This window comes from Mustela putorius, unplaced genomic scaffold (assembly GCF_011764305.1).
Source record: "Mustela putorius furo isolate JIRA1106 unplaced genomic scaffold, ASM1176430v1.1 tig00000127_pilon_pilon_pilon, whole genome shotgun sequence".
Taxonomy (NCBI): Eukaryota; Metazoa; Chordata; class Mammalia; order Carnivora; family Mustelidae; genus Mustela; species Mustela putorius.
In genome coordinates this window covers 5,280,207-5,344,387 of record NW_025421288.1, presented here as the reverse complement: position 1 = coordinate 5,344,387, position 64,181 = coordinate 5,280,207, and the positions used below count along the sequence as shown (strand labels likewise).

At 42.5% G+C, this 64,181-nt stretch overlaps 2 protein-coding genes and 1 long non-coding RNA gene across 4 annotated transcripts; 1 reads left to right on the top strand and 2 right to left on the bottom strand.

Annotated features, from left to right (window-relative positions):
* Positions 1–5,238: 5,238 nt before the first annotated feature.
* On the bottom strand, positions 5,239–13,547 carry FAM111A (FAM111 trypsin like peptidase A). Its single transcript, XM_004777631.3, has 4 exons — positions 13,446–13,547; positions 10,769–10,798; positions 8,621–8,735; positions 5,239–7,337 (listed from the first exon to the last, which is right to left on the bottom strand). Exons 3-4 carry the CDS (start codon positions 8,696–8,698, stop codon positions 5,583–5,585), a joined length of 1,833 nt encoding a protein of 610 aa, XP_004777688.2. The 5' UTR covers positions 8,699–8,735; positions 10,769–10,798; positions 13,446–13,547; the 3' UTR covers positions 5,239–5,582.
* Positions 13,548–20,030: 6,483 nt separating this feature from the next.
* Positions 20,031–21,099, top strand: LOC123388662. The gene is made up of 3 exons (XR_006603141.1): positions 20,031–20,315; positions 20,510–20,693; positions 20,888–21,099. It is a non-coding gene; the product is annotated as an uncharacterized LOC123388662 (long non-coding RNA).
* Positions 21,100–26,665: 5,566 nt separating this feature from the next.
* FAM111B (FAM111 trypsin like peptidase B) lies at positions 26,666–36,895 on the bottom strand. 2 transcript variants are annotated; one of them, XM_004777630.3, is made up of 3 exons: positions 36,485–36,895; positions 35,502–35,598; positions 26,666–29,121 (listed from the first exon to the last, which is right to left on the bottom strand). In XM_004777630.3, the coding sequence occupies exons 2-3, from the start codon at positions 35,580–35,582 to the stop codon at positions 27,007–27,009; spliced, it is 2,196 nt and encodes a 731-aa protein (XP_004777687.2). In that variant the 5' UTR covers positions 35,583–35,598; positions 36,485–36,895; the 3' UTR covers positions 26,666–27,006. The 2 variants fall into 2 exon arrangements, with proteins under 2 accessions (XP_004777687.2, XP_004777685.2); XM_004777628.3 differs by having other exon boundaries at positions 35,502–35,668; positions 36,485–36,893.
* Positions 36,896–64,181: the final 27,286 nt, after the last annotated feature.

Below are 64,181 nucleotides of genomic sequence, written 5' to 3'. Positions count from 1 at the left end.
GTGGGGGCAGGGAAATGGTTCGCGGACAAGCCTCATGTCCAACATGAAGCGGTTCCTTAACAGGAGAATCCCCGGTGGCACTTAGGAGGCAGGGAGTTCTGGGCTAGACCACAGCAGGGATCATCGAATCCCCCAAAGCCACCAGCCACAGGATCACTTCGGTTTTCCTCCCCCACCTCAATCTTGCCTAAACCCCACTACTTGAGTCAGATTGCTTTCTTCCCATTCAAGGGCAGTACAAGTCAGGGGACTTTCCAGGTGGTGGGGTCAGGTTATGGAGGGCGGGCAGGGTGGGCTGGGGAGGAGAGAACGCAGTTGTCAGTCTCTTTCCCTCCTTTGTCCTCTCGCTCCAGGGTCCGCACCGAAGCCCCAGAGCTAGTTCCCCTCCGTGTACCACTGGGTATCTGGTGAGCACCAAGGCCCAGGGACCCCTTTCTGCCCCCTGCACAAGCTGCATCCGCTCCATCCCTCAGTCCATTCCAACACTCCTGTTCTCCAGAAGCTTTTCCTCTTCTGGGACAAGGTAGTTTGGTGATTTGGCCATGAATTTGGGTCCTCCCTCCTGTACTGACACAAGTGTATATGGCCTTTGGTCCCCCTTGGGGACAGGGTGATCTTAGCTTCATCTCTAGTTGTCTTTCTCCAAAAGCAGCTGAGGTTTTGGTAGCGGGGAAGGAGGGCAGCAGGGGTGAGGAGGGAGAGGAACGTCACTACCGGCTTTTATTTTCGGTTTTGAGCAGCTGCTGGTGGTTTGGGGTCGACCGAATGAACATTTAATGTTGTAGTTGTCCCAAAGCTAGTTGCAGGGAGTACCGTGGGCAGAGTCCACCGGTGGAATGGAGGCCAGGAAGGAACTGGAGCGAACTGGGGGCTCGGCAAACGGGTGACAAAGTGGGTCCTGGTAAGTGAGACATGAGGGACAGGTGAATCCAAAAGATTCTGCGCAGGGCTGGGGCCCGGAAGGAAACTGATCTGCTCAGTGGTCTTCCTTCTCCTCCTTCCCTTTGGCCATCACCCCCGCTGTCCCATCCCTGGCTTCTCACATCTGCACATCCTCCTTTTCTTCTCGCCCCTCCCCCCACCAAGGCCTTCTTTCTAGGATGTGTTAAAACTCTCCTTTCCCTGCTAAGAACCCCAGTCATTGGATTTAGGCCCCACTCTAAATCCAGGATGGTCCTCCCTAGAGATCAACTTAACTATATCCACACAATCTAGTTCCCCAAAACTCACAGGTGCTAGTGGTTAGGACTTGGACAAACGTTTCTGGGAAACACAGTTCAAGCCCCTGTAACCTCTAACTTTTTCTGTTAGGTCACCTAAACATCAATATATTTTTCTTCCTACAAAAGGGTCCTGGTTAATATTTCCCTAGGTTTCTGGTCTCCTCTCTCACTTTCAGAAGGTCAGAGCCCAAAAGTGCTATAAAGATAATTCAGTGGCTTTATTCTCCTGACAGACTCCAGACTCATACTGTACGTCTGTACACATCCAAGACAGCCCAAATTTCATGAATCAATCCCATAATCCCCTTAAGAATACCAGGTATTTCCATACTATGAGTAGGCCTCAAATCCAAAAAAGAACCTGACACCACAAAATGCCAGTGAGGACAGGAAGCAGTAGGAACTCTCGCTCACCACTGCTGCTGGGAAGGCAAAACCGCATGGCCACACCCGTCGGAAGATGGTTTGGCAGATCTTCCCAGAGTTAAGCACAATCTCACCAGACAGTCCAGGAATCACACTGAAGTATTTATTTACCCAGTGGAGTTGAGAACTTGGGTTCACACAAACATTTGTATGCAAACGCTGAGAGCAGCTTTATTCATAATCGCCAAGCACAGAAGCAACTAAGATATCTTTCAACAGGTGAACGAGTACACAAAGGGTTGTATACCTGCACAAGAGAACAGTAGTCAGTGGCAGGAATGAAATAAATGAGCTCTCAAGCCACAAAAAGATGCAGCGCACGCGACCTTTGTTGAATATTGCTCAGCGAGAGAAGTCGAGCTGAAGAGGCTGCCTACTGTAGGGTTCTACTCCGGGGACCTTCTGGAAAAAGGCAAAACTATAAAGACAGTAAACTCATCCGTGATCCCTTAGGGGTGCAGGGGAGAGGGAGGAAGAAGTGGGTGAAGCCCGGGGGACTTCTAGGCTGTGAAAGAATTCTGTACAACATTGTAACAGTGCACACATGACATTATACACTTGTTAAGACCGCAGAACTCACAGCATGGACAGTGAACCTTGATCTACGCAAATTTAAAAAGATTTATTCGTTTATTCATTTTGAGAGAGAGACAGCATGAGCAGACGGAGGGGCAGAGAGAGAAGGAGAGAGTCCCCCAGCAGACTCGGCTCTGAGCGCAAAGCCGCCCTTGGGACCCGAACCTGAAACCCCTCAGAGACCAGGACCTGCGCCAAAACCAGATTTTAAACGTCACTTAGGCTGAGAAGTGAGAGGAAAGAGTGGAGACAGTGACAAGACTCCAACTACACTGCAAATGTGCAAAACACCTCGCTGCGTGGTGTGGAAGGACAGACAGGTGCTGACCCCAGTCACTTTGGGAGTGAGTCTTTAAGAACTAGAGGCAAGGAGATGGCACATTCACACTGCTCTGTAACTGACCACGCAACCCCTCCTCCCACCAGTACAGGTGAACAATTCTGATGCCGCTTTGCATGAAAACCAAATTGAACAATTAAGTGGGTCGGGGATGGTCGAAGCCAGGTTTCTCCCTGTTCGACTGGGAGTTCCCAGATAAGCAATGGAGGAGGCGAAAATGATCCAGTCCAGTGGGACTGGACTGCAGTGGGAGACATCAGTAAGAATGTCCAGTTTATGATACATCCAGTCACACGTAGGAATGTTTGCAGATACATGGTACCTGCGGCGGCCCTCCTCATCTGCGGAGGACACTTTCCAAGACCCCTAGGGGATACCTGAAACCTGCATATATTCTGTTTTTTCCTCTACACACACACACCTATGATGAAGTTTAATGTATGAATGAGGCACGGTGAGAGATTAGCAATCCCTAATAAGAAGATAGACCAATTTTAACAATACACTGGAATAAAAGTGATGTGAATGCTGTCTCTCTCCCGCTCTCAAAATACCTTATTGCACTGCACTCCTCCTCCTTGTTATGATGACGTGAGGTGGTAAAATGCCTGCCTGATGGGAGGAAATGAGCTGGCCGACCTAGGTGCTGTCACCCAGCGTTCGGCTACCATTGACCTTCGGGCGATAAGTCAGAAGGAAGATCATCTGACCACAGGAAACCAGAGCCCCAGAAAGCAAGATCAAGAATAAGCTGGGAAGGGTGACTGTACAGAAGCTAATAAACACACACATATGTCTTTTTTCTGTCTGCTGAGCGAGCATAAAAGAAAGAACATCCAATAGCAACAAGCATATTTAGTATCCAGATCTTGGTTTCTAACACTGTTCTCCAGGGCTCCTTGGAGAAATGGTTGATTCTAGGGCTGGGGCAGGAAATTTTCAAGCAGAGCATGGACCACAGCATAGGAAAGTACTCAAAACAAACAAACAAACAAACAGGAAACAAACAACACACTGATGAGAATATGTCAAAGGGATATGCAAACCCTTGATGTCATATGGTGAAAAGGCACTTTGCTCCTCTGGTCTTACTCTCCAAACCCCACAACACCAGTCTAATCATCAAATTCCAACAGAAAGGCATCCCACAGAACACCTGAGCAGTACACTCTTTCTAACTGTCAAGATCACTAGTCAAAGTCTGAGAAATTGAGGAGCCTAACATTAACATTAACATCTAAATGTAATGCACTATGTGATCTTGAACAGAAAAGGTAAAAACCAAGGACTTAAGATCACAGTGATAGAATCTTTACGATAGTTTCTTTGCCCAAATAGACTAATCAATACAAGAATAATGTTTTACCCTTTGAATTTCAGAACACATGCATCCTGAGTTTTAGTAATATGAAGATTTGGGAAATCCTAAAGATTCTGTGAGAGATTATTTCTAAGCAAGCATTTAGTTCCTCACTTAAGATGAACAGCAGCCCTAAAATTGTGCTATAGATTGACCCACACATTTTCTAAGCATTTACTTTCCATCTTCCAGACACTAGGAATGAAGAGATGAACACGTGTTAGATACTGCCTTCAAGCAACTGAATTTAGGGGAAGGCACAGAAGACACGGAAAACACACACACGCATGCACATGCGGTTTGTGTCACAATCCCATTATTCTTCCCGTTGGTTGACTTTTCTTTTCTTTTTTTCTTTTATTTATTTTCAGCATAACAGTATTCATTATTTTTGCACCACACCCAGTGCTCCATGCAATCCGTGCCCTCTCTAATACTCACAACCTGGTTCCCCCAACCTCCCACCCCCCGCCCCTTCAAAACCCCCAGATTGTTTTTCAGAGTCTGTAGTCTCTCATGGTTCATCTCCCCTTCCAATTTCCCCCAACTCCCTTCTCCTCTCTAACTCCCCATGTCCTCCATGCTATTTGTTATGCTCCACAAATAAGTGAAACCATATGATAATTGACTCTCTCTGCTTGACTTATTTCACTCAGCATAATCTCTTCCAGTCCCGTCCATGTTGCTACAAAAGTTGGGTATTCATCCTTTCTGATGGAGGCATAATACTCCATAGTGTATATGGACCACATCTTCCTTATCCATTCGTCCGTTGAAGGGCATCTTGGTTCTTTCCACAGTTTGGCGACCCTGGCCATTGCTGCTATAAACATTGGGGTAGAGGGCCTTTCTTTTCATTACATCTGTATCTTTGGGGTAAATACCCAGGAGTGCAATGGCAGGGTCATAGGGAAGCTCTATTTTTAATTTCTTGAGGAATCTCCACACTGTTCTCCAAAGAGGCTGCACCAACTTGCATTCCCACCAACAGTGTAAGAGGGTTCCCCTTTCTCCACATCCCCTCCAACACATGTTGTTTCCTGTCTTGCTAATTTTGGCCATTCTAACTGGTGTAAGGTGATATCCCAATGTGGTTTTAATTTGAATCTCCCTGATGGCTAGTGATGATGAACATTTTTTCATGTGTCTGATAGCTATTTGTATGTCTTCATTGGAGAAGTATCTGTCCATATCTTCTGCCCATTTTTTGATATTATTGTCTGTTTTGTGTGTGTTGAGTCTGAGGAGTTCTTTATAGATCCTGGATATCAACCTTTTATCTGTACTGTCATTTGCAAATATCTTCTCCCATTCCATGAGTTGCCTCTTTGTTTTCTTGACTCTTTCCTTTGCTGTGTAGAAGCTTTTGATTTTGATAAAGTCCCAAAAGTTTATTTTCGCTTTTGTTTCCTTTGCCTTTGGAGACATATCTTGAAAGACCGTTGGTTGACTTTAAAAGGGGATTAACAGCCCACGTGTTAGGATTATAGTCTTCATGTCTTTAGAGAAGTGGTGTGTACAAAATGCTCTATAATGGCAATTTTTTAAACAAAAGTAACCATTTTGGAATTTAGGACATGATCACCTTTGCCTGTGGAATACCAACTCCCTGGGTAATCCCCTGGAAGCCAGTAAATAGGCTGAATTCTCACCATCTTCAATCCTCCTCACTCACCATTTCCACATCTTGCGGATCAACACATTGTTCTGTATTTGGCTGATTTATACATTCTTCTGTAAACCACTGCCCATGGTTTCGCATCATATCAAGGAGAATGGATTCCATAGTACAGCCGAACTCAATGATATGAGATAACCCAGTTTGGCGATTATAAGTGATGCCAGCAGTATGCATGGCTACTAATGAACCTTTTGCATCAAACACTGGGGAGCCAGAAGCCCCAAAGTAAAAAGAAGTGTCATAGGTAATCACATCAGGATCGTAAGCTATTTTCTGGAAGCTTCTTTGAGTGTACATATGGATATACTGCATGTCATGACTGCTATTCTCTCCCCCTCTAGGCTGAGGATGTTCCTGAAATTTCTCCCCTCGCTGCTCCAGAGGGATCACGGTGCAACCATCACTAGACTTGGCCTCTCCATACGGATGGCCGATGATATAGATGAGCCCACTAGATGGCGCAGGAGCAACTCTAGAATAGAGTCCCAAAGGTACCCGCTGTCCATTGGCCTTCAGTTGCAGAACCGCGTAATCGAGAGTGGCATCAGATACCTTAAACCAAGGCTCAATGAAAAAGCAGTTCTCTTCTTTCTCAGGGGGCCCTTCGTAACTAAAAGTCACTCTTACGCACTGACCAATTATGTCTGCCCACCTACTTGGGTCTATTCCCTTTCCCACAATGTCACTTACCACGTGCCGACAAGTTAAAATAAACAATTCATTCAAAACAAAGCAGGTGGCAGAACCCCTATTTCCATTGTTGTCCCACGACAGGTACCCAACTGAGTCACTGAGATGAGAAAGAAGTTTGTGCATTTTAACTGGGGTAGAGTTTCTTGTCAGTTTCCCAAAGTTTACTTTATGTAGTTTAAATAATGAAGCTCTGTTCTTTTTCTTTTCCAATTTTTTCTTGAAGTTATCTCTGATTTTTTCACTTTCTCTCTGCAAACTGGGGTACTGAGCCACAAATTCTTCTCTCAACACAGAGGTGTTTCGTTCCTCTGACTCCGAATTTTGAGAAGCTCCTGCTCCAAAGCCCATTCTTTTTTCAACTTCAATCTCAAAGAGCTCGCCTTCTAGGTTGTCAACAGTCTGCGTGCTTTCTAGAATGGAGTCATGGTTTTTGATGAGTCTCCAGTCCTCTTTCTCCAGAAAGGAGAGAAACCTGCCATCCTTGCACAATGCGTCCTTGATGGTTTCTCCTTTGAAAGCGTAGACACAGAGTTTGCACCCTTCTTTGTGGAGATGCCTGCTCTTGACTATCCTCTTCTTTCTCTTCCCAATCACGTGAATATAAAATTTGACACAGTCAGGGGATACCTTGTCATGCCGGCCAAATACCGGGCTCCTTTCTTTCTGTTTACTTCTACTCTGGGCAAATTTGATTAGGACGTGGCAGCTTTCAGGAAAGCAACTGAGGGGCATCCCAAGATTGATGTATCCTTCGATGCCTTCCGTGCCAAGCACCAGCATCTCTTTGCCCTGCTGAGTTTTTATTTCCTTCTCGACAGCCTTTAACGTGTTGAGTGCTGCATATAAGCTATCCCCTTCACTGTGTGTGAGCATGTGTTTTCTGGAGTTCACAGCCAAGGTGATGTAAATTGTCTTCTTTGGGAGCCCAGTCTGGTCTTTGGGTCCTTGAGCCTGGGTGTTAGTTATATCTTTTGGACCTTTCCTAGCACCCATCTTCATTTGAGGAATATCAGAATTATTCTCCTGGTTTTTATTGACCTAAAAATAAATGTTACAGCCTTTAAAACTCTGAATACAACCTTACACAAGGAGGATTCATCATATACTAGAAATTCCCTGAAAAATTAAGAGCATTTGATTTCTATGCCTGAATGAGACATTGTCGCCCAAGTCGTATTCATTATGGCATTGGTGTGGACAGAACTTGCTGGTCATGGAAATAACAGGGCAGGATGGTTGTAAAGATTCAGTGTAACGTCATAGGTGACAATACCCAGCACGATGACTGGCACATTAAGAGATTAACTTTTATTTCCCTTCTTTGTAATGGTGCTAATATTCTGGATCCAAAAAAAAAAGGAGCATAAGGTCATATACGTTCACTCTGGGCACAACAAAACAAACTCTCAGAGAGCATCTCTTCAGCCCAGCATTGTCAGAAACACCCTTGTTGGGACACTGTAATGGATTTCCAGCTCTTCAGAAGATTCTAAGGCAGATACGGACCTTTTCAAGTAAGGGAACTGGGTAGTACATGGCTATTGGCTGGCTCTGTCATGAAGTAGGACAAAGAGAAGCATAACTAGGCTTGTCTCAGCTTTCCTAGATACTTGGATATTTCAGTTACAACCAGACGAAAGAAAACAAAGGAAAGCTTTTACATTGCATACTCCAATTCTCAAAATTCTCCTAGCCTGCTTCTTGATAAACGCAAGGAGGATTTCAGACTCAGGAAAGAAACTGAGGGTTTGATATGATAACAGAGCCCCATTATTAGAAAGAGCCCTGAGGTCAGTAAAAGTAAATGTAGATCTTCCCTTCACTTATGTCTCAAGCAAAAAGGCATTTCTCCCTCTGCATAAATAAACTGAGGATAATAAAAATCTTCCCTCCCTGCCTAACAAGGTTATGATAAGGATGATTATTCTAAAATTTGTTTCATACACTAGAAAGCACAGTACAAATGTAGGTTATTACTGTGATCAAAGAGATTAGCTATATTTGAGATAGTATATATTTTCATTCTTTGAAATAGTATTGATTTTTTTATTCCACAGTTGACTGTAATACATTATAGTAGATTCATTGTTTGTTGTTCAGGAAGTGTTACAATAGCTTTTTACTGAAGGCTGTTTTGATGTGGCCAAGACCTGTATTAACACTAAAAGAATAAAATGGATGAGAAAGATTTTACTTTAATAGCGTCAACCTACAAGGAGGCAATTTTTTGGCAGAAAGAATTATGAATCTAGTGTCAAGAAGAGCTATGTCTCATATTGGCATATTCCATAAACAGTAAATAGACATATTTACAAACATACCTGAGAGAAATAGTGCTCAATTTTCCTATTTCTCTTCTCATCGAATGCGATCTGTGACCTGCGCTTCTTAGGGCTCATGATGGTTTGAAGGTGAATAGACAGTTCACTCTAAACACTAATTTCAAAAAAGTTCGAGTTAGAGTGGTATTTTCATAGCTATGTTAATTGTAGAGGATAACACTGATGGGACCACACATCCCACCCCTCCCCTTGGCCTCTAGCATCCCTCTCTTGCTAAGAGATGTTAACTTAGCAAGTAAATAGTTGACCCAACAACTACGATCACTCGATGATAAAAGCTCCCTTTTATAGACCACTGCTTGATAGGTACTACACTAAATACTTGAAAGAAATTGTCTCCGATTGCCAGCTCCCCCAGAAACCATGCAAAGCTGGTGCATTTGCTTTTTGCAGATGAAGAAACTGTAACTCAGAGGAGGTAGGTGACCCTTAAGGCCAGAGCCATGTGATAGAGATGGAATTCAAATGCAGAAGGGTTTGTAGTATGAGAATTAAAAAGTGTGTTCTAGTTACACGGAGATTAAAATCTGGCCCCCATTTAATGGCACAGGGATGGTGTGATTACAGAGGAATGGATGGGAAAAGAGCCATAAAGACAAAATCATCTTGGGACGAGAGTTTGCCTGGGAAGTCAAGAAGTCAAGAAGTTTAGTTGCTGCTTGGTTTTTTGGTTTGTTTAAAGGGATACTTTTCCCTTCTATCTTTCCTCTGATGTCTCCCCAGAAGAGAATGAACAATGTAAATAAAACTGTGAAATCTTCATTAGCAATAAATAGAACAAAAGCCAGGGAGGGCAGCAGCTCTGTTTTCAGATCCCAACATGTACCACGAAGCCTGGCATGTGGTGATCTCTCAATAAAGACACATTTGTGGGGTGCCTGGGTGGCTTGGTCGGTTAAGCGTCTGCCTTCGGCTCAGGTCATGATCTTAGGGTCCTGGGGTCAAGTCCCGCATCGGGCTCCCTGCTCAGCAGGGAATCTGCTTTCTCCCTCTCCTGTTCCCCTTGCCTGTGCTCTCTCTCTCTGACAAATAAATAAATAAAATCTTAAAAAAAAAAAAAAAAGGACACATTTGTAAAGATCCAATGAATGAACGGAGCAAGCACAGGAGGTGCTATGACCTATCCTAAGTTCCTTTTAATAAATTACCTCATTTAATTTTTCCAATTCTGTGTAATTGGTATTATTAGTTCCATTCTACGAATAAAAAACTTGAACATCTAGAGAGATTAAGCTATTTACTCAAGGTCACAAAGCTCCAGAAAGTATACTTTTGGTTACGAACATTTTCAAATGGGAACTACAACAACAAAATAGAGAATAGGATAATGACTCTGCATACGCCTATCACACAGAGTTAATGATGATTCATTTTTTGGATAAATTTGCAGCATCCTTTTATTTTTCTAGATTATTTTACACTTAGATACATCATAACATTTTATCCCTAATTATCTCTTTCCAGCTCTACAAATTAAGAACTTTTTCTTGCCTAATCACAATCCTAATTTATTTGACCATCCAATCGAGGTGCATTAGTCATCTTTAATTATTATGTCTCTTTAGTCTCCTTCATTCTAGAAAAAGCCCTGATTTATTAAAAAGAACAGAGAAGCTGTCTGCAGAGCGTTAAACTCCCCGGCTGCTGCTTCATGTTGTTACGCTGTAGCCCACCTGTTTTTTGGTCAAGGGCAAGTTCTCTAAAGACAATGACTGTTCTCCTAACCGTTTCACTGTGGAGCAGGAGCTGTGGCTTCATTCTTTACTGCTAATGAGCTGCCCAGGAAACTCCAGCGTCTCTGAGCCTAACTCTCCTGTTTGTAAAATGAGCAAGGACTCTAAGAGAGCTACAGAATCTGAAGGTGCTGCATCAAGGGTAGTTTTTATAAGACCACCTGGGTTCAAATATCAGCTTATCATTTACTAGCTGCCTGACCGTGGGCATGTTAAATTAACCCCTGTCCATCTCACTGTCCACAGCTCTAACACGGGAGGAGTAGTGGAATCTGACTCCCTTGTGAAGATTAAAAAATACAATGCATGAAAAGACTTTCGGAACAGTGCCTGGCACATAACAGGTTGCCCAGTACATATTACTACTATTATTATTTTGTATCAATATACTTACCACAGGGATACTTTTTCAACAGCAGAGAACCTGGGAAAACAAAATAGATACCTATCACTGGGCTGTGTTGTAAGATCCTTGAAGGCAAGGACTTACTCCAACAATTAAGAAATCTGCAATTTCAGTGTGTCAGTTGATGATGACCCAATCTTAGGGACTGAGTGAGAACCCAGGAGATTTAAGAGTGGTAATTACATATGGACCAAAAAAGGAATATAAAGTAGACAGAAAGAAATGCGAATTTTGCATTACATTGGGATTAACTCCAGCATTCACAGTGGACAGGGGCAAGAGATTAAGAAAACACCCTAACATTCCCCCCCCCCCAACATCATTTCCGGTGTCCAGCGTGAGTCCCGTAATAGCAAAGGTGAAATGTCCTTAGCTGGGCCTCCTACTGCAGCCCGCTCTCAGAGTTGGAGAAGGCTCTGCTGACCTGAAGGGCTGCCCTATGTCCTCGAGTAAGGAGATAAAGATATGCGGCCTGTTCTTGGTCCATTCCCTGCCCACCCAGAGGCTCTCCCTTGGAATTCCTCCCGAACCCATCTCTCTTCCCCTCTTCCTCTTACCTCCTCACCCTCCCCCGGCTTCTCCACCTTCTAGGCACCCCCCCCGCCCCCCCTCGCCCCTCGCCCCTTCCTCTCCCACTCCTCCCCTAGGTTCTCTCCCTCTCTTCTTCCTCCTCTTTCCTTCTCCGCCCTCTCTTCTCTGGAACCAGTGCACAGAACTGAGCCAGACTGGAGAGGGGCCGAGTCTCGGCTGACCTAGGCCCCCCTGCAAGGCCGCCACCGCCGCCCCCACCCCGCCTCCGCGGCGGGACAAGCTGCAGCCACGGAAATCAAACCAGGCCCAAATCTGGGCCCCGCGGGTGGGCGGCGCTGTCCCGCCCAGGCCAGCGACCCCAGCCCCTCCGCCCCAGCCCCGGGGGCTCACGCGCGCTCACCCACTCCTCGCCGGCCGCCAGCACCCGGGACTTGAATCCCGCGCCCAGCCGAGCTCGGTGCTTATAGGAGGAAGCCAAGGCCTCTGAGCTCCGGCGGGGAGCTGGCCTGGGAGGGGCGTCCCTGCGAGCGGGGCCGGCGGGGCGCGCGGGGCGGGCCGGAGCTGGGGCGCGCGGGCGGGAGGCCGGGGCTGAGGTTCCAGAAGGTGCCCTGCCCCATGCGATCCGCTGCTCGGCGGGCTGTTGGGGTCCTTCCACTCTCCTATCTGCCCGGCTTCTAACAGCCTCACCCCTCCGCCGCCTCTGAGTCTTTGCTTCTTTGGACACCCGGGAAGCGGGCCTGTCCGTCGATGGCGGGGTGGGGAGGGCGAGTCTCCAGAATAAAGCATTAGCGTGTTTGTCTCCGTCCCTCCAGCCTGAAACAAAATCTTCCCAAGGTCTTCCGTCCCCACGGCCGGTTTGAGAACCAGACGTGGGCGTCTATGCCTCGTCTCTTCCCTTGAGCTTTTCTCTCGCACAAGGACAGCCAAGGCTGACACGGGTAGAGACCAGTTGCTGTATGGCTAAGAAGGCGGATTTTCGTCAAACACAGACCTGTTAAATTTTTGGTCAGAAAATCAAAAGGGTTCCTTAAAAGGTTTCTTTACTCCCAAGGGCAAAATAAACTCAGCACATGGGGAACGCAACAACAACCACAACAAAGCTGGACATGAACCTCCGCACGCAAGACACAGTCTCCCCGCCACTGAGTTCACACAGCGCTGGAGAGAGTTCAAGGGACCTCAGAGGGACAGGGCAGCAGAAACCCACTCGGTGTTGTGAGGCCTCCAAGGATGTCAAGTGCTGCTTCCCAGAAATCTCGACAGAACCGCCTGTTGGTAAAGCTAAGCCCGCGGCTTCTTGAGGTTATGGGGAGCAGAACTTCCGTAGCGTCTCAGAAAGGGGAGAGCAAGGTTGGACTCTTTATGGAGATTTTGAAGTCTGGTTTAAGTCGGGTCTTTTATGTGGGGGATTGGTTAGGATAGGGTAAGCCTCGGGTGACAGTTTAGGACCAGTGGGTGACAGGCAAGGATTTTCAAGAAGGTTTGGAAACTGTGCTTTGATGTTTTCAAGTGAAGAGTGCTGCGGTCTTTGAGGAAGTTACTAGAATAAACAGTAAAGATATTTGCAACTTCCATGTCCCTGGGCAAAAGCTTCCTGGTATAGTAAATTCATGCTCATGAAAAGAGAAGATAAGTCATATTAATGTAGTCAGCAAGCGATGTGACTGTAGATGACTTTCTCTTCATGATGAACATGCTGGAGAACCTGGTCACCATTTGTCACCGAGAGTATCGAGTATTTTATCTAGAAGCTCACTCAAGAGCACACATTTAACATAACTGTTGTCATAATGCTACACCCAGAATTTAGACACAAAGAGGTTGATCTTCTTAGGAAACATTTTCATAAAGTTAACGATGGGTCTTCAGAACCACATCAGCTTTTAAGATTAGAACCTGCTCTCCCCTTGGGCACTGCGAAAGAAATATTATATCCTTTTATTTGACTCTGCTCTGGATTTCCAGGGACAAACCCCAGTCCTTTCAGGAAACAAGGGTATTCCGGTTTACGGGTTGCTGTCCCCTCTCGCCGCCCCCCCCTCCGCCCCAGCCCGAGGTTTTTCTCCTTTGTGACTCCGTCAATACATTTTCTCTAAACTCTCAAGTCAGCGCCAGGACCAAAGGGGTAACTCACCCAAGAGACGAGCTCGTCGCAGACCTAGCCTTCACTCGCCTGCACGCGCGACTTTGGGGGGACCCTTGCCTCCAGCCGGGAGTTCCGCCTTCTGGGTAAGCGGGCGGTGCGTCGGCCCGAGGGACCGCGGGGTGCCGCGTCCCTTTGTCTCATTGGACGGCTGCTCTCTACTGCGGAAGCCGATTGGTCGCGCTCTGGCCGCCGAGCGGAGCGCGGGAAAGGGTGAGCGCGGCCCCCGGCGCTGCAAGGTGCAGGAATCCCCGGAGGAACCCCGGCTGCGGGCGGCCGCGCACCCTCCCTCGCGGCGGACCGGCGCGGCCTCACTGGGCTCTCGCCGCCCTCGCTGCCTGCTTCATCTCCCTCCTTCCCCGAGTCCTGAATCCCCGCGGCAATCCCAGTGGGGGTGAAGGGGGGGGGGCGCGGAAGGCGGGACTTGAGGCTCCGGCCTGCGCGCCAGAAACCCGCCGCGAAAGTGCGTGGGTGGAAACGCGGCTTCCGAGGCCCGGCTGTCCCCTCCGGGAGATGTGTGGAAAGTGAAGACAGAGGCAGGAGGCGGGCGTTTGCAGCGAGTCGCCATCTCCAGCGCCCTGGGGGCGCTGCGGGCGGGTGGGGAGAAGGGGACTTGGGCGACTCGGGCGTTCCCCCCAGATGCGACAGATCCGGTGACTGTGACAATCAGGAAGAAGCCGCAGCCGAGAATGGAGGTGGAGTGAAGGACCTGGTCGTGAAGCGAGTCTCCAAACGTCCACGAATATAGGCAGATGTTTGCAATCCTGATGAAGAAGACCGTAAGGACTCCAGGAATAAATCCCAGAGCGGACAACTCCAGTAGGACAGGGCTTGCCGGCAGCCGCTGTTTAAGGATCTGCACCAACAGCAGATGCGCACGCATTCCATTCTGTATTTGAAGAGGAGCCGCGGTTACAACCGTGACACGTTTTCTGCAATTGACCGAGGACTAGAGGATGTGTGTAGAGCCACAGTGTTGAGAAGAGCGTTGGTAACTACAGTATATGTGATAATTTGGGGGGAACCGGACTTAATGTGCATACAGCACTCCCCAATAACTACAACTACTGCTTCCTATACTGTGGGTTCTCTGGGATTTGGAAAGAGTAAACTTTGAAAAGGAAAAACAAACAAACAAACAACAACAACAAAAGACCCCAGAAAACCCAATTAGTATGAAAATTTCACCACTCACTATCATTCTCTGAACCGTTAGAAGTTTTCAGGCTCCTGAGAGTAGTGCATGAGATCAACACCAAAGAATTAACTTTTCTGATTTCTTTTTTTTTTTTCATTGTAGATTCTGAAGCAGTAAAAAATTTTCATGACAAGCAAGAGGTGGTGAAAATACTGGGGTTGAAACGGCTACCTCTGAGCTACCTCGTTTTAGAGAGCTATACTTTTCCAGCTGACTTGTTAGAATTTGATGGACTTTTGAGATATTGTCTGGAAATTATGACCAATCTCAACTACGAAGAAGAGTGAGGTTGTCCTTTTTGGGGAGTATGAAGACCTATAATGAAGAGCAAAACTAAATGTCTGGTCCACTGAGAAAGTATTTATGCAGATGTGAAACATTTTCTGGGTCTTTTTTTTTTTTTTTGTCTTTTGTACATTTCAGTATATAAACAAAATAGTGGTTTAGTAGCCAATAGACTTAACAACACTTCCCAAACATGGATGTTAAGAATTCAACATTTTGTTTCTATGAAATATTAGTGCGCAAGAAGATAGTGAAAAGTTAAAATAAAATGTGTTCTTATCTATGCATCTATGAGACCTTGGTGCAACTGTACCTACTATGTAGCAAGATATTTATCACTTTTTTCTTAAATATTTCTATAATTTTGTATAATTTTAATAATCCTTATTTTTAAAACATTTCTGGCTTGGTAAGTTATGTGTTAGTTTCTTGGGGAAAGGGCATAAAATAAATATTTCCTCAGCCTTAAATATATCCACAATAAAATATATTTTGTCTTAAGGTAATAGGAAAATAAACTTTTTTGGATGAAAGTTTTCTGTCACACCTTTTCCTTCATAACCCCTAAATCTTTTGTTATTTCTTTCTCCAAATTTCAGACAAGATGAAGTTGTAATCTCAAAGTTACAATATAGAGCTAGTGAGAGCTAAACCAAATAAAATTCACATTCTCAAGACTAGAAACCCAAAAGGTTTTTTTAAAAGATTTTATTTATTTATTTGACAGACAGAGATCACAAGTAGGCAGAGAGGCAGGCAGAGAGAGAGAGGGAAGCAGGCTCCCTGAGATCATGACCTGAGCCGAGGGCAGAGGCCTAACCCACTGAGCCATCCAGGTGCCCTGAAACCCAAAAGTTTTTAAAAGCAATTTGACCATTAAACTTATTTATGAAATTTTCTTCTTTTTTTCTTTGGTCTGCTGAAAACCAGAGTTTTTATAATTACCAGGAAATTCCTTAAAAAGTAGATGCATTCCTTGTAAATGCTTAATCAAATAGCTATTTCTTCATTCCTAGATTAGGATTACAGAGAACAACGCTTTCCCATCATTAGCCTCCAAAAGTGTTGTTTTCCATACTTAATCACGGGGGTGGGGGGTTCCTTGATGGGAAGAGATTAATTTTTACATGCAAGGTCAAATATAAAGGTGACAGCATGGCATGAGTTTTCTTCCTCTGCATATGCCTCATTTTCTTACTTGCCTCTTGCTTTTATGGTGCGGTTGGGGTTTTTGTTTTGTTTTGAGCTTTTATGTTGCTAAACAGTCAAGAGCAAAGACACTTAATACAGTATAATTTTCATAATTAATTCCTGTCTTTGTTACTCTGCTGCAGAAATTTGCTCTGTTATTATACTCAAAGTGACATTTTGGAAAATGTAAAAATGGGTTTTTCATAGATTTATATTACACTGTGCTCTATAGACACTAATTTTAATAAATCACTCATATATTCTAAGACTAATTTTCTTATGGGAAACATATCAACAATAATATGCATGAGTATAATTATGCTGTGGTAACTGGTCTATTTGGAGAATGTTTACTGTGACTCCTGAACATGAAGTCTTTGCTAGAAAATCTTAATTAGATAATGCACCTATAAGACATTACATAAAACATGCGAACAGATAACCTCATCTGCAGGATTCTCTTTGTTTTGTTTTGTTTCTGTTTTTTTAGAGAGAGAATGAAAGAGGTCCTGGGGGAAGGGCAGAGAGAGACATTGAGGCAGAATCTTTTTTTTTTTTTGTCTGTTTTTAAATATGTTATTTATTTGACAGAGAGAGAGATCACAAGTAGGCAGAGAGGCAGGTAGAGAGAGAGAGGGAAGCAGGCTCCCCACTGAGCAGAGAGCCCATGTAGGCCTTGATCCCAGGACTCTGAGACCATGACCTGAGCAGAAAGCAGAGGTTTGACCCACTGAGCCACTCAGGTGCCCCTCAGAGAGACAAAATCTTAAGCAGGCTCCAAGCCCAGTCCAGAGCCCAATGAGGGACTTGACTTCAGAACCCTGAGATCATGACATGAGCAGAAACCAAGAGTCAAATGCCTAACGGACTGAGTCATCAGGTGCCCCTGCACCTAATTTTTGAGGTTAATTTTTGTGCAAAGCCTTCTTGTAGGAAAAGATTATACATGGTTATACAAGATTATACATGAAGATATCTTGTTTTCCATTTTTACTTCAGAATTTATCTTAAAAGCCATTCCTCCTCTGTAAAAAACAAACAAAACTCAAAAATGTAAATAAAAATTACAGGTTCATCATACTTGACACAAGTTTCTTTTTTGGTTGCCTATTATAACTCATTCTTAATCACTGAAAGCGCTATAAATAAATGCCTGTTTCATAAATCAAGATATGTGATCAAGTTAAAATAAATTGGTGGTGGTATATAACATTTTATTGTAATTACTTTTTATAGTCATTTATAAATGGAGAGAGGGGCAGGGGATTCCTTGGCAATGGCCAGCCAGGCTGTTTGCTTTCACGGATGCGCTAACCCTTACATCTGCGGGTGGAAGGAGTCACTGCCCGGGGTGTGCCTGCTTTATTTAATACTCTCAATGACCCTGTGGGGAAGGTGTGGTCATCTGCCCTGAGTCACAAATCAAAAGTTTTGCAAGTATTTGCCCAGAAACATTCTTGCCAGGATTTAAACTACCATCTGAAGCTAAGGCCATCTAACTCCTTGTATTGAAAGGCTTCTATGGCTGCCTTTAATTTTTAACAGCGAAAGGCACAGCCGCTCACCTCTTCCTACATATTTTTTCATTTACGCAATCCTTTCTTCAACACATAGATGTGCAGTTACAATTTACAAGACCAAGTGCTGGATTCTATAGAGGGTGAATGTTGAGAACAGTCCTGCCATTAGGAAGGAGGAAAAGGTACACACATAATAGAATCTCCAACATGGTTTCATTCATTTAAAACACATGTTGCTTCCTGCTTCCAGAGAATGTACTGGATATTAGGGATACAGAGTTGAATGAATATGTTTCTCATATTCATGGATCCAGAGCAGTTTATACAATCTAGTTCTAAGCACAGTACTTTCCCAGGACATACTATACATGTCTGCTGCTTAAAGTTTTGTGAAGTTTTATGTAATTTTGCCTTAGAAAACATTTATTTTGATTTTCTGGGAATTAGGAAAACCCTAATTCTGTTTCTCTGATTTTGGAAAGTCCGGAGAACTGGAAGAACCTGATGATGAATGTGAGAAATTGTTCTCAAATCTCCACCCTGCCCTGTACATATACCTTTTGCCTTGACTTGCCTTGACTTCACAGTTCCTCCCACCTCATTAATGTCAGACTTAACCACCTGATTTGCTTCAGCCAGGGGAATGTGCACAGAATGAAAACTTGCCTGGCTTGACCTTGGGCACCACTGGATCTTTCTGTTTGCCTCTCTTTGACTTCTGCTACCGCCAGTTTAATAACATGCACCTGCTAGTACTACTTCATAATGTGGGGAGGTTTCAGTGAGGCAGTAGATGGAATGAGGGTCCAAATACACCAAATACACAAATACTCCATAAATGATAGGCGTTTTCATGTTTCTTTTTTTTTATGACTATCGTATAATTCTGCTTGGTATATACCTGTCTGCAAGGCTGTGCACTGTGTCAAAAGTGAACATGATTTCTAGGTTCGGGGAATATTGCTAAATTACTAATACAGAAAGAATGTACCAAATTACTCTTCCACCAGCAGGACAAGGTGATGTTAATTTCACCTTGAGGTCAAAGTGTTGAGCGACCTGGATTCCTAAATTCAGAGCCAGATCCTAAGACTCCAGATACCCCCAATATCTGGAGGGCATAACACCTGAGGAGGTAACGCCCTCATGGGGGTAGGGGTGGGGGGATCTGCTTAGACTTTTAGGAGGGTGCGTGCACCGCCCTAATTGCTGAGACTCCAAGGGGGAGGCTGCCTGCACACGGGGCTCATCCTTTCTCCGGGAAGAGCGGTATCCGTCGCAGTCCGCGCAGTCGTGGCCAGAGGCCAGAGCTCCTGAGCGCTGGGTACGCGCAGGAGACGCGTGCTGGAGTGCCCTCCGTCCTTCCTCCTAAAGAACCACGCAGAAACCCGCCGCCAGTCTTGGCTGGGCGGGCCTGAGCTCCAGGGATGGACGTTCCTTAACCACCATCCTCAGTACCCCTCCTGAGACTCGCACTTCCAAGGTGCGCTGTTTTACTTAAGGGCTTCCCGGCGGGGACCGTCCTTTGCACCTCCGAAAACCGGACGGGGTAGGATGGGAACCTTCATTCATCACCTGTGGCTCATTGGGGTTGCGTTTGACACACCTGAGTCTCATTTAATCTTCACATTCACCGTTTGGGCGGTGGGTGTGACTTTGTCTCCATTTCATAGATTAGGAACCCCTAATCTATGTTTGCTAGATTAAATTTGCTAGTTGAAGGGAAAGACAGATGTACCCTAGGATTTTAGTCTTAGAGCCTTACAGCCTTTTAGGACGCTGCAAAGACTTCGGGCCCCTCTTAGTTCCTTCATTTGCAAACCAAAGAGGTTGGCCTAGATGAGCGATTCCCCAACTTTAGTGTCTATAAGAAATATTTAGGGCAGGCTTTTAAAAGTGCAGATCTTGGGGCAGCTGGGTGGCTCAGCCCGTTAAGCGTCTGCCTTCAGCTCACGTTATGATCCCAGGGTCCTGGGATCCTCAGCAAGTTGAAACTTCAAGTCAGTTGTGCTTCCTTTCCGTTGCTCGCTGGGTTTCCGGGACCCCACCGCGACTCCGCCCTTCGCCCCGCTGTCCTCTCGTTCCGCCGTCCCCTTCTGTCCCTCCAGAATCCTCCCGCGGCGCCCGCAGCGCTGTTAAACCCGGAGCTGCGGGGCCAGAGATGAGCGCCTGCAGCCCCGCCTTTTTGGAAAGTCCCTGCCCCGGGAGCTGAGCCTCTAATAACCCCGCCCGGCGAGGGCGTTTCTTCACTAGGAGCGAAGTCCGGGCGCCGCCTGTAGGGGGCGCGAGAGGACGAACCTGAGAGAAAGGGAAGGGGGCGGAGCCAGGGCGAGGATTGACATCCTTCCTGCCCAATAGCAGCACAATAGGGAGGTGGTTTGCCCAACCCTCCCTTCCCCCTTCCCTGGGGCGGGAAACGGTTCTTCCTTCGCTGCGAGCTGGGCAAGCCAGAGACTTTTGCAGAAAGCTGAGAAGCTACGGTCTGGACGCTCCCGCTCAAGTGGTCCTTCTAGATCCGGCTGTTGGCCTAAATGTGCCAGAACTGAGGTTGGCTTGGCCTGCTGGGGCTGCGTTGCTGCCTCTCCAGTTTAGCATCGATCGACTTCACCTTGCTGAGAGTCAAGTGCCCTTTTCTCCATCATGATACCCTGGATTTATCGTAAACATGTAAAGGGATTCTTGGCGTGGGGCTAAGCTATCTGGTTTTGTTGTTGTTGTTATTTTAGGCCCAGGAATTTCTGGCCCTGAAAAGGAGGGAGCAGGCAGGATTTTAAAATATATTTTGTTACATAGTTTTCTTTTGTTAATCAAGATATAACATATTTGGAAGTTTGGTTCCTCAACCTTGGGTTTCTTCTCAGGTCTTTTCATAGCAGCAACAACAGCAAAAGCACACGGTAATTCCGATCGCAGCCACTTTGTTTCTGGAAGCCTGCCAGTTAATTTCTGTGGCCAGCCTTTCCTCCTTCACTGGCAGTTGGCCAAGTGATTGCACAACATCATGAGACTGACCAGAAGAATCTCTGGTCAGATTTCATTTTGAAGGTTTTTTTTTTTTTTTTTTTTTAGTTCTACTTCAATTGTATAACTGACTTTCACAATCTACAAGAAAAAAAAGAAAAGAAAAGAAAAGAAAACCCCGGCCAAAGCTAGCGTTCTGTGAAGGTAGATTAGCAAGTCTTCTCAACAGGGAGGTGTGGACCAGCCTCCCATATCCTCATCTTAGCTGTCCTTTGCAGGGTTGGGTGAAGCCTGGGAGGACTAAGCAGCAAAGACTGAAGAGCAGGAGGAGCCAACCCTTGGGACCTCATCTTTAACTGATTTGTGTTGTTCTACAACAATTACCTGTTGCGGTAGAGGTCCCGTGAATATGCTATAAGGTAGCCTTTACTCATTTCTTATTGACCTGTGTCTAAGAACTATAAATCTAGATTCTTTTTAAAAAGTGTATCCAAATAATAATAATTAAAAAAAATTTAAAAGTGTATCCACTCTTTTTGGAGTTACTAGAACTTTAAGTGTTTGCTAAAGACTTAGCACTGGGGATACAAAGAAGAATGTAACATTGTCCTAATCATCAAATAAGTTACAATCTAGTACCTGAAAAAGGTAAAAAGAGAGTTACAACTGGTGTGCTGTAACACAGAAATGAGGAAAGGCAGTGGTGGCATAGAGAGGGCTTCAGGGATGCCAGCACCCAGGGGGGACACTTGAGCTCTATATCCCAAGTTTAGATGTGCTTGTTGTGGCAAAGTCCCAGGGTCTCTGCATCTGACTCCTGCACATCCTAGTGATAAGCTTTACCGAAAATTTCGGTGGAAAACGCATCTTACTATAAGAACTTAGAACCACCTCTTGTCTGGGCTGGTTGGACCCACCTTTGGTTCAAAGGGATGGGGCAGGATCAAGTGGCAGGCAAGTTCAGCGGTACCATATGCTTTGCCTCCCAGGATTGCCACTGAGAGAGGCAGACTTCCTTTGCATGCTATTTAAAAACATACATTTGAGGATCTGATTCCCCCAACTGGAGCTCCTGTGACAATTTTTATTAGACATTTAATTACAGCAACAGGATAAGATCTGAAATCCTTACGTGTGTGGTGTAGCAAGAGGCATTGTGGGCTCCCAGGATTTGACAAGAGGTCTCACAGCTTTGTGGACATGTCTAAAGATATCCGTTTGGTTAGTTACACGTAACCCTTTGTTGCATTATTCCTTCTTTCAATTTCAGTAAATACCAAACAGGAAATGTCAGTCCCCATGGTGGTCTGGTAGAGAAAGGATGAGTCAAATGCTTAGAATAGAACTTAACTCCCCATTATTCAGATAATAATTAAGAAAGAAGGTCTGTCTCTCAAATAAACACGTTGGGCCCTTCAATTGGTGTATAAGTAAATAATCCTAATACATTTCTCATGTTAGTATTGGATAGAAGAATATGGTCACATTCCTTTCATCAAGTCTACATCTTGGCCATCTTTCTTAATCTATGTCACCAATATAAGTCCCTTTCCTTCTCTTTAGAAGTTCAAGATTTCATTTTTACATAGCATATTTTGTCTTGAAAAAAATACAAGACTCAGGATGATATAACCTTCCTCCAAAGAGACTTTACAATTCATTCTGGGCGATGGCTGGACTGGCATCCCTAGTAATCTCCAGTCACCTTAACCTAATATGGACTGAGGTGATTTCAAACTGACTTGTATCCCTGTGAAGGCTGAGACAACATCTGGAACATTTTTATTTATGAATGCAACACTTTGCATTCCAAATCCTGTGTTTACCAGAACCCCTACTACTTGATAGGACTTAAGCTCTAATTCTTGTGCCTTCTCAGCTTCATGATTGTCTTCAAATGTCTGGTCAGCTTCTCAGCCTCCCAGTCATCTCCAGAACTGGCAGGTGCCTCTAAGGTAAAATCAGTACAAACTACAGAACTGACCTGTTTGGGCTTCCCTCCTCACTGGGATATTGGTCCTGGACTTCAGTAGAATACTGCTTTGGTAGCTTCGTTGGCTACAGCTTTGATGCCTTCACACAGGCATTTCCTATTTTAAGTCTGGATTTTTCTTGTTCAGTGTGCCTCTCTGTGTGTGAGGGGGGCGTGGGAGAGTTGGTCTGAAATATCTATCTCATCTTTACTAGAACTCTGAGATTGATATTTTTATGTTACTGAATTCCAGTGGCAACCGCATATACAGATTGCCCTCTCCTGTTTGTGAAATTAAAGACATTCATTTACAAAGGATAGGGAAGTTTCATAGACTTGGTGTTATGGTACTTGGGAGGCTTCGAAGACATGGAAAATAGCAGCCCCTAAACTTGAATGACACATTCTCTTCGCTGCTTCTCTTTTGTCTTCTGGGTAAGAGAAAGATGACGTTTCCTTCATGGCCTATGTCTCACTGTAGAGGTCCTGCTCCCATATGTATTAGGGTTCTTCAGAGGAACAGAATCCATAAACATATATAAAATAATATGATTTATTATAGGCAGTTGATTCATGCGCTTATGGATGCTGGAAAGTTCCAGGATCTTTTAGGTGAGTTAGCAAAATGGAATCCCAGAAAAGCTGCTGGTGAAGTTCTAATTTGAGTCTGAAGGTCTAAGAACCAGGCAAGCTTGAGACCCAAAAAGAGCCAATGTTTCAGTTCAAGTACAAAGGCAGGAAAAAGTCAATGTCCCAATTCAAAGACAGCCATACAGGAAGCATACCTTGTTACGTGGGGGTCTCCCAAATAAATCTGTTCTATTCAGGCTTTCAACTGACTAGATGAGGCCCTCCCACATTAGGGAGAGCAAACTGCTTTCTTCAGTCTACCAATTTAAATGTTAATCTCATTAAAAAAAAAAAAATACCCTCCCAGAAACACCTAGAATAATATTTGACCAAGTATCTGGTCACCTTGTGGCTGAGTCAAGTTGATAATAACATTAACCTTCACACGAGAATTAAACTTACTATGATCTGAGGGTGACTAGCAAAAGGCATGGGAAAAAGTTTTTTACAAAGAGAATTTTCAAGAGTTGCTAAACTTTGCCATCCACAACCAGGCCATTTTGTAGGAGTGCATTTTAAAGGCTGATGAATGAGGATGGGAAATGATTTCTGGTCAGTTCCTGGTCAGTTTCTGGTCAGTGCTCAGTTTTAGAAAGCTAGTGGGAGTTATCCTGAATCTCATGATGCTAAGGGATATGAGGACCAGATATTGGCCCACAGTAAATGTAAGGCCAGACTTTCCTTAGAATCACCTAGGAAGTATCCTTGGCAAAAAGTCCAAACTGAATATAATTGAGCCTCTAGATTTAATCACCACTTACTGGAAATACAGGGACTCCAACTATACATTAAATGACACCACGAGGATGGAATTGCAAGGTGCAGAATGTGGAATATTCTACAGGACAAGTACGATCCACTTTACTCAATAAATACATGTCAGGAAAAGATAAAGGGGGAATTTATACATTAAAAGGGACTGAAGAGACTCCTATGGACCAAATGTAATGTATAGACTGGACTCTGATTTGAATGTTCCAGACGTAAAATAAATGAAAATTAAGAGCAAACTTATCACCTCACCATGGAACATGTTCCAGATTGCTCCTAAAAGTTAGGGAAAGCTATACACTGACTGAAATTATCTTTAAATTTCTGGAAACTTGTACTATGTTTTTTAAAAAAAGCTGCTTAACTTTTTGATTGTGGTAGTAATTACTCCAGTATATGTATATGTCAGAATTCATAGACTTATATACCAAAAGTGATGTATTTTACTATACATAAGTCCTAAATTATTATAACTGAACTTTACAGAAGAAAAAGAAATGGCCACAGAAGACAATAGAAAAGAACAACCTGAAGGACAAAATCCGAGGTTTTGAAGGACAAAGGTCAAGGCAATTCCAACTGCCATGAGCAGTGACCAACAATTGCAGTGACCTAAAATTGTGCTCCCTGCCAGAGCTGGGCACCCTGCACTTTCTGCCCAAGAGAATTTGATCTCTGCTACAGGACAGTAACAGTTGTGTTTTCCAATTTCTTTTCTGAATTGAAATTTTACTTTAAGAGGTTGGATTTTGGCCATACTCTGCCACAGTCTATTGGGTGTGTGAGTAGGGCGAAAGGGAACAGGCAGATTTATCTCTGAGCTATGAGAAGCTGCATCCAAACATGAAGGGAAGACATGCACGTCACCCAGAATTCTGGACTATCTTGGGGGTGGGGAAGTATGCTTTGTAAGTGGAGAGAAGAGTGTATATAGATACCAGAGAGGCTAGATGAGTGGGTTGACATGATAGTTCATCCAAAATCCATTTTTCCTTTATTCCAAAGCAAGAAAATTTAAGGCTGGGCATCTATCTGGTCATCCAGAAAAACACTACATTTCAAAGCCCAACTCTCAGCTAAGTGAGCTACATAACCATGTTGTAGACAATGGTTACCAGCAGCTGTGATATATGCATTTTCTAGATGGTGATCTTAAGAAGAGGTACACTCCCTTTTTGTACATTTTCGTTCTACTCCTGGCTGTTGTGTAGGTATGTTAGCCAGAGGTTTAGTGGCCATCTTTGACCTGACAGAGAAAACCTAATGCCATCACACCCTGAAACTCCCACAACCACAGAGGGCTGTATCTTTAGACTACCATGTGAGAAATAACCTCATTCTATTTTTATTTTGAAATTTAGCAGTTGTTCCTGTACCTTTCTAACACACATACAGATATAGAGTTTCTGAACCAACAATTTCTCTGAGATCTATGGCATTGGCACAACTGAGAGGCGATCACATATTTGGACAATCAAAGGCTAGTTGGTAGGAAGAGTGTATCAGAGATCTGTGCGGGTAAAAGAGTTTCAACTGAAGGGATTAATTGCTAGAACACTTTATAAAAAAGATGTAGTTATTTGTGAGGGCAGGGAGGGACAGAGGGAGAGAATGTTTCAAGCTGAGCACAGAACCTGGCATGGGGCTCAATCCCCTAACCCATGAGATCCTGACTGGAGCCAATGAAACTAAGAGTTGGATGCTTATACCAGTGAGCCCCCCAGGCATCCTTAGAACATCTCTAGAATGACAAAAGCAGTGGGAGGGATTCAAAGGGCCAGCGCTGGAATGGAGTTCAAGAATTCACCCTCTTAGTTGGAAACCAGGGATCAGGAAGGTGAATGAGGAAGCTGTTAAAAATGCCTCTCCACACTATCAAAGTAAATGACCAGACATTGCAATACGGATATTTTGGCTGCTGCTACTGCCTGCAATCACTCTTCAATACACATAAAGCTGAGGACTGGACACTGACACTTAATGGTGGCCAACACTACCCTCTTTAGACACTCATTTCTCTATGACATTGTTTGCCAGAGAGAAAAGATGGTCTCCATCTTATTTCTATCTCCCAATAAGAGGCAAGTGCATCTATTTTAAAGAATCTGACTTACAATCTTAGTTGCAAATTAGAGATATTTATTTTCTTCAAATTTCTATTTAAATTCTAGTTAACATATAATGTGATATTAATTTCAGTAGAGTCTAGTGATTCATCACATACATACAGCACCCAGTGCTCAACAAGACAAGTGCCCTCCTCAATATTCATCACCCATTTAGCCCATCCCCCACCCATCTCCCGCCATCAACCCTCAGTTTATTCTTATGGTTTGTTTCCCTCTCTCTTCTTATTTTTCCCCCTTCCCCATACGTCCATGTGCTTTGTTTCTTAAATTCCACATGAATAAAATCATGGTATTTGTCGTTCTCAGACTCATTTTGCTTAGCATAATACACTTTAGCTCCATCCACATTGTTAAAAATGGCAAGATTTCATTATTTTGATGGCTGAGTAATATTCCACTGCAAATATATACCACATCTTTCATTTCTGTTTTTTTTTTTTTTAAGATTTTATTTATTTGAGAGAGAGACAGTGAGAGAGAGCTTGAGGGAAGAGAAGATCAGAGGGAGAAGCAGACTCCATATGGAGCTGGGAGCCAGATGTTGGACACGATCCTGGAACTCGGGGATCATGACCAGAGCAGAAGGCAGTTGCTTAACCAACTGAGCCACCCAGGTGCACCCACATCTTCCATTCATCAGCTGATGCACACGGGCTTTTACCATAGTTTGGCTATTGTTAGCAATGCTGCTCAGGTTAACAATACACATCAGGGTATATGTGACACTTGCTCAGCAAGGAGCCTGCTTCTTTCTCTGCCTCCAACTCCCCCTGCTTGTGCTCTCTGAAAAATTTAAAAAAAATAAAAAGAAAAAGAATATTCATTACACTTTAAGGAAACAGCCCCCAATACTCTAAGCTATTGGCATATTTTCTTGAATAAAACATTTTTTTTCCTAGTGTTCCATGGGTACAGTCTGATGAGACTGAAACAACTCTTGTTTGTTATCGTTTTCACTATGGTTCTCGTTGTTCTCTTCGATTAATAATTTATACAACCTCTCATTCTTCTGTTTAACATCACAAAGAATTGAATTAATAGAATAGCCAAATTCAATAATGGCATAGTCTCTACCTCCATGAGAATAAAAATGCCCAACAGTGTGCATAGCAACTAATTCACCAGATGTATTAAACACTGGGGAGCCAGAGGACCCACTGGAAAAACAGGTATCATAGCTAAGTGTGTCAGTGTTACAGACTTCTGTTAGGAAACTTCTTTGTGTGAACATAGAGAAAGCATTGTAAGTGGCAGCATGGGGTGCTACCACCTCATCTCGATGCTGTTCTGGGTACCTCTCTAACCGCTGATTTACAGGAACCACAGCACAGCCATCTATTTTCTTGACCTGGCCTTCTGGGTGACCAATTATATAAATCAAACCACTAGGTGGTGGAGAGGAAATTCGTCTAAACAGGCCTGGAGGAAATCCATTTCCATTTTTGCTTAGCTTTATAATGGCATAATCTAGAGGACCATCAGACACTTCAAACCATGGCTCAAAGTTATACCAATCAACACTGTTAGGGTGGAACCTTTTATATTTAAAAGATACCTTTGCACATTTGCTTATTATATCTGGCCAAAACCTTGGATCTGTGCCTACTCCCACCATAAAATGTATTACATGCCGACAGGTGAAAATATAACCATGATTGAAGACAAAGCAAGTAGCATTCCCTGTGATTCCATTATTGTCCCATGTCATGAACCCAACTGACTCACTAAGATGGAGAAGATCTTCACAGGTTGCAACTGAAGTAGAATTTTCAGTCACTTTTCCAAAATACTTTTTATATACGTTGAACTGTTGAAAGCTTGTCAGTTTGGTTCTCTTCTGTTCATCCTGAAAATACTTTCTCATCCAAAGTGCTTCCTCCTTCAAATTTGGGTATTGATCCATTATACTTTTGTCCAACGATTGGCAATTCTTTAGCCAGAGGTCAGTTGCTGTCCTCGGGATAGCTAGCTTAATAACATGCTGCATAACCACATGAGGCCTTTGCCTATGTCTTGAGTTATTCTTCCCGTGTCTTCTGTTTAAACTATTACTATAATAACTCCTAATCCTGGCAATTGTGCGTCGTTTTTTACCTGCAATATCATGTGCTAGATTCTGAGGTGGGACGATTTTTTCTCTGTTGGCCTCTACATCTTCAGTCTCCCCATCTGTCTCTGGTTCATGTTCTTTGATCTCAGACTGTATCTGATTCCTGGGACTGGTTTCATTGGCATTTTCATTCTGTTTAATTTTTTTAGGGGTACCTTTACTGACATGTTTCTTAAAAATGTCCATTTCTAAGGTTTTTCCAGATACTTCATCCACCAGGGACTCTTTTCCATGAATTTTCTGATGACCTTCCCTTACTTCCCATTCAAATTCGTCAAGGTCGGAACGAAATCGGCTATCCTTGAGTAGAGCTTCTTTGATAGTCTCACCCTTGAAGGCATAGATACAAAGTGTACTTCTTTTTTCGTAAATTTCCTTCATCTTGAGAATCTTCTTCACACTCCTTCCAGCAGAAGCCACATGAAAAAGAATGCATTCCATGTTCGGATTTTCACACTGGCGTAATATCTGGTCATCTTCCAGGCCACTCTTTTTTGGACCAGGTGTTATATTAAAATGGGCATTTTCAGGTAGGCACTTGAGAGGCATTCCTAAATTTACATATCCACCTATCGTATTCTTTTCATAAACAAAGATGTTCTTATTAAGATGCTTCTCCATCCTTTTACTGAAATTGTCATTTGCTCTCAGGGCTGAGTAGATATTCTCTGTGGGTTCACCATGTGCTGTAAACACACTGAAGTCTGATTTCCCGGAGGGTTTATTGAACGAAAAAGTAAAAAAACATTTTTCCCTGGTGTTCAGGTCTGGATTCTGAATTTCCACAGATGCTTTATGCTTGACTTCACTTTTTAGCTTAACGAGACTGCTTCGTTCTTTACTGTCAGAGAGAGAGTGAGCAGCAGGTGAGCCAAGACGCGTCTGCGTCAAGACCGTATCCTTAAAATAGGAAAGACCAAGAACTTAGTAAGAACCACCTTTAATAATAATGTTGCATGTTTTTCTACTTATAAAACTAACAGACAGTGTGAAGAAGAAGTGGATAATAACATGGATAATGAATAATGGAGAAAAAATACCAATCATTACTCTATCACCAGAGATAACCATTCTACATGTTGTTTTATTTGTTTCTATGATTTTACAAGCACACAGAAATCTTATGTTCTTTAAATTGTGCTATGCTGCATGAACTTCCTCTTTACTAAGCAACCTGCCACTGACTGACATGTCATGAAATATATTTGTATTTAATGACATTATATGCCATTAAATAACCTCTGAAACAATTTGAGGGGCCACTGGATATGTCACTGTACAGTAATTTCTAATTCATTCTTCTCTTGCTGGATACGTAAGACTATTTCCCAGTTTTTACTACTCTAAATATGACAAACATTTTAATACATAAAACATTTTGTCGGAATGTTGTAAACAGAATATTTCCCTAGGCCAGTTTCCCAGCTGTAGAAATACTGAGTAAGGTTACAATGTACTTCACAACATCTATGCTGCCAAACTGCTTTCCAGAGAAATTGTATCAATTACTCCTGCTCCTTCTCCACTTGCTGCCCCCAAAGACCGACCACATGGCTGACTCTTCCAAAGGATTTCAGTACTATTATCTTAAATGTCTACCAATTGATAGATCAAATGCCATTTAATTTGACTGTTTGACTGTTTTTAAAATCTGTATTACTTAATAGTAAAGCTGGAGTTATTTAATGCACCTCTTGGACAGTTGAAACATCGCCTTTCAAAAATTCCCAACAAGTATCTGTTTAGTTCTACTCTGTATTTCTTTAAACAGCACTAAGGAAATACATGATATACTAAAATGACTGATAAATCCCAGGGCGGGATAGATATACAAGAAAATACACATGGTCATATTCAAATAAATGTATGTATTCAAAAACATATACACACAGAACCCATTGGCAATAGTCTGGGAAAAAGCATTGATAATCTGATGGCAACAGGAATGAAAACCAAGTACATAAGTGAAAAACATGATAGCACAGGATTTGGTAGATCTTGGATGGGAATTCTTATGGACTCTAAAGGCTTGGACCCACTTTATATGAACTGAGGACTAAAGCTGAAGACAGTAAACTCAGGAGGGATGGAGGGGCTTGGTTTATCTGGGAGGCCAGTGCTACTGAATGAGCTCTGGTTTCAGGCACAGTGAGTTTCTTCCTCTCGTGGTGCTTTCTTTTCCTTCCCATTTTCAGCTACTACTTACTCTCCAAGTCTGTATCTGCAGCAGTGTCCTCTCATTTGAATTTCAGATATTAATACGGTGTTTGGTCCTTGACATCCACCCCTGGATACATCAGAGGCATTTCACCCTCAACACTTTCCAAACTGAAGTCATAAACCTTACTCCCGATCCTTCCCTTCTTGCTGGGTTTCCTGAGTCTGTGAACAGGGTCACCATCCACTCAACCACCCAGGCTAGCACTCTGTGAAGCACACTCAACTTCTTCCTTTATTTTAATGCTTATATACCATTTAGAAAAACTTGCAATACATGTTACGTGCAAAAGCAGTATAGGACATCTCCTGACAAACATCTCTGTATCTAAGTCCCAGATTACGAAATAGCATATGACAATTTATAAGAAGCTCCTCTTTTACCTTATATATCTCTCTCATTCTTAAAGACACTCATCCTGAATTTGTTTTATTTATTTATCTAACAGAGAGAGAGAGAGAGAAAGAGAGAGAAAGAGTACAAGCAGGGGGAATAGAAGAGCCAGAGGGAGAAACAGGCTCCCCACTGAGAAGGCAGCTTGATGCAGGGCTAGATCCCAGGACCCTGGGATCATGACTTGAGCCAAAGGCAGAAGCCTAAGCCACTGAGCCACCCAGGCGCCCCCTGAATTTGTTTTAAACTGATAATTTGTTTACATTTCTTTAGGTACATAAACATATATTGTTAAAATAGAAGTACCACACCGTATGGTTGTGCCTTGTTTTAATTTTATGGAAAGACATCCTATTAAGTTTGTTCTGCGATTTCTTTCATTACTTTTCTGAGACTAATTCTAACTAATGGAGTCTTACATTCACTTCTTTTTTTAAAAAAATATTTTATTCATTTGTTTGGCAGAGAAATAAAGAGCACAAGTAGGCAGAGAGGCAGAGGGACAGGGAGAAACAGGCTCTCTGCAGAGCTGGGAGCTGGATGCAGGACTCGATCCCAGGACCCTGGGATCATGACCTGAGCCGAAGGCCATGGCTTAACTGACTGAGCCACCCAGGTGCCCTCCCACGTTCACTTCTACAGTTAAATAGAATCCATTGAAACAATTAACTGTGTATGCACATTTAGGTCATTTCCAGGTTTTTTTCTACTAAAAACAGTGGTTCCATTCTGCTGTGAATATCATTGAATGTTGCCTGGTACACATGTGCAAGAATGTCACTCGGGGGTAGGAGTGAAACTCCTCCAATTTAGGATCTCTGAATACTTCCCTTTATTAAATACCACCGTACTATTTACAGAATAGTTGTACCACCTTGCATTTCCCCCAGTGGATAGCAAAAATCTCCTTAAATCTGCATCCTCGTCAAAAGACTGTACTGCCCAACTGTCGATGTTTGCCAACTTGCAGATGTGAAATGGCATCTTAATTAATTAGTTTAATTACTAATGGAGTTAAACCTCTTTTCGTGCTTCTGCCTGTTCACGTCTTGCCTATTTTTCTATAGGACTATTTTCCTTTTGATTTTAGAAAATCCTTTCTATACTCCAGATACAACTTGTTTACTTATTATATATGATAAACATATACTCTGAGTATCTGGCTTGCTTTTTCATTCTCATTAGGCATCATTCGAGATAAGAAGGCCTTAGTTTTCTGTTGTCAAGTTAATCATTCTATGTCATAAGATTAACTTTCATGGAATTAATCTATTTTTTTTTCTAAAAAGTGTAAAGGCTTGCTTTTTCTAGTCTAGTCTTTCATCTCAACTTTTTTTTTGGTATATTTTGTATATTATTTTTACATATTTACATATTTACAATATTTTGTATATACATGTATATATGCATATATACACATTTATACATATGTATGTACATATTTACAATATTTTGTATATATATTTTTTGTATATGGCCTGATGGAGGTTTCAGTCTTTTAGAAATTTTTGCTTCAGAGATAAATGATTTTCCCAGCACTAATATTGAATCGTTCACCCTTTCTCCACTGATCATAACTGCCAGTTTTACCATATGAGAGTACAGGCTGAACTCTGCACCCCCTGCCCCAAAGTTGATGTGTGGAATTCCTAACCCCCATTACCTCAGGATGTGACAGGGTTTTTGTAGTTAGTTTAGATGAGTTCATACTGGAGTAAGGTGGGTCCCTACTCTATTCTGACTCATGTCCTTTCAAAGAGGAGAAACTGGGACAGAGAGACAGATGTACATAAAAGAAAGACCATACGAAGAGACACATGAGAAAGATGGCCACCCACAAGCCAAGGACAGAGGTCTCTGATTATTCCCTCAGAGCTCACAGAAGCTGACAAGCATACTGACACCTTGACCTTGGGCTCTGAACCTCAAGAGCCATGAGACAATAAATGTCTGATGTTTAAGGAACCCAGTTTGTGGTACTGTGTTACAGCAAATCTGACAAACTAATACAAAGACATTTTCATATATTTTATGGTTTGTCTCCATGCTCTCTGCTCTGTTCCAGTGCTACAGTTTTCTATGTCTGGCCAAATACTCTCTTAATTAGTACAACCTTATAATAAGCATTCATATCTGATAGGGACACTCTCCTCACTTTACTCTTTATACTCATAAATGTCTTGGCTATTGGTCCTTTGTTCTTCCATTAACTTTTAGTCATCTTATTAAGTGCCTCAAAAATACACTGTCACACTCCTAATTGAGATTATATTAAATCAATATGTGAATTTAAGATGAACTGACATCCTAAGTATGTTGAGCTTTCCTATTCCTAAGTATCTTATAGTTCAACATCAATTTAGATCTCTTTTCATTGTCTTCCAATAAATCTTATAATTTTTATCCAGAAAGATATATAAGTCATTTCTTATATTTATTCTTAGGTAACTGATGGAGATGCCCAACAATATCTACCCTACCCAAGATGTCAGACTCAGGTGAGATGCACTCACTGTGAGTGAGGGTCTGAATTATGTATTTTATATATTACATATTTTCATTACTTAACTTTAATTAAGTTGAAGTTAAATTTAAATAGCCACATGTGGCTAGTGGCTATCACTCTGAACAGTGTAGCCATAGGAATTTCAAGATGAATAATTTAGCCAAAATTTTAAGTTAAAATCTCCTCTTTAAAAATTCAAGAATAAAACCTGTACACACTTCTTGACATACAGAACGAAACCCAAATCCTTAAGCATGGAGTGTAAGGACTTAAAGGATACTGCTTCTCTTTTCCAAAAATCCACTGCACAGGGCGCCTGGGTGGCTCAGTGGGTTAAGCCTCTGCCTTCGGCTCAGGTCATGATCCCAGGGTCCTGGGATCGAGCCCTGCATCAGGCTCTCAGCTCTGCGGGGAGCCTGCTTCCTCCTCTCTCTCTCTGCCTGCCTCTCTGCCTACTTGTGATCTCTGTCTGTCAAATAAATAAATAAAATCTTTAAAAAAAAATCCACTGCACAGCTCTGCCATTTCGTTACAACTATAAATGTCTACAGAAATGAATTCATGCCAGCTCGGGGACAGGCCTTGCTTGCTCAAGTGTCTCCTTGAGCCACATAGTTTGGTATAGCAATGGTGGAAAGTTACATGCCAAAGGAATTTTTCTCAGCGTCCCAGGATGGACTCACGATCTAAATGGCAGCGAATGCAGGTATGCACTCTGAAATTACCCAAGTTCTGTTGTCACCACGCAGAAAACCAGCCAGAAGACAGCATGAGAAGCAGAGCATAGTGATGGGAAACATAAATGAATCCTTGAAACAACCGCGTGGTGCTGCATTGAAACTCAGCCCAGTTCTCTGTACTTTCCTGACACAGGGACCATGAATCCCTTTTCTTTTCTCACAGGGTTAAAAATTTCCCCTTTTGAAACAATACTATATAAGCTAAATAAATACTTCACCATAAGGAGTATCCAACTATAAGGGTATCTCAGATCAGTGTTTCTCAAATTTTAATTTGAGAAATTGTGAAACATCCGGGGGTTGGGGTCTTGTTAAAATGCAGATCAGAGAGGTGTCATAAGCTCTCAGGCAAGATCAGTATTGCTGGTGTGTGTAGATCACACTTGGCATAGCAAGGCCACAGACGTCCTGAACCTGGTGCAGCACTGTCTCGTGGAACTTTCCTCAGTGATGGAAATGTTCTACACCTGTTTGTCCAATGTGGCGGCCATTACCCACACATGGCTACTGAGGACCTGAAATGTAGCTAGTGATTAGAAGAAATTAATCTTACATTTCATTTAATTCTAATTCAATGAACCCGTTTCATTATTTCACAATTAGAAGATTTTTTTCCTGAGAAAAAAGTTCTGATTAAAATAAAGCCTACTGGAATCTCCTCAAACTATTTTCCCGGCATTATTAGTTACCACATTCTTGAGTTCTTCCGTATCATCAAGTCTATCTAGACTGCTTCCAGATATGTCTTCATGTGTGTATGACTTGACTCAAATATTCCCTCATGCTGGATACACTTCCCTGGTGAAATTCTATCATCCTGTAAGATCTGTCTCAGATGAAACTGCTTGAGTGTGAATGAGGCATTCTCCTCTCTGCACTCCAAAACACTTGTTTGTATCTTGAGTCAGTATTATCATTTTGCATGTTTTGTGTTGGCCAAAAACCAACTCTGAAGTCTGACTGCCTGAATTCAAATCCTCACCATCAAGTTCATCATTTTTGCAACTTTAATAAAGGTGGGTTTCAGTTTCTTCAATTTTGAAAAAGGGATGATGACAATATGTATTGTTTTATTAAATGTTGAATGAGATAATCCACAAGAAGTTGTGAAAATAATTTCAGGTACACATTAATTTCTCAATATGTAGTAACTGTATTATTTTGGCCTGTCTGTCCTTCTGATATCAAGCGTCTACAGTGTTTTTTAGTCATCTTGTTGTCTAAAAAGGCACACTTTGCACTACTAATTCATACACTATCATCTGGTTTTGCACAAGTATTTAGAGATGTGACCTTCCAAATATACTTTCCACAACACAGAGGAAGGACTTCTAACCACCATTCTTCATCAGCTTATCCTCTACCAGGATCCTAATACTGTGCTATGGTTAGAATATGCTGAGTTGTTAAAAAGGAGACATACCTTTGAATCTTCAGGTCTGCGACTCTGGCCATTTTCTGTAGCAGTGAATGACTTGTTCTCTTCAGGCTTCATGGAGTTCATGATGACTTCTAAGGAACTATGACTCACTTCTGTTAGTGGCCAAGTCAGAGAAACAAGAAGTGGATTTCCTTCCCCACTTGTAATGACTAACAACAAAGGAATGACAGGGCACGTGAAACAACTTTCAAACACTGGATTCCAGGCAGTGCAGAACAGTGATCTCCCATCCCTCAGAGAGAGAAATCAAATGAGGTAATCCCTATGAACATCTAGCTTTCCTCCTGGGGAGCATTTCCAGACCATATCTCAGGGAAGGGAAACAGAAGACTGGCAGTTTCCTTGAGTTGAGAAGACAAGTTCAGGATCATGGGAGGCCTCAGTGGCTGGAGTTTGTGGGGCAGACTACTAGAGAGGAAAGAGCTACAGCTACACACAGAATCGGAGATCTACAAGTGGGTGCCCCTTGAAACCTCAGTTGAATATTGGTCGGTCCACACATGTGAGGAAGCTACTGGAAGCCAGGGGAAGAACCAGCTAAAGGAAAAGCCTAACAGTTCTGAGGCTCACACAGGCCTGAGAAGAGTTCTGTGAATTACCCCTCTGGGCTTGTTAAAAAGGAAGCTATCGGACCCTACCCTCAAAGATCATGATTCAGTGGCTCTGGGCAGCAGTTATGCTATTTGACCTGCCCCACCCGCCTATTCTCTCCCCTCAGGATGCCCGGGCACACAGCAGGTAGCTGAAACAGCTTCCTAGCTGATCTCCAAGTGTCTTTCTAGGAAGAAAAGTCTTGATCTTTGAGGCTGGGGGGGGGGGGGCTGAAAAGGGGGTTCCCACAATGGGAGGCTGCTTATCCCATATCCCCAAAACCTCTTGGCTCAGGACCAGGTCCTTTGCCTAGTGCTCTTCACAACCGCCCTTTAAGAACTCCACGTCCGACTGAGGACCCAAGCACCACTCACAGATGCGTCAAGAGTGCCCACGCAGTCGGTGGCCGCTGTCCCGGGATTCGCAAAAGCTGGGAAGATGGGGCTGGGCCGGCTTCCCGCGGGAACTCTTCCTTCGGGGAAAGTGGAAGTGAGCTTTCCGCGCGCTCGTTCAGTCAGCTGGCGGCGAGGGGGCGGTCTGCTCTCATTGGCCAGGAACACAGCCACTTCGGGAACCCATTGGCCGAGTCTGGCCACCGAGGGGGCGGGCGGTAGAGGCTGGGAGTGGACCCAATCCCCCGGGTGAGGCCCGGGGCGGGGGAGATTCCCGGAATGAGCCCGGGCGTGCGCTAGCGGCCTGTCGGTGCAGCTCGGTCTCGCCCACGCACGCAGTGCGCACCCTGTCCCAGGGCCAGCATCCTGATACGTGGCCGACTGCGCAGTCTTCTCCCGCCCTCCCGCCTCCGCGCCTCTGCGGACGGGCGGGGAGCTGGGCGGGCGCAGGCGGGTGCAGGCAGGAGTGGGAGGAGCAGGTGATTTCCGCTCTGGCGCGGCTGCCTCCACGACGGGTCCGCGCGGTGGGAGTGCGAGCCCGCGTCTGGAGCAGCGGGGCTAACGTTCGGCCTGCGGGTGGGCGGTGGCGCGAGGATCGTGCCGGGCGGGACTTGGCTGCTGCTGCCGACCTAGTACCTTCGTGTGTCCAGCGGACAAAAGGGCCCAAAGCGGGCAGTAGAGCTCCTGTGGTCCGTGTAGTGGACTCGGAGCCCCCAGCAAAAGAACCAGCCTCGCGCAGAGGCTACTGCACTCACTCAGGCCAAAGCAGGAGGCCCAGGAATCTGAACTTCTCCCTAAGTCTCCAACCTCTGTGACTTGCGGGAGTCTTATTTATCAAGGACCTCTTCGAGGGAAATACCCGCAGCGGGGACCCAGGGACCACCTGCATTTCGGGTTCTGGGGCCTGAAGGTGGTTGATCACTTTAGTTCAGCCCCTATTCCCAGCGCGCGGTGTTTTGTACTTGATTTGAGTCTCGTGGGATCTTCGCAGTCACCCATGGAGTTAGGTTGGCTTTTGCACCCATTTCACAGATTAGGAACAGGATAGTTTGCCTAAAACCTAGTTGGGGGTGTGGGGCACTGGAGGAGTTTAGAGTGGCACAGTTTCTTGCAGGGAGACCTTGGGCAAGTTCACTCCCCTCTTGGGGATCTTGATTCCCTATTTGTAACTTCGACCGGACTGCCCCTTTGTGATTCCCCTTCCATTCGTGTCCCAACTTTTCATTTGGGTGGCTTTAAAAACCGCCGAAACTCAGACCAGGTCTTCGCATAGTGCATGATGCATCATCGAAGTTTATGATGGTCAGCTTGTCGAAACATTTCTCAGCTGCCTCGGTGGAGATGCTGACTCGCTAAGGCTCGAGTGGCGCGGTGACATGCATTTCCCAAGAGGTGATGCCAGTGCTGCTGGTGGCCATCTCTAAAGCCAACCGTTACTTTCACTGACCCAAATGTACACTGGATATTTACAGATACTAACTAGTTTTATCCTTTATTCAGTCATAGGAGGCCGCTACCATTATCCCCATTTTAAAGGATAGACATAGAGAGACATTAAGTAATTGTCCTAAAGACAAACAGCTATTTGCAAAGCAAAGATTAAGACCCAAGCAGGCAGGCACGGTGTCCTTAGCCCCCTACCACTGCTTCTCTGTTTTCTTTCAATCAGCTTCCTGAACCGGGGCCCTTCGCAGTACTTTCTGGCCCCTGCTTCCCTCCAGCCCCGCTCTCCATAGCCCTCGCTTTTTCCTGTGTGGCCCTCCCTATGCGCCCGCTGGCTTTCGTAGGGGCAGGTCCTGGTGACTGCACAGGCCGTCCTCTTGCAGAACCGCCCAGGCAGGCGAATATTCCCCCACACCAGCGAAAGCCTCTCCACCGGGGCTGGAGTTCCGAGCACCGCCTGCAGAGGGCGCCAGAGAACGTGCCTGATGAAAAGGGCGGGAAAAGGGAAGGGGGGGGCTGGGAAGAGGGTGAAGATTGACACTCATTGTGGCCAATGGCAGCGTGGTGTTGGTTTACTCACTCTTTCCTTTTTTTTTTTTTTCTTTTTTTTCTTTTTTTAATTTATTTTCTGCGTAACAGTATTCATTGTTTTTGCACCACACCCAGTGCTCCATGCAATCCGTGCCCTCTCCAATACCCACCACCTGGTTCCCCCAACCTCCCCGCCCCTTCAAAACCCTTAGATTGTTTTTCAGAGTCCATAATCTCTCATGGCTCACCTCCCCTTCATTCTCTGTCGCCCAAGAGCTTCCCATCTCTTTAGGAGGCTGCGCCTGTGGGACGGAACGGAGAGGTGGGACTAGCTTATGCCGTGTCAGGTATTCTCTGAAAGTACATGGGCCTGCCCAAGATTGCTCTGGCTCAGGCTGGCTGAACCCTCTTTTTCTAACTTGCCTTGGTCTCATTCAACTAAGGTCCACTTCACCAGTCTCTGGTGCCATCACTCTGGGTCCTTGGAGGTTTTGTGAACGGCTTCGAGGGAGCAAAGCCAGCCTGGTACCTGTCATTGCCTTGACAGCTAAGTATTTCTGGGTGCTGACAATGGGGAGCAGAGTGTGTGGGCATGGGGGTCAGGAGAGCAGAGTGGGAAGTGTCCGATAAACAACAGGTATTGAAATTTGAAATTGTCCAGAGCAGTGCCTCATTTCCTCTTTCTGCTTAATTCATTTCCTGTTTCACAGGTTAGGAAACAGGGTAAGTAAATTGCCTAAAGGTAGTCCTTAGAATGACTTTCACTCCTGTCAGATGCCAAACCCAAAGTCCTTTATTGTGCCAAGACTGCCTTTGTAGCATTTCAACGCATGCGGGTTCCTTGAAACACGTCTCCATATGGATTCAGTCTTCTATCTGTCCATTCACCATTTCCTTTCTTAGGGACCCATATGCAAGGCGTGGATCTAGTTGGTGTTGAAAATACAGAAGAATGGGGACTCTGCTGTGAAGTAGAGGAGAAAAAGATGTACGCAGCAATGAGAAACAAAGGCAAAAGAAACATAATTTAAATTAACATCTCCTTATAGCTTGCCGCCCACTTCCTATCTCAAAAAAATTTAAGATAAACTCCTGGTAAGACTTTTTAAGGAAAAACAAGAGAAAGAAGAACAAAACACAGAGATTACTAGAGATGAGGAAGGAGATAGCAAAGGGAAAAAGGGAATTATCATGGAAAGTTAGATGTGATCCAAGGCAACTGTTTACTGATAAAAGAAATGGATGATTTCCATCCATTTTCAAAATTGATCTTCAAAGAAATAAAACACTGTAACATACTAATAGAAACAATTGGAAATGAAATGTCTATCATTAACAAGTGGCCAAAGTCAGATTATTTTATACTTAAGTTCTACATAAACCAAAAATTAGCACACAATTTCAGTATTAAAACATGATAATACCTGGAAAGATCCCTAATCTGAAATTTGGAGGAAAAAAAAGGAATAAAAGATACTTACTGAATGTTTTCACTTACCAATACAGTTGCAACCATTCTGAATAAATTATTCAGGAGTATATGAGAAGACAAGTAGATGTGAACAAATAGAGTTTATTTTAGAAGTGGAGGCATGGCTTAAACCCAGATCTTTCAGTGTAGTCAGTTACAGGATGAAAAACTGTAAGAGTATGGATTGCCAAAAAGAAAAGAAAGGAAAGAAACAAATACAAAAAAGAAACCTATAAAATTTTAGTCATTATTCCAAATATAGATTATAAGATAATAAGAAGAGTAGGAAAATAATCTAAACATGTAAAGACAGATCAAATATAATTCCAAGTGTGAATTGTTAAAGCCATCTCATTAAAGTCAGAAATAAGACAAGGATGGAGATATTGCTGTTCTTAGTTGGTATTATCTTCCTAGGTTCTGCACATGCAATAAGACAAGAAACTAGAAAACCAATATTATGGGGAATGAAGAAGCAAATTATCTGTATGTGCATATTACATTATTATGTGTTGGCAAAGTCAAAGAGACTCATGAAAAACATGTAACCAAATGATATCTTAAAGAATCTTGTATGGCATGTTTAGAAATTAAGTACAGAAATAAAAATCAATAACAAAGTGATAGTGCTCAAAAATAAAAAAAGAAAACTAATTCCACTGGCAGTCTTAACAAGCACAAAATAGCCAAGAATTAACTGAATGGTTTTTATTTCATTTGGTTTACCTTAGTAAAACAGTTAAATTTTACTGTTGGTAGGGGCGCCTGGGTGGCTCAGTGGGTTAAGCCGCTGCCTTCGGCTCAGGTCATGATCTCAGGGTCCTGGGATCGAGTCCCGCATCAGGCTCTCTGCTCAGCAGGGAGCCTGCTTCCTTCTCTCTCCCTCTCTGCCTGCCTCTCAGCGTACTTGTAATTTCTCTCTGTCAAATAAATAAATAAAATCTTTAAAAAAAAATTTAGTGTTAGTAAAATGGTAGTGAAAAAGAAACTGAGAAAATTGGGATACTATCATGTTTCTAGATGAAAAGACTTAGTTACATATAAATCTCAATCCTCCCAAAATTTTAACAAGTGAATCCAGTTCAGATCACAATTGCAGTGGGTAGCTGGAATACTGAAAAAGTCTAAGTCCACACAGAGTATAAATCCATAAGGAAAAAAAAATTAAGAAAAAGGATAGGAAGAAAGATGTACTTTATGAGATATTAAAACTTACCGGAAAGCCACTGAAACAGCATAAGACTAGAATCCAAGACAGGAATAGATAACAAAATACATAAATATGTTCTATGACAAAAGAGATATTTAAGTTTTGGTGGGATGATTTGTTTAATAAATAGTACTGGCATCATTGGCTAGCCATATGGGAGAAAGATTTATAAGAATTTTAATTAATACTATTCAAAAATATATTCCAGATGAAACGAAGATTGAAATGTAAAAAGGAAAAAGAAACCTATGTTGAAATATAAAAAATAAAAATGTTGAAATATTTGTAATACTTTGGAGTAGGAAAAAGCTTTTTAATTAAAAAAAATCTTATAACTCGGAGTGAAAAACATATGTGATGACATGAGAATTAAAAATTTCTGAGTGAAAACTTCCATTGATAAAATAAACATAATTATATATTGGGAAATAAATTTGTAGCATACAAATTAAGTCTTAATATCCCCAATTTTTTAAAACCCTTGGAGAATTTTAAGAAAGACATGAAAACCCAGTGTACAGGTGGTCAAAGGATCTGAACAGACAATTCAGAAGTAAACCCCAACTGGCTGATAAACATTAAATATATCCAGTCTCACTAGTCAGGGAATTATAAATTAAATCTATAATAAGATGCCATTTTTCATCCATAAATCTGGCATAAGTTAAAAGGAGGGATAGCATACAGTGCTGGAAAAACAGTTATTGCAGTCACTGTTAACAGAGAAATAAAATGAGAGCAATCTTTTGGGAAAGTAATCAGAAAGTGCCTACTAGATTTTGAAGTACACATGCCCTTTGACTTGGTAATACCACTTTCAATAATCAGTTCTACCGAGGAAATGATAGATATATAAAGATACATATGTAAAGATACATGTCCAAGGATGTTTGTTGAAGCACTGTTTGTAGTGGCAAAGAACCATGAGCAATTTGAACCAACAGGATGGCTGAGTAGGTGTCAGTGTGTTTACTATATGGACCATTATTGAAAAGTATGAGTTAATGCTGCATTGACTGACCTGGAGGGATGTTGGGTTAAAGGCAAATGAGAATGTGATGGCAATAAGAGGTAACAATACCCCTCCATGTGTTATGTTAGAATGAGCTAGAACTGATTATCTCAAGAGGTGGTAAAGGAGGGGAAGAGAAGAGGTCAGGGAGTAATTTTTTAAAGCAATATGGAATTGTTCCGCTTGTATAATCAGCAGTATGTTACATTTGTGATTAAAGATTAGCCTATTGGTCTAAAATTCTCCTTTTTGGTAGGGTCTTTGCCTGGTTTGGGGATCAGGGTAATGCTGGCTTCATAGAAAGAGTCTGGAAGTTTTCCTTCTGCTTCAATTTTTTGAAACAGCTTCAGGCGAATAGGTGTTATTTCTTCTTTGAAGGTTTGGTAGAATTCCCCAGGGAATCCGTCAGGTCCTGGGCTCTTGTTTTTTGAGAGGTTTTTGATCACTGCTTCAATCTCGTTATTATATATCGGTCTATTCAGGTTGTCGATTTCTTCCTGGTTCAATTTTGGTAGTTTATATTTTTCCAGGAACGCATCCATTTCATCTAGGTTGCTAAGCTTATTGGCATATAACTGTTGATAATAACTTCTGATGATTGTTTCTACTTCCTTGCTGTTAGTTGTGATCTCTCCCTTTTCAATCATAATTTTATGAATTTGGGCTTTCTCTCTTTTCTTTTGGATTAGTGTGGCCAATGGTTTATCGATCTTATTGACTCTTTCAAAAAACCAGCTTCTAGTTTCATTGATACGTTCTACTGTATCTCTGGTTTCTACCTCATTGATCTCAGCTCTAATCTTGATGATTTCCCTTCTTATGTGTGGAGTTGGTTTGATTTGTTGTTGATTCTCCAGTTCTTTAAGGTGTAGAGACAGCTGGTGTGTTCTGGATTTTTCAGTTTTTTTGAGGGAGGCTTGGATGGCTATGTATTTTCCCCTTAGGGCCGCCTTTGCTGTATCCCATAGGTTTTGGACCGAAGTGTCTTCATTCTCATTGGTTTCCATGAATTGCAGAGGGAAGATTGGAACCTTGCCTATATAAACTCTCCTGCATCCCACTTTTCTAAAGTTTCTTTGTCCTTACCTATAGGGAAGACCTTAAAACCTGTCATTTAAATTAACATCCTAGTGGATTTAGATGCAAGGTGAACCCCCTGTTTTTTAAATGAAAGAAGTGAAGGAAGGTCAGTAATGAAATTCTGTAGTAGAAAGATTCTCAAGGTCAACTAGTAAGTGGGTGGCCAAGTTAGGAAGGACCCGTTAAGTTAGAGGAAGGACTAGCCCAGTGTTAGTTCTTCTCTTCCACAACTGCTCCAAAGTTGTGAGGAAGTTAATAGATTTTTTTTTTTTTGGTTCTTTTATTTTATAAAAAAAAAAAAGTTAAAAAAAAAACAACTTGTAATGGAAAATGTAAAAGTGATACTAAAGTAGAAAAGTGTAATGAACCCCATGGGCCCAAGACCCGACGTTAATGATTATCAACATATGACCAACCTTGTTTCATCTGGCCCCTCTTGTGGATGATTTCATCCTTAAGTACTTCAGTTTTTAACAGGATTTTTATCTTCTATTGGATAACATCCATAACATTTTGGTGACATGTATTCAGATAGTCTCTGAGTAAAGTTTTTGCATGTAAATTTGAATTTTTTTGACACCACAAACTAAATGGAAGTTGGTTAAGTGAGTAAAGAAAGATGACCCAAACTCAAAATAAAACTTGGGATCAAAACTTAGAGTTAAGGCACCTGGGTGGTATAGTCACCCTTGATTTCAGCTCAGGTCTTGATTTTGAGGTCCATGGACTTGGTGCAGAGTTTGCTTGACATTATCTCTCCCTAATAGCCAAACTATGGAAAGAGCCAAGATGTCCACCAACAGCCACATAGATAAAGAAGATATGGTTCATATACAATGGAATATTACTCAGCCATCAGAAAGGATGACTACTTACCATTCATGCTGACATGGAGGGAACTGGGTATTATGCTGAGCAAAATGAGTTAATCAGAGAAAGACAATTATCAGATGGTTTCACTCATATGTGGAATATAAGAAACAACACAGAGGTTCACAGGGGAAGGGAGGGAAAGCTGAATGAGAAGTCATCAGAGAGGGAGACAAACCATGAGAGACTCTTAATTATAGGAAACAAACTGAGGGCTGCTGGAGAGGAGGTGGGTGGGAGAAGTGGGGTAATTGGGTGATGGGCATTAAGGAGGGAATGTGATGTGATGAGCCCTGGGATATACAACTGATGACTAACTTAATTCTACATCTAAAACTAATGATGTGGGGCACCTGGGTGGCTCAGTGGGTTAAGCCTCTGCCTTCGGCTCAGGTCATGATCCCAGGGTCCTGGGATCGAGCCCTGCATCGGGCTCTCAGCTCTGCGGGAAGCCTGCTTCCCTCTCTCTCTCTGCCTGCCTCTCTGCCTACTTGTGGTCTCTGTCTGTCAAATAAATAAAATATTTAAAAAAAAAAAACCCAATGATGTACTATATGTTGGCTGATTGAACTTAAATTAAGAAAAAGAAAGAAAAAAAGAGGTTCTCTCCCTCTCTCCTTCTTCCCCTTCCCCTGCTCTCTCTCTTTAAAATAAATAAATAAAATCTTCAAAAAACAAAAAAAATTATTAAATAAGTCATAATTTCATGACAATTAGATAAACTTTTAATAACCGAAAACATGGTATGCCATGAAGTACATGGATGTACTATAAAATAAATTGTATTGTCTCAAAATCTTGCCAATTTTTGTCACATAAGTGTCCCACAGCACTTTTATATATTCAGTATTTTCATTTATTGACTTGCTTGTTGAAAACTGGCCTTGTTCAAAGTGATGGAGATGTGAAATCATGGGTTTAATGCGTGGTTCCATTGCTCCAATACACATCATAAATACAAAATTATCGAAATGAAAACAAATATGTAATCATGGGCCACCTATAGTTCTTTAGCACACCATACTCCTAAGAAACTGGATGATGGAATTTACTAAACTGGGTGTTAGTCCCCAAGGACAGCCTGTCAGGAAGCCAGGAGGCCAAAGGAACATCCCTAGGGAAAGAGCCAAGAAAGATGCGGGGGTGCAGGGCCCAGCCTGCCTCCCTGGGTTCCTCAAACTGGGGTTGCTTCATTACCATTGCATTCCAGGCCTAACCTGGTCTGCAAGGTCAGCTTGACCTGGATTAGAATATTATTTGGGGACCCAGCTTCTGTACTCACAAGAAAGGCAGCTGTCCTACAAAGCATCAGTTCATTGACTAGATGTCCAGGGAAGTTCAGAGACTTTAGGGCAAAAACAGATGTAGAGCGTAATCACTTTCTCCTTGTGTGACCTCAACCCGTACCAATGGTAATATTTTTTTCTTAAGATTTTATTTATTTATTTGACAGAGATCACAATCAGGCAGAGAGGCAGGCAGAGGGAAAGGAGGAAGCAGGCTCCCTGCTGAACAGAGAGGCCAATTCAGGGCTCGATCCCAGGACCCTGAGATCATGACCTGAGCCGAAGGCAGAGGCTTAACCCACTGAGCCACCCAGGCGCCCTCTGTGGTAATATTTAAAAGCATGTGCTATAGACTAAGTTTGTGATATATGGTATCTCATTTAAACTTTGTAACTATGAAGAAGTTACTTCATTCTATGAAGAAGTTACTCAGTTACTCCTATTATCTTCCTTTTACAAAAGAGGAAACTGAGGCTCAGAAAAATCTGTGCCTGTGGTCACAGACCTAGTAAAATCGGCAGTCCTTCAAACTTGAATTTAGTTCACACTAGCCAAAGCCGGAAGACTATGCTTTAACACATGGTCTCCCGCAGCCACGTGATTTAATCTCCCTCCCTCAGCGTAGCTTTCTCCTCTCTAAATTGGAGATATTAGGGCTCACTTGACAAGGTTGTCCCGAGGATGTCATCCACTATCAGGAGTTAGTGCCTCCACATAGTTGACCCAAGTCATTATGAGTCCTGTCGCTGTTCCCTGAGAGGCAGATTTTAGGAGTGAACCTGTCTGGTGTTTGTTTCTAAGTCACTGCGCCCTTTCGATTGGCCTTGTCCCAGCCCCTGTCACTACCACCTGCCACCTCAGTCAGTGCTGAATTTCCATCAGATCACAGGTGCCCTTCCAGTGCTGGTCTCCTCCTCCGCCTTCTCCTCACACCCTTCCCTTGCTCTGATGAGTGCTATGATGCTATGACAGGTGGGGTGGGGATGTGACGTTCATCCAAGGTAACAAGCACCAACGGAGTGAAAGAACGCACTTCGGCTTCTCTTTGACCCTGCAGGCAGCCATGGTGAGTCGGAACTGGCTTGGCTCCTCAAGCCCTTTGAAGCTGACCAGTCCCACCCGTCCTGGCCTGTGTGCTTACCTGTTTCTGAGGCCAGATAATGACCGTCTGACACTCAAGCCAGGAGTTCCTCTGAACCTCCAAGTCGAAGGGGTTTCCGTGGCTGATGTGATTAACAGAGCCATACAACTGGAGGGAGAGAAGGGACTAGGAGAGGGTGGGAAGGTTGCACTGGCCTCCTCAGACCCCGGGGCCTGGATGTGATGAGCAAGGGAGACACAGAGGCCAGGAGGGGGTCCTGGGATCAAGTCAGGGACAGGGAAGATGAGCTGTGACTCTGGGACCATAATGATGGAAGTGAAGTTACCAGCAGGCAGGTGGAAAATTCACAAGCATCTTCATGATCGTGAGTAGCCAGTGTGCGCCAACTGGACATCTGCTAGGCTGTTAGTACTTATATCCTAGGGACTGTAGTGCTCAATTCAGGTTAAGATGAAGGCGCTAACTTAATTCCCATGAAGATGAGTGATGAAGAGAAGAAGATGCAGGAACGTAAAGGGACACAACTAGAAAGTGGCAGACTTGGAATGCATATCCATTCAATCCGGCTCCAAAACCTATGCCCTTAGCCATCATCCTCCACTGCCTCCCCATGTGAATGATAAAACCTGCAGAATGGTCCAAGTTGTCTCTCTCTTAGAATTGCAACAGGTCTAGACAGGACTCCCCCTCCATGGTCCTTGCAGCTCCAAACATCTGCAGAAAGCAGGTGGGGAGGACCAGAATCAGGAGCCTGCTACTGCCTTATCGTCAATGCTCCACTTCAAACCCTGACCTCGCGCCACTCTCTCACTCTCAGAGACTCGGGGGTGTTTCTGGCCAAGGATTGGTATGAGGTCAGGAGCTTCTGGGAATCACACAGCAGAAGCACTCTGCAGGATGCTTCAGCCTGAGCTCTTCAAGGAGAAACTCTGACAAGTTACGTAAAGGGAAACTGTTCCAAGATAAGTAAAGAGAGACAGAACTGAACACTGCACTGCACAGGTACTCACCACATAATCCTCATGAAGCTTTGATCTTCCTCATTTCAAAGACACCAAAGCTTAGAGATACTGAGTAATTTCCTTATGTTCATCTAGAAATGAGAGGCAGAGGCAGAGTTTGAGACTGTGTATGAATGACTCTGAAACCCGCACCCTTCCCCCCAGGATGGAATGAATATTAAAAGTGAACATTAAACATTCTGGAGGTTCCCAAATGCCCACAACAGAACTCTCCAGCACTCCTACACCCCTCTTCTATAGCTCAGTCATCAGATGTCTAACAAGCTTTCTTTCATTGGGAATAGAAAATGTCAGCCCTCCAAAGGTAGTTAAGAAAGGAAAACTTAGAGCAGAGTTAGCAAACGTCTTCTGAAAGGTCCAGCTTGTAAATATTTTATGCCAAGTGGCCATGCCTGTAGTTGCCTGTTTCACTACAGTATTTGATATACAATGAAAAATGTTAATCCGTACGCACGAAGTGCAGTGGAAATGACAAGCACAATTTTCGAAAACGTGCCACGAATTTAACCATTAATTCCTTGGGAGAAGGCCATCAGCAGAACTGAGAGTGATTCAAAGCTCAGGGTGGGTTCAAACTTTACTTCTGCCTCCTACTTCATTGCCCAGCTGTTTAACCATTCAGAGTCTCAAAACGCTCTCTCATCAGTACGCTGGAAATTAGAGTGCAGAGTTTTCAGAGGCATGGTATTTCTACGAGGCTACACATGTCAAATGCTGAGCATTACACCTGGCACAAAGTAATTAAGATACGATAGTTTGTTGTATTGAGTATATCATCAACATGCCAGGTTATAGAATTAGCAATTATATTCAGTGATGTGAAGAAAAATGAAAAAAGGTGAGAAACTTACTGCGTTAATTAACTTTAAGAGGAAGAAGCCTGGATCAGATATGTAAAGCATTCATTAGCCAATTAGCATAAACAGATGTTTAAAAACTTATCATAGAGGTGAAATAGTTAATACACATGTGTTAAAGGTTTTCAAGGTTAAATATATCTTGTCTCCTCTGGGGAGGTAAAGGCTTTGCCAAAGCTGTGGTCTATTCTGTGGCTTGATGAAGCCATGTCTAAACAAAGGCATCCTGTTGCATGAACTAAGAATTCCAGAATGTTTGAATGTCTCAAGTACTTGGAAATAGAACTGGGTGTCTGGTAAGCACCCTACTTTCTTAGGCTGTTCTTGTAGCTGGCAGAAAAAGCTACTTTTTTCTTCACCTCCACATGCTTTTCTTGCTCTCTGTTTCTTCCTCAATTTATCCAAAATTGCCAGTTTTTTCACTATTATTTTCTCCTTCTAACTTTTGGTTAAGGTTTTAGAAGTCTTAATTCTGGATTCATGGTGCTATGTCACCCTAGAGAAAGAACCCGTGGTTCCACAGTGGCCTGTGCTGACCCTGGAGGACCTGGAGCTTCCTTCCCCGCACTGGTCTGTCAGCAGACACTTCCACCAAAATGCCTCACATCCCCTTTCCTTCTGCAGCCCTCTGCCCCAGCCAGAGGGTGTTGAGTTTGATAGGTTCTTTATAGATTTTGGATACTAACCCTTTATCAGATAGTCATTTGCAAATATCCCATTCTACAGGATGCTATTTAGTTGTGTTGATTGTTTTCTTCACTGTGCAGAAGCTTTTATCTTGATAAAATCCCAATAGTTCATTTTTGCTTTTGTTTCCTTTGCCTCTGGAGATACGTTCAGAAAGAAAAATCTGGCGGTGAAGCTCAAGAAAACTTGTACTTGGGTAAATGTTGGAGGCAGAGCCAGTGTGAGGAGACAGTGGGAACACCTGATGTAAAGAGAAGGCCCTAGATTCTGGCTGGAGCCATCTAAAGCAGCAGTGTTTGTGATACAGAGATAAAGGGTGTGCATAGCTTCCTTAAGAATTTACAGTCTACCAAAGAACCAAAAAAGCAGTTAGTAAACATGAATCTCACACAGTAGTCACTAAGAAGGCTGTATTATGAGAGCAGCTGTAATAACTACATAGGTACAAAGCTAACTATATAAAAACTTGTACCTGGTATCTATTCAAAATATGCATGCATGTGGACAAGGACTTGGAAGGAACAAATAAACATGAAAATTGTTTTGGGGGTGATGGTAACATGGCTTTCAGAATTTCCTCTAATAAAATTGGTATAATCTTATTTTTGTGCAAGGTAGAAAAAGCATGTAAGATGCTGTAACTATATATTGGAAATCAGGATTATCAAATCAGAAAAAAAAACTATTTTCCTTTTCATCATTATGACTGTATCCAATTGAGTCCCTTTCTTGCTACAAAATTATCAGAATTGTAGACCAGGTAATAGTTGACAAACAGCCACCTTCCTCACCTTATAAATTCAGCATAACAAGTACAAGTGGAAACTCAGGAGTCCAAATTCCTGGGTCAGATTCCAGCTCCTCCAGTTACCAGCCACCATTGACTTCTTGAGTCTCAAGTTCCTCATACAAAATGGAAATTGTGGTACCTATACATAGCACACAGCCCCACCATCTAGACAGTGCTACTGCTGACATTGTAATGTACATATCTCCAAAGTTATTTTCTATGATTGACATCTTAGATATGAAGGTACACTTATCAAGATAGAGGAGAGATATACTCTATTCACAAGCTTCAGATTCTTTTTTTTTTTTTCTTTTTTGTAGCCTTGATTTGATTTGTGTCAGCCTGCCAATAACCAGTACTGTGGTTGGAACGGCCCTTGTGGTTCCTGCTATGATTGCAAAATGTCCTTTGCTGGGGCGCCTGGGTGGCTCAGTGGGTTAAAGCCTCTGCCTTCAGCTCAGGTCATGGTCCCAGGGTTCTGGGATCGAGCCCCACATTGGGCTTTCTGCTCAGCAGGGAGCCTGCTTCCTCCTCTCTCTCTGCCTGCCTCTTCACCTACTTGTGATCTCTGCCTGTCAAATAAATAAATAAATAAATCTTAAAAACAAAACAAACAAACAAAAAAAAAAAAACAATGCCCTTTGCAGCAACCACCAGGGTACTTGAAAAAAAAAAAAAAACAGAGGTTTATTGTTCACAAGACCTAAGTACACAGCACCCTGGGAGGTACTCAGGGAGGTCAAGGCAAGAGAACACACAGGGGCTAGGGTTCTGTTTTGTTTTTGTTTTGTTTTGTTTTTATTGATTTTCAGCATAACAGTATTCATTATTTTTTCACCACATCCAGTGCTCCATGCAATCCGTGCCCTTTATAATACCCACCACCTGGTACCCCAACCTCCCACCCCCCTGCTTTTTAATTAAGTTTAAGGGTTGGGAGCCCAAGATGTCATGGGCTTCATCTTGATAAATTTATAATGGAAGAGCAGGAATTTGCACAGGCAGAGAAAAAGAAAGTGACACAAATGGTTAGTTACCAAAATCAACCAAGATCTCTAAAACTAGGAAACTTGGAGAGGGGAGGTGGCCTGGCTCTGGATCCAGTTGTGTGGCTGACATGTGTTTCTTTACAAAAGCCTTCTTTCAAGTGAATGTCTCCTTGAAATGGATGCCTCAGCAATCAAAGCTTAGGTCAGGTGCTTGCACAACAAGAAAATAAAGTGAAAACAGCTACAGCAACAACTACCGTCAGCACTTATGCCTGAATATTTAGAGTATGGTGTATGGACCTATATTTTGCCCTGAGTGCCACAAATGTAAGGGTGGTCCTGTCCTCCAGAGGGAAACACAAAATTGTCCACAGACAGATCTCTGCAATAGGGCAAAGGTGTGCCCAAGAAGCATCTATACTTGGGGATACAGATGTGCCTGAGCATCTTCCTAATCTTGGGGGAGGGGGCAATGTGTTGGGCTTGGGACAAAACTTCCACAGGTATCATTTTTTTGTAAGACTAATATGCCCTCCCAAATTGTTTTGCTGTCCTCTTTCTTCATTTAATGGTATTTTTACTTAATACTACTATGGAGAACAACATGAGTTACTGAACCACTTCTCTATGGTTGGTCACTTAAATATGTTTCTGAGTTTTCACTTTTCTAAATATGTCTATAATTAATCTTCCATGCTTTCAAATCATAGTAAATAGCCAGTTATTTCCTTAGATTGCATTTCAAGAATTAAAATTGAGAATCACAAGTGGTTAATATTTTCTTTTTGGAAACATGTAAAAGCCAGCCTTTATGAAACCTCTGCTCTGTGTTAATGACCCTCACATATGATATTTTCTTTAATATTCTCCATAGCTTAAGTTATTTTCATTTTACAGATGAGGAAACTGAGGCTCAAAAAGTGATTTATTGAAGGTCATTCAAATAAGACAGTGGCAGACACAAGATCTGCACCATTGTGTGTATTGCCAGTTCCAGTGTTAAGTTTTTAATCTGCCTCAAGGCTGCCTGGGTTTCTAGATGAAATGTCTCAGGATCCTGGCCATGGGAAAGACTTCCTTGTGGGCTTCCCTCCTGCTTGTAGAGCTGCTGAGCTTGCCAGTTCCTTTGGTTATTTGGCTAAACCAGCCTTCTTTGCGCCAGCCCTTATAAACACCTCTGGAGTCTCTTTGGAACTCAGCCAGAGGGCTAAGGCTCTACCCATATCCTTATACTTCCTTTCTTGGGAACATCTATTATTTCATAGAGAGTAGTCACTTTGAAGGACTTCGTATCAACTTCTCTGATGCATCTAGCCTGAGTCAGAACAAAAAGTTTATCCTTCTGGAAATTTCTTCAGGGTTCTCTGGGACCAGTATGGTTCTGAAATCCCACAATACTTGGTAGGATAAGAAACACAAGGAAACTTTCTGAAACACTCATAGTAGCCTCATTGCAGGAATGTGGGCTCTCTCAGTGGTGTCCCTGGGTTCTGGTTTCACAGATACTGAATCCATGCTAATCACTTCTAGCTTTCCAGGTTAGAAGTTTAAAGGTGACTTCTCTCCCTCTCTGATTCTGGACCCTCACAGTTGGCTAACCCTGAACTTCTTTCCATTCATTAGCACTTTTCAGGTCCATCATGGAATAATGGTGGAACAGAGGATAAGGAGAGCCATTTGGGGATGGCCTTTCTTTCAAAAAGGTTTCCAAACATGATCCTCTGATGGTATCTCCCAATTAGGTGACATATAAGGGCTCCAATAGAACAGAAATAAAACTCATAATCTTTTACTGCCAAGAGTCCACTCTGAATTAATGTTTTATGATTCCTGGGCCGAGCTTGCAAGGAAAACAATCACATGATATTAATGTATGGTATTTTTTGTTGTTTCTAGGCATACATTTATAAAATGTACACATTTTCCATCTATGAAATAAAGCTACTATAATTTTTAACCATGCTTTTGTCTGTCCTTTTTTTAAATTGTGTTGTTAGTCACCATAAAATTCATCATTAGTTTTTGATATAGTGTTCCAAGATTCATTATTAACGTACAGTGCTCCATGCAATACTTGCCCTCCTTAATACCCACTACCAGGCTCACCCATCTAAAACCCTCAGTTTGTTTCTCAGAGTCCACAGTCTCTCATGGTTCATCACCCCCCTGTGACTTCCCCCAATTCACTTTTCCTTTCCTTCTCCTAATGTCCTCCATGTTATTCCTTACGCTCCACAAGTAAGTAAAACCATATGTAATTGACTTTCTCTGCCTTGACTTACTTCACTCAGCATAATCTCCTCCAGTCCCATCCATGTTGATGCAAAATTTGGGTATTCATTGTTTCTGATGGCTGTGTAATATTCCATTGTATATATGGACCACATCTTCTTTATCCATTCATCTGTTGAAGGACATTTCTGCTCCTTCCACAGTTTGGGGATTGTGGACATTGCTGCTATGAACTTTGAGATACATCTATATTGTCTGCTCTTCTTTGAATATACCTAGTAGCACAAAGAATGGCCATGAACTGGCCATCTCTGAACTTTTGGGAGGCTCTGACTCTGAATGTTTGAGATCTCAAGACCAGTGGCTAGGGGAGGCTGGTGTAGCTGTACCCTCTACATTCTCTCACCATGTGTCAGTGATCTCTGGAATGTTCCTTTCATTTACCCTTAGCAATGTTAGTTTGGGAACTACTTTGGGGGAAAAAATGGCCATCTGATGGTCCTCAGGGATTCTGATCTGACTCACCTTTTGGGGAGACCTGCAGGTCAAAGGGCCACTCGAACCCTGATTTATCTTAAAATTAACTCCTTAAAAGTTACCTTGAGACAATGGCTGAACAGTTGCACACCTCTTGGCAGTGAATTCCTGGCCTTTGTTCTTTAGGGAATTCACTGAGAGACCCACCTACTCTCAAACTTAGAGACAGTTTTTATATTGAGAGTCTTTCTAGGGCCAGGGTCTTCTCTGCTGGCTTCTAACATGACTGGAGGACATTTGGGCAGGGAACTTTCCTGATATATCTACTCTGTCTCAGAATTCCTAATGAGGTTCACCTTAATGGTCCAAAAGGGCAGCCTGATTCTCAATTCCAGAACTTTGGTAAGTGAGTATATTCTCTATGTCTGGACACTCAGGAAGGGCAGTGGAAGGAAATTGGAATGCTGGTAGCTTAAGGTGTGCTTTTACTTCTTTGTGGCAGAAGAAAGCTCTTCTAGCTAACCAGTGAGTGGCTGGAGGCAATGCATAAACGAGGCAAGTAGACACAGATTTCTTTGGGTTAAAAGATTAATGGCACGTGCACGCGCGCACGCGCGTGCACACACACACACACACACACACACACACAGACTAATAGCACCAATGTGAATAGATCCCAGAATAGAATGCGATGAGGGTTAGACACCCCAGAGTAGAATTCTGAGGACTTCACAGGGGAAAAGAAAGGAATTTATGGACAGGACAAGTCATTCTGAATTGTTCTGGGGAGGAGATGAAATTTCAGTGGCTCCTGAGAGATAGGGAAATGGGATATAGTCATGGATGGATCAGTGATTTGGAAAAATATAGGCTTTGCAGGACATGTTTCCTTGGCTTGGGGCATCTAGAACATTTTAGAGTTCTGTAGCAATCTAAGGTTATCTCTTGGCGTCTAAGAAAGGGCAAAGCAAACACATTATCAGCTTTGCTCCAAAGCCTCAGAGGATCTTCTGTTTCTCTTCAAATTTTCTTCCCTGATTCTTCGATCACTTGTTCCTCAATTTCCTACCCAAACTCAGCTTTTATTATTTATCTAGTCACTTCTGATGTGTAAGTTATTCAGTTTCTAAATCCATGTTCTATAACTGTGGATACAAGGGACACCCAATGCCTTCTACATTTGTTCTCTGGGACCAACCAGTTGACCTCAGCCCCTGACTTTCTTCTAGCTAAGACAGTAGAATTGGAGAGGAGGTAGATTAGAGATTGGCTACTCTTAACATCCTTTTTTCACTTTTAGAAACTAAGTCCAGAAGATGGGTACATGATTGTACACATACTCTGAATCCCAGGTCACTTTGTGTTTGTTTTTTTGGTAGGATGTTTGCTCCTGCTTTGTTATGCATTTTTGCATGTGGTCATTTCAAAAAACACTTTCAACATATTATCTTGAGCCTCTTCCCCTTTTAGTTTAATTAATCTGCACAATTATTAAGTCTGGAAAATTTCCCCTTTCCTGTAGCCTGGTCTTAATTTAAATAACTCAGAAGAATATTCTTTTTGTATCCAGGTTGAAAAGTTGAGGAATACACCCTTACACATATCTTTTGTCCTCTCTAGCCCAAGGTATCCTGTTTCTTTCCTGACAAGTGTAGTCACCATCTGTTAGCATACGATGTTATGATATTCCCTATGCTATACTATTCATTACTATGACTTAGTTTGTTCTATAACTGGAAGTTTGTACCTCTTAATCTCTTTCACCTATTTTGCCATTCCCACCCACCATCCCTCTGGCAAACAGGAATTTGTTCTCTATACTGAAGAGTCTGTTTTGTCTTTGTTTTGTTTTTTAGATTCCACATATAAGGGAAATCAATAGACATTTGTCTTTCTCTGTCTCTTATTTCATTTAGAAAATTACCCTCTATGTCCATCCATGTTTTCCCAAATGGCAAGATTTCGTTGCTTTTTATGGCTGAATAAAATGCCATTGTGTATATACCACATTTTCTTTATACATTTGTCTATTGATGGTAGCTTGGGCTGCGACATTTACAATAGCCATGATATAGGTCGCAAAAAGCATAGGGGCACATTGTCTTTTCAAATTAATGTTTTTGCTTTCTTTGGATAAATACCCAGTAGTGGAATTACTGGATCATATGGTAGTTCTAGTTTTAGTTTTTTGAGGACCCTCCCTACTGCTTTCCATAGAGACTGCACCAATCTGCATTCCCACCAACAGTGAATGAAGGTTTCCTTCTCCACACCCTTGCCAACCCTTTGTATTTCTTGCCTTTCTAACAACAGCCATTCTGACTGGTGTGAGGTAAGACCTCATTCTGGTCTTGCTTTTCATGTTGCTGTTGCTTAGTGATGTTTAATATCTTCCATGTATCTGTTGGCCTGTTTAACAATAGTAATTGTTGGAATATCTTTCTACTTATTTGTGTTGGCTTCAATTTGTTTCATCAATGTTTTATAGTTTTCAGAAGACAGGTGTTTCATTTCCTTGATTAAGTTTTCTCCCTAGATATTTTATTCTTTTTGAGATTGATCAACAATTTTGAGGTATTATGATGCCTTGACATTTGCTAAGACATGTTGAAATGTCATCAAAGTATTAAGGAATATGGTATGAAAACAAGGCTGTGAGGCATAGAAAAGGTGGGCAGAATGGTGCTTTTTTTGTGTTTCTTTTTGTTTTTGTTTTTTTACCTGCTGACCTCTTCTTACTGAACTAACTCTGCAGACCCCCCCCCCTTTTTTTAACTATAACGACAGACAGAGATCACAAGTAGGCAGAGAGGCAGGCAAAGAGAGTGTGTGTGTGGGGGGAATCAGGCTCCCCGCTGAGCAGAGAGCCTGATGTGGGGCTTGATCCCAGGACCCTGGGACCATGACCTGAGCCGAAGGCAGAGGCTTTAACCCACTGAGTCATCCAGGCGCCCCTGCAGACTCCCTCTTCACCACCCCACCCCTTCTGCCTCGTTCCACCCCTGACTCCACAGATGTTCACTCTTGGCTCCACCTCTAGACTCAACCACAAACATGCCATTTGCCCATGGACAGTCATCCCAGTGACTCACAACAGCAGAGCCCTTCATGATTTGTACATTTTTTCCTCCAGTTCTCTTCAGCTCGCTCAGCTGTAAAACAGTAGGTTTGGGTTAGAACATTGAAGGATTCTAGCATTCAAGGACAGGCAGAAAGGAAGTAGTTGGTAATAGCACTAAGCTCTTGGCTTGCACAGGAAGAAAGAGATAAGGTGACCCAATGTTGCTAATATTACACTGTGCCATCTTTAGTCTTACAACAACATTCACACTCAGCCGTTTCTGCTTTCCCTGTAGGAATGCCCAGACTATTCCTACAAAGGCTTTGTGATTCCCCCAAATTTTGTTCTTGGATGTTGCTCTGGGGTTATCTTCCTTATCTCAATCTCCCTTGCATCCAGTTCTGCTCTTGGCACAGAGTTCCAAGCATCTTTAGGCTGACTAACTCCTTCTTCAGAAGATAGCACCTTTATTTCTTAAATTTAATATCCAGGATTATAGTTTTTTATCTAAAAATTTTAATTTTCTTTACAACTGAAGCTAAGTTCTATACCTTCTTATCTCTAGACATGCTTACATTTTTACTTTATAAGTGCTGTAGACTCCATGCGTGGTACAATGTGTATTGTTTGTGGTGATATGCAAAGCAGTATGTTAGGTTGTACTTTAATCAATATACTTGTTCATTAAAGATAATCCAGAATAAAAATAGCTAACATCTATTGTGTGTTGGGTCCATGGTCAAAGGAGCGAGACTGATACAAAGCAAAGGTCAAGCAAAGCTTTATTTTGCACCAAGCTTCGAGAATCCAACTGACAAGCCAGGGCCGTCTCTTGCAAAGAGGTGACCCCTCCCAGTCTCACAGACTAACTTTTATAGAGCAAAGGCCATGTGCTCGAGCCTGGCCACACACAGGTGACCAACTGAATTACAACTCACCCTATAGTAGCTATCTGAACTAGCCTATCACTCTGGTCAGAATTGGCACCCAAAAGGCAAGGCCCACATTCTTGGGTGGTTAGGGAGGTGTTTTCCTGATTGCATGTCTCCACCTGGCTTGACTCATCCTTGTATTCTGGGCTCTGTTACCTTCCCCTAACCTGACATGTCTTAGTATATGGGCTCTGTTATCAGGGATTGGTCAGTCATATTTGACTGGTTTCCCAGACTTGTTTCTAAGTAAGTTTCTCTGTGGGGGCAGGGTCAATCTAAGTTTACTGCATAAACAACAAAATGGCTCACTCTGGCTAAGCAGGCCCTTACAGTTTGTTCTGCAGTAAGCTGTTACAGAGGCAGCTAGAATGGGTCCTCCAGCCTCTTTCCCTGGGAAGTGCAATGGGCCCCTTGGCATCCAGCCACCAGAGTTCAGATGTCTCTGAGAGTCTACTTTATCTCAATTTATTTTGTGCCTCTCTTGTCAAGATGTGTCCTAAGGTATCAGAAAATCCTAAAAAAGGTTATTTCTCTGGGTCTGGGAATGCTCAAAATTTTTTTCATATAAATTAATGATAAATGCTTCTTTGCTTTAAACCATTTCTGCTTATGAAACATTTCATAGGAAACCTCTACTTTCAGATAATGAGGGAAACCTGCACCATTTTTTACATTTAAGGAAATAGGAACACCAGAAAGATTTAACTCCTTACACAACATTACATATCCAATCAGTAGCCAAGCTAGGAGTCACCTGGGTATCCAGCTCTCAGTTACATGCTCTTGATCCCCACAGTACCTAGGAGAGCACAAAACAGAAAGCAGAATAAAAATGCACTGTAGTAGATAGCTTTGGGGAGTACAGAGTATGTTTATCTGCTTACCACATTCTTTTCCTACAAATGATCTCCCAGACACAAATGTGTGCAGTCCAGTAGACCTGGTACTTTGTAGCATATTTCCCAGCTACTCTGGTCACTGCCACCTGGAGAGAAGATGGACGCCTAATCCAAGTTAGGTCAAGGAGAACCTATATGCTTTCGAGCAGGGTTTAAGGCAGACCAGAGCACTCTGGACATGTTTCCAGGTTGGTTTTCTTTTCTTTTCTTTTCTTTTTTTAAAAGATTTTATTTATTTATTTGAAAGACAGAGATCACAAGTAGGCAGAGAGGCAGGCAGAGAGAGAGGAAGATGCAGGCTCTCTGCCGAGCAGAGAGCCCGATGCAGGGGCCGATCCCAAGACCCCGGGATCATGACCTGAGCTGAAAGCAGAGGCCTTAACCCACCGAGCCACCCAGGCGCCCCTCCAGGTTGATTTTCTATTGGATTGGCTGTGCTTGGGATTCCAGATTCAGAGATTCCTTCTACAATATTTCCCTTTTCTTTATGATGAGAGAACAAAAGGAAAGCTGAGGGCAAAACACAAGCTAATACTCCACAACCTCTTCTCCTCCCCCCCCCCCCAAAAGTGAGGTATGTCCTCAGGCACTTCTGGCTGCCCGAAAACAAAGAAAAGGGAAAAACAAATGGTTAACTGATAGAGATCATGGTCACTGAGGAAGTGAACCTCCACCAGTTTGCAATTGTCTTAATGACTACAAGAAAAAAGCCATCTCCAGAAATCTACAGACTCAATTTCCTGGAATCCTAACATCACCCTCCCTCCCTTCCATAGGATGGAAAGTCATAAAATCAGTTACTCCTCACAAACCCAGCTCAGTTCTTTCTGCCCAAGAGTCCTGTCCCCATGATGAAGTTCTACATCCTATTTTGTAGGACTGCCTTGCGTATCTGAGACTTTGGTATTAAGTAGGGAGAGGCTATATAGTGAATCACTGAGTGCCTTTGTAGTATATTTACTAAGGGCTTCTACATGCCACATGACATCCTCTAGTCCTGCAGATGGAACAAAAATGGATGTTAAGTGATCATACCATTTAAAACCCAATCATGTCTATCTTTGTTTTAAATTGGGGAGATTAACTGGAGTGGTAATGGTTTTAGTAATGCACCCATGAATCCAGGCAAATCCTAAAGTACAGCGACCCATCAACCCTGGAGGAAGCCAGGGCCACAGGTTGGTTCCACATATCCAGTGGGTTCTGTTTGGAGCTGACCATCTAATGCCAGGTCACCTTACCCAATCAGTAGCAAAACATTCAGTAGCCTGGAGTACTCTTATTTGGGAACACATTTCTAATGATAGCCATCCTCGATACCATGTGTTATTTGCCCAAGTATCATACGTATGATTCTTTTGTTCCCAGCATAAAACTGCCTTGTGAGTGAGCTGTCCGATGGGTGTGGGTATGAAACACAAATATGTATCCTAGATTTGATATATGCCATCCTTAGTATAGCCATACGGAAGGTCTTATAATTTAGACCCATATTTGATTGGGGAGTTATGGCTTGACAGCAATCCCCTTTCCTTCCAAGTAGCTCCATGGGCATGTAGTACCAGGAAGGCATATTTGGAGTCAGTGTTAATATTTTTAGGCTTTGGCAATTGAAAAGTGCTAGTGAGCATTACAGTATACCTAGCTTTTCTTATTCTTTCTATGAAAACTACTGTCATCAGTAAACTGTCATTCGTATTTTTAAAAGGGGCATCTTAAATCTGGCCAAATAGAGTAAGCAAGATCAATAACCTCTGAACAGATTTGCTCTATAGAGAAAGAAGTACAGTGGTCAGGTTCAGGCATACAGGTAACTAGGTTTAAAGTTTGACAAGTTTTAAGTATTATTTCTGGCATATCTGTTAGTGTAGCCCAGTATTTAATTAGTCGGCCTCCATCATTCATTGGTGGCCTTTGAATTCTAAGACAAATCTGGACCTAATGTGAACTCATTAGTTAGGAGCTGTTCCATAGTGAGCTTTGAGGCTCCTTTTATGAGGGCTGTTCTATGCTTAGCTAAAGCACATGTTTGCAATTGCACCTCAACAGAGGTGGCTTCTAGGATAAATATGACTAAGGAATGAAACCATTAAGTAGCCCTTTGAGTGGTCCAGCCTTAATAATATCCTGATTACAGAGGATCACTGGCAAGTGGGAGAAAACTTGTTCGAGATAAGGGGAGTTCCCCATGCATCATCCAATCCAATCATAAAGAAAGTGGGGTCATTCATTATCTCCACAAGTCCATAGTTAATCCTATGGAGTGCCATAGGCTGGCTTTTAGGCAATTTCATTATCCCAGCCACAAACAAGGTGTTAGTTAAGTTATACAATTGTAGGGGAATCAATCCCATTTTCCAGTTGTTTAATCATGTGCCGTGGGGTCTTGCTAATATACCCACAAAATAATAAGATCGACTAAAGAAGCTATTGTGTAACTTCTCTGAAGTTTACCTCAAATTGTTTAGCTTAGGTAAACATTTAAAGACAATCAAATCTAGAATTTAACATCCATAAAGGTGTGTTATTAAAACACAATTTTGCTCTCCAAAATAACCCTCATTTACAGAGATAGCCAAATCAGGACTAATTCACTTATGAAATAGGTCCAGTTTTAACAAACTTGGCTAATTATTTACATAAGCTCAGCAAGAACAGTGAGTGTGATCATATAGAATCTGCTTTGCTGGAACTTCTTATAAGGAATCTCTAGGTTGAACTTTTAGTAGCCTCTCCAGGCCAGAAGCCAAGCCACATACTTGCCATTAGGCATGCCAGCAATACCTGTCGATTTGGGCAAGTTCCTCTTCTGAGACTCTGCACCTACCAAGGAGTGACATTCTTTACTCACCTGGTGAGGCTGCTGGGAACTCTGTAAGCAAGGTATCAGGCCAACAGTCCCAAGGGGCTTTATGGCTCCAAGTTTCATAAAGTCAACCTTAGTTCCTTAAAGCTGTCTGGTCATATCTGAGTCTTTTCAAATATGACATCCCAGTCAAAGCCTTGGTAAGATAACCCCTTTCCAATGCTGTCCTGTTACAAGGAGAACAGATTCTTACTGAACTTATGCAAATGACTGATTGCCATGGAAGAAAGAATACTTACTGAAACCTTTTGGTTTCAGAGGGTTCAGATAGAGAGAAAAGTTGAATGCCTTGATTCGCTTACAAATCAATACTTTTACATCTCTGTATATAACTTAAGAAAAAGTATCCTTAGTCTGGAAGAGCAAATAGAGAACCAGCAATGTCTAAAATAAGACAAAACATTAAGAGACACACTATAATCTTTTAGTTCATTTAGTCCCATGTTACTAAATCTGGTGAATGCCGCTTTAGTTAGTTCTGGAAATTCTTACCCATTTCAGTTTTAGGATTTTCAAGTATATCAAATATCTGTATTTGTCGTGAAAGTCCTTTATAGGAATCTCCTTGAACATAATTTTACAAGAGAATTAAAACAATTATAAATGACAAAACTCAGAATGGATAGAGTTGATGAGGAGAGTTTACAATTTAGCTGCAAGGAGGGGTTACAATTTCTGTGACACATAACATTCCCATCATTACAGTATCAAGCAACGATCTCTCAAAACATTAAAACTTTAGGAAGTGCATAGAATCTCTAGAATAGTTATAGCATTTTCCCAAATGTAACCCAATGTTTGTCACTGGTTCAGTAGTACTTCATGAGCAACTTTGCATATAAAGGAAAAGCCGGAGTTAAAGAGATTTACAACTTAAATCTTGTCAACATTTGCTAAAATCTTATAAAGTTTTAAAGCACATGCCTAAATATAATTAGGGATGTTAAACACGTGATAAAACAAAACATAGAAACTGGGTTTTCTGGGCAGGCAAAAAGAAAACCATTTACATTTTCTTAACAGCAGATCAATTAATCTAAGAAAACTTTGTCCTTTGAACAGAGAATTTCAGTCTTGTACCAATGTACATTTAAAACCCATTCATTTCAATCTTAGTCCATCTTGACCATAGCTAAAATTCCTTTTCTGAAGATTTCCCTTCACAAACCTTCTACAACTTTCCTTTGCATTCAGGTTTTGTCCCAAGCCATTTCCTTCCAAACAACCATCTCATTTAGGACAAAATTACCTTTTATCTTTAATAAAATGCATTTCCCTTCTTTAAATCTTTCTTACATATCATCTACTTTCCTGCAGAGTTTCCCTTATTTCCATCAGTCTTAGTTACACTAAGCAGAATTTGATACTCTTAGAAACCCCTTAATCTCTAGTGAAGACTAAGTATTAACCAATTGTGAACTGTTACAACAGAATTCTTTAGATGACAAATTTATGAAACAGTGCAAATTTATGAAAAGTGCAAAACAAGTTTACCAACAGATTTAAATACTCTTAGTTTCTTTGCAGTAATAAGTCAAAAGCACAAACCTACATCCAGTAATTAACGACTTAGCATTTTATCCTGTTAAGACCTAGATGTCCACAATTTAATTCCATATGTCATCCAACCAAAACTTTAAGTGTTCAGGTTACCAAAGACTTTGAAAGTTACTTCAGCAATTACCCATTAAAACTTTGAGACAGACAATTAACCATCAGTTTAGTCATTTCTTTCCTAACAAATTTTAACAAATAACACGAGCTTATTTGAACTTCAGTAAACTTCAAAGTTTCATTTTACTGCTGGTAACTTAAAAGTTACCACGTCTTATCTTAATTAAACCAACAAACTTAACTTAGTTCCAATATTCCAATTTACATTTCACCTGGACCCACTCCACTTTGAATGTTTACCTGAGACACAAGTGGGAAGATCTGGAGTGGGGGGTGTTATGTCCAGGGGCTGCTCTTCTTGCTCCTTGACAGTGAAGAGAGAAGGAGCCATGGTGCATGATCTAGAGGCTAGTCATGCAGGCTGCACACACGCTGGTAAACAGAAGAGCGAAACAGAAGAAACAAAGTGCTGTCAGGAGGCAGAAAATGGATTCCCGGTTTTAGAGCTCATCAGCCCCAACAGAGGAGCAGATGCTGGGCTTTCCCACCAGCAAGGTGGGAGAGGTTAAGCAGTCCAAGTCAAGCCAGAGAAGACAGGGAAACTTCTCCGAAACAAAGAGAATTTCGGCAGCTTCTTGGGACTATTCCTTACGGTCTGTCTCGAGTTAGACTAACCCCAGTTGGCTCCAGTTATAGCCATTAACATGGGAAGTGAGTGAGGGAGAAGCTCCCACATCTATTAGGAGAAACAGAGAGAAATAAAGCTGGAGTCCCCTTTGCTAGGGATGGCCCAGCAACCTGGGTTTACTAACTAACTGACTCATCTGGGCAAACACATTCCACAAAAGCCCCTTAGTTCAGGGTCCTGGTGCAGAGCAATAAAGGCCTAGGTATGAGCAGTGAAGGTATCCTAGGTCCATTTGCCCTGTTTCCTGCAGAGGAGATCTAACTGATAGATCCCACTGAGGCCATGCAGTGTTACAGGACCTCAGTCCTTTCCCAAGTTTTGCAACCCAAATTATTTCCAGTGCGTTAAAAGGAACCCCAAGGTAGAGTCCTTGGGAACTGAAGAAGCCTACTGAGGCCATGTTCCCAGAAATATAAAGAAGGTCCATTACCAAATCCGCCCTGACTCCTGGGTGGCATCCCACGCAGGAAATGTCAGAGGTTCCCGTGTGTCAAAAGCAACCAGAGGCGTCCCTCAAGATATCGCTATTGATCACCATCCTGCCTTCCCCAGGAAGGCAT

Excerpts from the sequence above, each read along its gene's own strand:
- FAM111A (XM_004777631.3), bottom strand. The coding sequence starts at position 8,698 with ATGAGCCCTAAGAAGCGCAGGTCACAGATCGCATTCGATGAGAAGAGA. Across the intron at positions 7,338-8,620 it reads TTGAGCACTATTTCTCTCAG|GTCAATAAAAACCAGGAGAA; the intron begins GTATGTTTGTAA and ends ATTTATTTTTAG.
- FAM111B (XM_004777630.3), bottom strand. The coding sequence starts at position 35,582 with ATGAACTCCATGAAGCCTGAAGAGAACAAGTCATTCACTGCTACAGAA. Across the intron at positions 29,122-35,501 it reads GCAGACCTGAAGATTCAAAG|GATACGGTCTTGACGCAGAC; the intron begins GTATGTCTCCTT and ends TCCTATTTTAAG.